The 71,786-nt window shown below is 45.9% G+C and overlaps 2 protein-coding genes and 1 pseudogene across 3 annotated transcripts; 1 reads left to right on the top strand and 2 right to left on the bottom strand.

Moving 5' to 3' along the window:
* The first annotated feature begins 16,595 nt into the window (after positions 1-16,595).
* ids (iduronate 2-sulfatase) lies at positions 16,596-40,892 on the top strand. Its single transcript, XM_078211776.1, has 9 exons — positions 16,596-16,835; positions 21,759-21,895; positions 25,005-25,182; positions 26,821-26,909; positions 29,094-29,294; positions 33,120-33,290; positions 34,180-34,306; positions 35,575-35,748; positions 39,137-40,892. The coding sequence occupies exons 1-9, from the start codon at positions 16,724-16,726 to the stop codon at positions 39,598-39,600; spliced, it is 1,653 nt and encodes a 550-aa protein (XP_078067902.1). The 5' UTR covers positions 16,596-16,723; the 3' UTR covers positions 39,601-40,892.
* LOC144493226 (U2 spliceosomal RNA) lies at positions 32,750-32,952 on the bottom strand (annotated as a pseudogene).
* Positions 40,893-50,699: 9,807 nt separating the features above from the next.
* lygl1 (lysozyme g-like 1) lies at positions 50,700-70,520 on the bottom strand. Of its 2 annotated transcripts, none has more exons than XM_078211778.1 (6): positions 70,301-70,520; positions 68,864-68,921; positions 67,498-67,584; positions 63,468-63,664; positions 60,956-61,094; positions 50,700-50,971 (listed from the first exon to the last, which is right to left on the bottom strand). In XM_078211778.1, coding segments are annotated over exons 2-6 (558 nt in total). In that variant the 5' UTR covers positions 68,865-68,921; positions 70,301-70,520; the 3' UTR covers positions 50,700-50,837. The 2 variants fall into 2 exon arrangements, with proteins under 2 accessions (XP_078067904.1, XP_078067903.1); XM_078211777.1 differs by lacking the exon at positions 70,301-70,520 and adding an exon at positions 69,059-69,114.
* Positions 70,521-71,786: the final 1,266 nt, after the last annotated feature.

Genomic DNA, 71,786 nt, shown 5'->3' with positions numbered 1-71,786 from the left:
GTTGGCCATAATTCTTTTCAGATCGATCTGGTTTAATGTTGTTCAGTTATTTTTTCCACCCATGGAGTGATGTCTCAGAGCCTTCACCAATGGGAGGGGAACAAGACAGTACACAACTTAAATGTATGAAAAGAAGCACTCATCTGCGGAGAGTGGAGTACCAAGGCAACAAAGATTTAAAGTGATTGGTAAAAGAAGCTAATAAAGGACATTTTCTTTTACACAGCAGGTTGTTAAGGTCTGGAATCACTGCTTGGAAGGCTGATGGAAGCAGATTCGATAATTGTTTGCAACATGAAACTGGGTTTTTCTGTGAAGGAGAAGAAAGCAGTGCAGACTAATAGAGAAAGAACAAGGGAGTTTGACTAATTAAATAGCTGCAGCAAAGAGCCAGCACAGCCATAATGGACCAAATGGCCTCTTTCTTCACAGTATCTTTGATTTGATTTGATTTATTATTGTCACATGTATTAACATACAGTGAAAAGTATTGTTTCTTGCACGCTATACAGACAAAACATACTGTTCATAGTGAAGGAAAGGAGAAAGTGCAGAATGTAGTGTTGCAGTTATAGCTAGGGTGCAGAGAGATCAACTTAATGTGAGATAGGTCTATTCAAAAGTCTGATGGCAGCAGGGAAGAAGCTAATCTTGAGTTGGTTGGTTCGTGTCCTCAGACTTTTGTATCTTTTTCCCGATGGAAGAAGATGGAAGAGAGCATGTCCGGGGTGCGTGGGGTTCTTAATTATGCTGGCTGCTTTTCCGAGGCAGTGGGAAGTGTAGACAGTGTCAATGGGTGGGCGGCTGGTTTGAGTGATGGACTGGGCTTCGTTCACGACCCTTTGTAGTTTCTTGTGGTCTTGGGCAGAGCAGGAGCCAAACCAAGCTGTGATACAACAAGAAAGAATGCTTTCTATGGTGCATCTGTAGAAGTTGGTGAGAGTTGTAACAGATATGCCAAATTTGTATGATTCCTTCTGTTGGAAAAGGCTCCCCAACTTTGGTAAGTAAACTGGTTTTTACGCCGCCTGCTCCCTTATTTTCTAACATTGCTCAGTTTCTAGGAGAGTTTGAGCCCAGAAATTGTGTTAATCAATTTGTATAACTGTGGATTCAGTGGCTGAAAAAAAACTTTTCTTCCTGCCTCCGACTCTCCGAAGGCTCCTGGTGTCAAGGTCAAGTTAAAAAAAAATTAAGGAATGTTCCAGAGTGCTTTTTATTTATTTTAAAATTAATGTGCACCCTTAGCAAAGGTTAAAAGCATGTTTCCTATGGCCAGATTTACCGCACTTCAATCAGTGGTAGACTGATTTCCTGAAAATCGATCCTTGACTCGAGTTCCAGGAATTGTTTCTCCTGACTATTTTTACTGGGAAACAATCTTTGTCACCAGTTTTATCTTAAGGTGGCCTTGGTTGATGACCTTGCTGGGAATGACGACCTCATCACCAGTTTTATCATAGAATCATAGAATCCCCACAGTGCAGAAGGAGGCCATTTGGTTAATCAAGTCTGCACCCACCGCAATCCCACCCAGGCCCCACTCCCATAACCCCACACATTTACCCTGCTAATCCCCCTGACACTAGGGTCAATTTAGCATGGCCAATCAACATAACCTGCACATCTTTGGAGTGTGGGAGGAAACCGGAGCACCGAGAGGAAACCCACGCAGACATGGGGAGAATATGCAGATTCCACACAGACAGTGACCCGGGTCCCTGGCACTGTGAGGCAGCTAACCAGTGCTAACCACTGTGCCACCATGCCTTGTCACCAGTTTTATCTTTTATTGTTGTATAATTAAGTGGCCAGCTCACTTATCCAGCCAAAATAAAAGAATGAAAAGGTTGCCGCACAGTGGATTACTCAACCTGTTCCTAGTGCTTTATCAGATAGGTGTTGCTTGCTTACAGTTCAGGGTGGAGGAGAGGGAAAATCTCCCCAAAGCCTCTGATGATATCGCCATATGATCATGTGGCACTCTATACAGAGATGGGTTGGTTTACAATACATAACACAGTGTAACTTACACTGAAATTCACATATCCTCTGAAACATAATGTTAAAAACATGCAAACATGTCACCAGGTAACAGGGTGGATGGGATATTAAAAGAAGAGTAATGTACTAAACTTATATAAAAATTTCAGACCTATACACCATTCCTGTATTACAGGCACTGAAGTAAATAGAAATTGCATCATGTAAGTACTTGACTGAGGAATTGAAGCATTGTCGGGAATAGTGCTATATTGATATATTTCTATCCTACATCTTACTGGATTGAATTTAGTCAAACTTCAGAGTTATCCTGTTTGCTCTGGGCGAAGTAGTGGTAACCAGTTGTGAAACTGGGTCGATTACATAAGGGATTTTCCAAAGTTAGTACAAATATTAACTCTCCTTTTTTTTGCAGAGAGGTTGAGACTGTTCTCCTCGGAGAGAAGAGTAAGAAGAGATTTGATCGAGGCAGTCAAATCATGAGGGGGCTGGAGAGAGTAGATAGGGAGGAAGGAACTGTTCCCACTCCTGAAAGGATCAAGAGTGAGAGGGCACAGATTTAAAGTGATTTGTAAAAGAAGCAAATGTGATGTGAGAAAAAATATTTTCACACAGCGAGTGGTTGGGGCCTGGAATGCACTACCTGGAAATGTGGTGGAGGCAGGTTCAGTGGAGGCATTCAAGAGGGCATTTGATGATTACTTGAATAAAAACATTGTACAGGGAAATGGGGGAAAAGCAGGGGCCTGGCACTAAACCATAATGCTCAGTTGGAGAGCTGGTGCAGACACAATGGGCCAAGTGGCCTCCTTCTGCTCCATATCAATCCTGTGATTCTGTGATCATATAACAATTAGAAGTTAAATTATAGCACAATGTTCAATTGAAACAAGTGAGTGTAAACTGTGGTGTGAAGTTGACATTGGAAGTGAGTCACTTAATTGAATGAGAAATGACAACGTTTCAATATCAATAATAAAGGACATTAGTGAACCAGATGGATTTTTACGACAATCAACAATGTTTTCATGGTCATCATTAGACTTTTAATTCCAGATTTTCATTAAATTCAAATTTCCCCACCTGCCATGGTGGGTTTCAAATCTGGGCCCCCAGATCATTACACTGGGTCTCTGGATTACTAGTCTGGCGACAATACCATTACGCTACTGCCTCCCCAAAGGGGAATTCAGTAGTAAATATGCTGACAATGAAATCCAAATCAAACTGAACAGTGAACTTCCTTAGCTTTGGGCCATTGGAGACTTTTTTGCTTGTAAACCTTTGACTATTCTTATATCCATGTGGTTTGAGGCGGTCTCCTTCTGAGCTTTCTGCACTGAGCTGACATGGGCTTTATTGGGCAATTTACTGAAGTTTAAGGTCCCTGTCACAAATATAATCAGGAGCCGACATAAATGCTCTCAAAGGGGTGATGAAGGTCTGTTTAATAGTCGTGATTTGAAGATTTTTAAATGCCCCATTTCTCACACATGTAAAAGAACAAACTGAAACTGTCAGGAGCACAGATAGGCACTACTGTGCCCGTCAATGTGACTCCAGGACAGTGCATTGCCTCCCTGGTGCCAGGGTCCAGGTTGTCACTGAACGGCTGCAGGACCTCCTGAAAGGAGAGGGTGATAAGGCAGAGGTTGTGGTACACATTGGCATCAATGACATAGGTAGAAAGAGGGTTGAGGTCTTGCATCAAGAATTCAGGAAGTTAGGCAGCAGATTAAACAGCAGGACTTCTCGGGTTGTAATCTCTGGATTACTCCCAATGCCACGTGCTAGCGAGCACAGAAATAGGAGAATAGCACAGATGAATGTGTGGCTTAAGAGCTAGGTGCAAGAAGGAGGGTTATAGATTCCTGGATCACTGGGACCGTTTCTAGGAAAGGTGGGATGTGTACAAGCGGTTCAGTCCACATCTGAACTAGAGCGGGACTAACATCCCTGCAGATGGGTTTGCTAGTGCTGTCGGGAGGAGTTTAAACTAATTCGGAAGGGGGAGGGCGACACAGAATGTTAGCAGAATAGGAACACAGTATCATACAGTAAAATAATCAAGTCAGAGGGAATGCAGCTTTATTGAAGAACAAAGAACAAAGAACAATACAGCACAGGAACAGGCCCTTCGGCCCTCCAAGCCCGCGCCGCTCCCTGGTCCAAACTAGGCCATTCTTTTGAAACTTTATTAAGTTTCAAGCGAGTAAGGCTGGGCTGGATAGCCTCTACTTTAATGCCAGGAGTATTACAGGTAAAACAGATGAGTTAAAGGCAAGGATTGACACATGGAATTGTGATATAGTAGCCTTCACAGGGACATGGTTGAAGGAGGGGCAGGATTGGCAGCTCAACACTCTGGGATATAGAATCTTCAGGCGAGACAGGGGAGGGGGTAAAAGAGGAGGAGGCAGTGCATTATTAGTTAAGGAGTCAATTACTGCAGTAAAGAGAGATGATATCTTGGAGGGAGCAACAAATGAAGCTTTGTGGGTAGAGCTTAGGAATAAAAAAGGGGCAACCACATTGCTAGGTGTTTAATATAGATGCCCAGATAGTCAGCAGGAAATTGAGGAGAAAATATGTGCACAATTGGCAGATGTGTGTAAAAACAATAATACTGGGGTAATTATGTTAGGTCACTTCACGGTGGCACAGTGGTTAGCACTGCTGCCTCACAGCATCAGGGACCCAGGTTCGATTCCGGCCTCAGCTTACTGTGTGTGGAGTTTGCACGTTCTCCCCGTGTCTGTGTGGGTTTCCTCTGGGCGCTCCGGTTTCCTCCCACAGTACAATGGTGCGCAGGTTAGGTTGATTGGCCGCGCTAAATTGCCCTTTAGTATCAGGGGACTCAGCAGGATAAATATGTCGATGCTGCTTTTGAGTTAAGAGAGAGAGAGCAGTGTCTGTCTTTTCCCCTCCCTAGAATCTGAAAACTGGAAGCCGCCAGAAATTAAGTTTACCTCTCTGAAGTTTGAATGTTTTGAGTATATGTCCTTCTCTGAAAACTGCTGGCTTGGATTTCTGTCCATAAGTGTTACAAAGCTGAAAATCTAACATCATGTAAGTGAAGTGGGAAAAAATATACAGATGAGTACACTTTAAAGATGACTGCCTGGCACGCAAACAGTCACCTGGGAAAGAGACATTAAACAGGCACTGACCTTTAGTACAGACAGACACCTGAGATTAAAACATAAAGGACAGACAGCTTTTTAAAGTTAAACATGCAGGAATTAGATCCTGCAGGAAGCCAGCCATGGCTTGAGGCACTCTTTAGGATAAGGACAATAGGGTTGGGTAAAGAGATTAGCTACAGGTGGGATCGGGAATACATAACTGCAGGAAAACCAATTACTGTAAATTACTGTATGAATAGACTGAAACTAAAACCATTGATAGCCACTGACATAGGAAATGTACCCATCCTATGAAACAATGTGATGTTAACATGCTTATGTCTGTATCTGTCTGTATTTGTCTATAACGATGTGTTAACGATCGATCACCTACTTGATTACAACGATGTGATAATGGCTAGATGTCCGGTCCATCTATTGTGTAAAGGGTATAAAGATAGACCACTCCTATTGTCTCATTGAGAGAAGGTTTGCTGCTTGTTAGTGCCTTGTCTCCACGAAGCTTCGTTAAAATAAAACTGTATTCTTGAAACCTTCAAGCCTGACTCAGTGGTACATTTCCCACAACAATTGGCGTAGTCGGCAGGATCCTATTACTGATGAGATCGATTGGCCACGATTAGAGCCGGGGTAGAGATCACTGAATCTGTGAGAATCAGACAAGGTCAAGAATACAGTTTGCAAGGGGTTAAATTTAATGGGTTAAACTTAAGGGGTATTTGTAGTAATAAGTATTGTTATGATATAGTGATAAGTACTAACTGCTGATAGTGATAAGTGACTGTTGCTTGTGCTGACCGACACGACGACAAGGTAGTGCCTGTCTCAAAACCCTGCCTTAGACCGTCTGTTCAGAGGAGAAACCCCCCACGCGAAGGCCAGGAGATTGAAGTGGGTAAAGAGATACCAAGGGCACTTAGGATTGTGAAGCACAAGTGGCAGAGGTTGGTTAACATCAAACTCTGTAGTGGCAAACAAACGCAGAGTTGCCATCTGATTGCATGAAAGTTTGAAAAGTTGGGAACTGTACTGTCAATGTTGTGAAAAGCAGAGCGGAAAAGGAGCTTGATTAACTCTGACCTAAACCGGACTCCGTTGGAGAAGCACATTGCCGAGGTGGTAACAATGGAAGTCGTGAGTATAACTTGAAACCCTGTAACGGTAGTGAATCATGGTGCTAGAGTAGTAATAGTGGCCGGGGGTAGTGAAGTCCCTATGGTAGAGAGCACACTTTACTAGGGAGTAATCGTGGCCGGGGTTAGTGAAGTCTGCGAAATGGCAGATAATGAAGTTAAAAGAGGACCTGCAGGTTCTCTCATTGAAGTTTACATGATAGACAAGAAAGAGTTAATGAGAATGCAAAAGGATGGCTGGGATACTTCTCAGACCTTAGAGCAGCAGAGAAAGTGGATAGATAAGGAAAAGAGAAACAAGACAAAGAAGATAGGAGTAATGTTAATACATCAGTTAGCTGGACTAATTGAGCAAGTAGTCGCCTCATGAAGATAAAGAAAGGATTAGAGAATTAGAATCCCGAGTGAGGGAACTGGAGAAGCAAAACCGGGTTTTAGAAGAAAGGCAATGGAGAGGGGAAACTGTTCCCTTACCTCCTTATGAGTCCACACAGCAGGGACCAACCGCTCCTTCAGAGGAGTGGGAAGCGCTAGAACGCAACTTAGTGCCAGTAACACGAGAGGGAACAAATGTGCGACCAAAGGCAACTTATCAACCCTTCACCCCAGGTGAGAGACAGCAGATAATGGCTTCCCTGGGTAAATTACAACCTAGAAGCGCAAACACTAAATTCTGGGAAGAATTAGACACAATCTGGGTAGGACACCAATTACACCTGAGAGACATATACCAGCTGGTCAGGGCAGCCTGTCCAGCAGATAAGTGGAGGCAGGTAGGAGGTGGACCCGCTGCTCCTCCAGCGCAGGATTATAATGGGGGACGGTGGACACATGCAGTCGCCCTAACATCGGAGATTGATGCCCAGCAGGCACCCTTCACCCAGTTTAAAGCAGAGATTCAGAGGGTATTAGGGAATGCTTCCACTAACTGGAGCAGAATTACCACAACAATACAGTTAAAAGAGGAAGGAGCTTCTGAATACGGGGAACGGTTGTTCCATGTATATCAAGAGTGCTCAGGACAAGGGAACCCAGGTCGAGGGGATCAAGCGTTCATCCAGGCTTTTAAGGATGGAGTCTCTAGTGCTCACCAGGTCACCCTAAAAACGGGAGTGATTATGTCCCAAGATTATGATGAATTGGTAGAATGGGCTCGTGGCATACCTGGAGGTGGATAGGAGAAATCTTAGTTTTTGTATTTCAGTGTGTTTGTGTGCTCTGGAAGCTTGTCGAATGTAGGTGGTTGTTGTTGTATTAGATTGAGAGCAGGAGCTGAAGCCTGTTTGTTCCTGTGGAGTGTTTGTTGCAGGCTTTGTTGCACGTTATCTTAAGGCTCCGAAAGCTTGTGGCTTTTGCAACCAAATAAACCTGTTGGACTTTAACCTGGTGTTGTTAAACTTCTTACTGTGTTTGTTGCAGGCAGTGGGTGCAGTGCGTTGCACCTTGGTTTAGCCTCAGGGGGGCTGGGGAAGTGTCAAAACTGTTAAAGATTAAAGTGATAAGATTTCTTGAATTTACTTCTGTTTTGAGTTTAATTACAGTTTGGAAGAAAGAAGAATAAAAGTGACTGTCTTAATCTTATTCTCTGTATTCTCTTTAAATGTTTTACTTACATCCCAGTTTGAATGAAAAAGGATGTGCTGTGGAATGACTGTTGGAAGCTTCCATGTGTGTCTGTGTGTGTTTAAACAAAGTGGTTGCATGGATGTTTTGTTGTTGTTTGCTTTAATGTTTTAATGTTAAAAAAGGATTTAAACCTTGGAAGGAACCATGTGCTCCTTCCTTTGTCTTGAAGTAGAAATTATAAGAGTTAGTTGAGAAGTTAAGAGAAGAAAATAAGTAATTTTGTGGAAAGGTAGAAAAGCAGGAACAAAAGAATGAGGTAAATATTTTGTCTATGAGTCAGTTTAAAGTGTATAAAATCAGTGAAATACAGTATTAAGGTCCGCAGAATATCACGATTTACAAATGTCGGTTAGTTTAGTATTCTGTAACCGGTTAAAATTATGTACTGCCATCGGAATTTCATGTGCTATCTATTGTTCAAGGTTTGCCAAATATAAAAACACTGCAAAGCTTAAAATCTAGCCAGTTAAGAATCAAACCAAAACATTTCTAATCAAATAACTAGTATGTATTGTACCTACTTTGATTTTGATTTGGTGCCTGTTATTTTCCTAGAGCGGGGGTTTTGATCTGGAGCTCAGTTTAAAAATGGTAATGGCTTGAATTAAAAGGGTTTGGATATCATGGTTACGATGTGTAAAATGGTATGATACAACTGCCGCTTGATTATTTTTATTATACAGTATCGCACTGCCATATAGACCCGAGAATAAAATCCTGAAAAGCCTTAACCAACTTTGTATGATATATTTATATACTATATATTGTGTATCAAATTAGAGATAATGTAAGAGTACATTATGTAAAGATCGGAGCTGTATGGCATATGATTTTAATGGGGAAAGCGAGGTCTTTTGATAAGATTACATACAAATGAATGGATGTCCAGCTGCAGCCAAAAAAGGCCAGTACAAAGTGTTATTTAATTCACATGAAACTTTCTATGGAAGAGGGATATATAGTTAAATGTATAATGCACTAGCTAAAGCCATACAAACATCGGGAAAAATGTGGACAGAGGTATTGCCCACTATACTAATGAGATTAAGAGCTACCCCCACAAACCGGACAACCAGATTAACCCCTTATGAGCTAATGACAGGACGGGCGATGCAATTACCCGAAAGCATCATAACAGGTGGGACTGATGTAGGTCCACTAAAAGATAAAATCAGGAGATATGTTTTGGAACTGAGCACCCAACTAAAAGGGATGCGCAAATTGGTAAAGGACAGTCAGGAAATAAAAGACGCAGAGAGAGAGCTTGAAATGCTCCCTGACGTCCCAACAGCGGGAAGTCGCGTCCCAGTGAAAACATTACCTGGCAAACCAGGGTTTGCACCAAAATGGAATGGGTCATATGAAGTTATAATTAGTGGAGGCACCTGTGCCTGTATAGGCATAAGAGGGAAAGGTGTCTGGAAACACTGGACAGCTAAAATTACACAAGGGAACAAATAAGTAATTAAATTGATGAACTAACAAAACTGCTTTCCTCAACACAAGCAAAGACTGCAAGCAAGAACGGCTGGCACACGCGGGTTGATAGATAATATAACTCGTAAAGATTATATGAATTATAGTGTTTGATATTTGATCGTTACGAAAATGTATGTAATCGCGTATGTAACTGTACTACTTTGCGTTATCGCGACTGTAAATTTAACTGGATTGGAGGATAACTTGTTTTACAAAGCTCACATGCATTTACACGGGAATCGAACTGTATGTTACCCATTAGCACAATCGGTAGAAGCCCTATTTGTAGCCACCCCTGGGGGTGGACCCCTCATGACTTATATACTGTAGATACATCAGATACACCCTGTAAGGGACAAATTGGCAAATACAAAAGAGATATACAGGGGAGATGTGTGGGACTTGTAAACCCCACAGATCCTGTGTGCAGGGGGTTCCAACAGGTGGGAGGAAAAGCTTGTTCAGATACTGCAAACTATCCACTTTGTTTTACGGGGCAGGGATGGGGATGTGCCTATGCCTTGGTCCCTAAGAATGATTCCTGCGTACAGACGCAGTGTGTCCATCAACATTGTTGGGTTAATAAGGGACATTTACTTGCACTTGTGATGAACAGAAATGTCTGAATATAACCGCGGGAGGACAGCTTATTTGTGGACAATGCAATGGAACTCACGTCCGCTCAACCAAATGGACATACCCATTTGATACTTTCCAGGTGGTGGGATCAAACGGGGAGTCAAGTAAACTGAACAATTGGCAATATGAACAAACTCATAATCAAGACACTAAATGTTACCGGGCTAAGAAGGGATATGTGTTCCTCTTCAATGGTACTTACATGACAGAAAAACCAAACCTCCCAAACCGTTTTGCAGTAGGAACAATAGGACCACTGACTGTTCCATGCCCTCGGAAGGGGCATATTTGGAGGAGAATAGTAACTCGGGTTATCAGCAAAGAATTCTGCGTTGATTGGGAAGCCCCGGGCACAATGGGATCCTCACTGGGATATGGGTTCCTTGGAGCCTTATCTCTGGGGGGGGGGGGGGGGGCAGCAGGAGTGATTAGTGCAAAGAATAGGAATCATATTGTTTGTGGACTAACAATCCTGGGAAACAGCACTTCAAAAGCACTGGAGGCTGTTAACCAAGAAATGGCTGAACTGAGATTATATGCACAACAGACACGATACGCAGTGGACTATCAGTTAGCACAACAAGGGGGAGTGTGTACAATTATAGGCAATAAATGCATAACCCATGTCACAGACGAGTCCTACAACATTACACAGGGGTCATCAATAGCATCAGAGAACAACTTGATAGCTTCAGTCAGGGACCAAGAAAGGAAGTAACTGGCCTGTATGGCTAGTAGGGGGGTCCTGGAATCTTATTTATTACATGGATTGGTCATACTCATTTCAATTGTAATTGTCTGTTGTCTAATTGTTGGATGCCTAAAAGTCTGTTGCAAGGCGATGGTGACTAGAATTGTGCCAGGAGCCAGTGTATCCATCGAAGAAGAACCCCTGATGAAGATCCCTGAAGACAGAAGAAACGAAGAAGGAAAGAAGAACAAAGAATTATACATATAAGACTGTTGGTCTAGGGATTATTAAACTCATAATCCGACCAGAAGGGGGACTGAAGTGGGAAAAAATATATAGATGGATACACTTTAAAGATGACTGCCTGGCACATAAACAGTTACCTGGGAAAGAGACATTAAACAGGCACTGATTTTTAGTACAGACAGACACTTGAGATTAAAACATAAAGGACAGAGAGCTATTTAAAGTTAACATGCAGGAATCAGATCCTGCAGGAAGCTAGCCATGGCTTGAGGCACTCTTTAGGATAAGGACAATGGGGTTGGGTAAAGAGATTAGCTACAGGTGGGATCGGGAATACATAACTGCAGGAAAACCAATTACTGTAAATTACTGTATGAATAGACTGAAACTAAAACCATTGATAGCCACTGACGTAGGAAATGTATCCATCCTATGAAACAATGCGATGTTAACATGCTTATGTCTGTATCTGTCTGTATTTGTCTATAACGATGTGTTAACGATCGATCACCTACTTGATTACAACGATGTGATAATGGCTAGATATCCAGTCCATCTATTGTGTAAAGGGTATAAAGATGGACCGCTCCTATTGTCTCATTGAGAGAAGGTTTGCTGCTTGTTAGTGCCTTGTCTCCACGAAGCTTCATTAAAATAAAACTGTATTCTTGAAGCCTGACTCAGTGGTACATTTCCCACAACATAAGCATATTTGTTTTCGTGCTAACAAAGTATGAAGAAGGGTGTGTGTCTGTGGGATGTTGCTTTAACCTGGAACAACAGAGATAGCTAGCTTTTAGGAATTATACTCTATCATGTTTGCGTTTTGTAATTGATAAAAGTTATGCTAATTCCTTTTGTTATATTTTAACTGTGTCCTTAAATAAACTTTGTTTGATAAAAGCTTCTGAATGGGTCACTTGAATCATACCTGGAGTGAAACATCTTATGCTCGCCCTAATGCCAAATTCAAATGTAAAACTTAGGGCCTAGGCTAACTTCACAAAAGCCCTTGAAGTTTCTGGCCTGGGTCTTAACACAGCTGAAAGAGAGGATGCCAACTGAATGCGTTCGGGATGAGTTCATTGCAATCATCATTGATCATAGAATCAAAGAATTCCTACAGTTCAAAAGGAGGCCATTCGGCCCATTGAGTTTGCACTGACCTCAATCCCACCGAGGCCCTATCCCCATTACCCCATGTATTTACCCTTCTAATCCCCTGACACTGCATGACCAGTCCACCTAACCTGCACACCTTTGGACTGTGGGAGGAAACTGGAACACCCGGAGGAAACCCATGCAGACATGGGGAGAATGTGCAAACGCCACACAGTCACCTGAGGCTGGAATTGAACCCAGTGTGAGGCAGCAGTGCCAACCACTGTGCCACCATGCCACCTCTCTCTGCAGTGCTAAGCACTATGCTACTGTACCATCCTTCTCTGCGATCTCTGCATTTTTAAAAAAAGAAGTGGCATAGATAACCTACACTTGAATCTGCTTTCAGAGCAGGAGTGGGGGAGGGCAGTGTAAGTGAAATAGCACCCTTGTACTCCTCTGAAAATGAAGAGCTTTCTAACCACTTTCAGCAACGTGGCTGAGGTTCAGTTCCATTAAAGCAAAGAGTAGTAACATTTTCGTGGCAATATCCTTGGCAGAGCTCAATGAAGGATTTAACTGCTTTAGCTTTGGTTGGCAGTTCTCCCACTGTTAAATTTGAAGACAGGTCCCTTTACTTTTGAAGAATGATCTTCTAAAAATTAATGTACAACTAACTTGCATCCATCCAGGAGGAAACCGGTGCACCTGGAGGAAACCCACACAGACACGGGGAGAACATACGACCTCCACACAGTCAACCAAGGCTGGAATCGAACCTGGGTCCCTGGCGCTATGATGCTGCAGTGCTAACCACTGTGCCACCGGGTCACCCTCTCATCTTACCATTTCTTAAACTGGAACTCAACCAACAATCTGCTGTCCATATCCTGACTCCTTGGCTATTTACATCTCATCCATCATCCTTGTCTCTCTGACCTACAGCGACTCCCTGTTTGGCAACGCCTCAATTTTGAGAATTCTCACCCTTGTTTTTAAATTTCTCCATGACCTCTCCCCGCCCTCAGTACCCCTGTAACCTCCTGCCGCTTCAGAACTCCGAAATCTCTACCCTCCACCAATCCTGGCGTCTTGCACAGCCCTTATTTCCATTGTTCCATCATTGCAATAGGCTGCCTGATCCTTATGCTGCTTCTAAACCTCTGCACCTCTTTGAGCTCACTCACCCATTCCTTGTGGCACTCAGTGCCATATTGTATTTGATATCATCCTGTGAAGTGCCTGGGGACGTTTTACCAGCTTTAAGGTTCTATACAAACACGGGCTGACATTATTGCTTCTGATACTGAACTCCAGTTAACTCTGAATAGTCAGCCTGCCCTGTAATGGAAATGGTTTCTTTTCCAAACAGGCCACAACTAGTGGAACATTCCATATGTGGGAATTGATAGTGCTGCATTACTGTAATGTGACTGGCTTTGCAAAAAAGCACAGGACACAGAACCTTTCGTTCATGTTTTTGTTTATAGAGCTGCGATTTCGTTGGCAGCATGCTAATACAACTCTTTTGTATGTTCTGGTTTTACACATAAACCATTCCACTAAACATCCTACCCCATAACATCCTGAGCACTGACTATACTGGGACTGCACATTTGCTCTGCCATTTTCTCTGCACCAACATCGGTTTGTGGCATTATCCCTGCTTCTGTAACCTGTTACGGTTGGTTCGGCAAGTTAAACCAACAAGATTCAATCGACTTTCCTCCATATTTAATTTGCACTTAATGCAGCTACAATAGGGCGGGCACAATGGCACAGTGGTTAGCACTGCTGCCTCACAGCGTCAGGGACCCTGGTTCAATTCCAGCCTTGGGTGACGGTCTGTGTGGAGTCTGCGTGTTCTCCCTGTGTCTGTGTGGGTTCCCTTTGGGTGCTTCGGTTTCCTCCCACACTCCAAAGATTGGCCATGCTAAATTGACCCTTAGTGTCAGGGCGATTAGCAGGGTAAATACATAGGGTTCTGGGGATAGGACCTGGGTTGGATTGTTGTCGGTGCAGGCTCGATCAGCAAATGGCCTCCATCTGTACTGTAGGGATTCTAGAAAAAAATGTGTATAAAAAAACATAAAGAACCTTGATAGGACAGACACTGAGAGGTTGTTTTCCCAGGCTGCGGAATCTAAGACACGGGGGCACAGCCTCGGGGTAAGAGGCTGATCATTTAGGCATAGTCGGAGGAGGGATTCCAACACTCAAAATGAATCTTTGGAATTTTCTACCCTTAAGGGTAGTTAGTGCTGTAATGTTGAGTATGTTTAAGACTGAGATTGATAATTTTTTTGATCTCTCATGGAATCAATGGACACGAGGAGCAGGCAGGAAGGTGGAGTTGAAATAGAATATCAACCATGATTATACTGAATGGCGGAGCAAACTCGAGGGGCTGAATGGTCTACTCCTGCTCATTGCTACCTTGTTGTGTGCTTTTGTGGTCCTGATTTTTTTTTTCCTGTGATGCTATGGGTAGTGTCCCTGCCGCTCAGCTAGAAGTTCCAGGTTGGAGTCCCACTCCAAGACTCAATGGAGTCCATTGGTGAACTGCAATAATTGTTCATCCCTGACTGGAGTAAAAGTTAAAAGGGAAAAGGTGACCAACCCATGGCTTACAAGGGAAATTAGAGATAGGCTGAGATTCACAGAAAAGGAATATAAATTGGCCAAAATCAAACAACAGGCCCGAGGAATGGGAGCAAATTAGAATTCAGCAAAGGCGGAATTAGAAAATAGAATGAGAGTAGGCTTGTGGCGAACATAAAAACTCACTGTAAAAATTTCTATAGATATGTGAGGAGAAAAGGATTGATGAAGACAAATATAGGTTCCCTACAGTCAGAAACATTGGGGATTTATAATGGGGAACAAAGAAATGGCTGACCACATACATACATACTTTGATTCTGTCTTCACAAAGGAGGACACAAATAACACACCAGAAATGTTGGGGAACACAGGGTTTAGTGAGAGGGAGAAACTGAAGGAAATCAGTAATAGTAGAGAAATGGTGTTGGGGAAATTCTTGGGATTGAAGGCCAAGGTGGGTGGCATGGTGACACAGTGGTTAGCAGTGCGGCTTCACAGCGCCAGGGACCCGGGTTCGATTCCCGGCTTGGGTCACTGTCTGTATGGAGTTTGCACGTTCTCCCCGTGTCTGCGTGGGTTTCCTCTGGATGTTCAAGTTTCCTCCCACAGTCCAAAAATGTGCAGGGTAGGTTGATTGGTCATGCAAATTTTTTTTATTCATTCTTGGGACATGGGCATCACTGGCTGGCCAGCATTTATTGCCCATCCCTAGTTGCCCTTGAGGGCAGTTGAAAGCCAACCACATTGCTGTGGCTCTGGAGTGACATATAGGCCAGACCAGGTAAGGACAGAAGATTTCCTAAAGGACATTAGTGAACCAAATGGGTTTTTCCAACAATGGTTTCATGGTCATCAGTAGATTCTTAATTTCAAATATTTTTATTGAATTCAAATCCCACCATCTGCCGTGGCAGAATTCGAACCCAGGTCCCCAGAATATTAGCTGAGTTTCTGGATTAATAATCTTGCGATAATACTGCCAGGTCATCACGTCTCCTTAATTGTCCCAGGATCTACAGGTAAGGGTGATTAGTGGGGTAACTATGAGGGTTGTGCAAATAGGGTAGGGTGCTCTGTTGAAGAGTCAATGCAGGCTGGATGGGCCAAATGGCCTCCTTCTGCACTGTAGCGAAGTTTTAGTGTCACAAGTGGGCTTACACTAAGATTGCAATGAAGTTACCATGAAAATCCCCGAATCGCCAGACTCTGGTGCCTGTTCAAGAACTTAGCATGGTCAATGCACCTAACCAGCATGTCTTTCGGACTGTGGGAGGAAACTGGGGCTCCCAGATGAAACCCACAAACACAGGGAGAACATGCATCATCCGCACAACTGGTGACTCAAGGCCGGAATCAAACCCGGGTCCCTGGCGCAATGAGGCAACAGTGCTAATCACTGTGTCACCGTGCCGCCCCTAATCAAATTGACTCTAAACAATGGTAAAATTGCTGTTCAAGGGAGTACTACAGATGTTGGAATCTGAGACAAAAACAGAAAATGTTGGAAAATCTCAGCAGGTCTGACAGCATGTGTGGGGAGAGAATAGAACCAATGTTTCGAGTCTGGATGACCCTTCATCAGAGCTTGAAACGTTGGCTCTATTCTTTCTTCACAGATGTTGTCAGACCTGCTGAGATTTTCCAGCATTTCCCGTTTTTGTTTGAGAACAGCATTGTGTAATGGGGAACAGTCGCTGTTTCAGCCACACTTGTCATTTCAATTTAAAATGTTTCTGAAAGCGGATGAAATTGACCAAATATTTTGACTCGCTGACCAATCGCTGCAAGTGTTGCATTTTTGTTTTGCTTGGTTGGCAGCGATTGGTGTGACTTGTCATTTCAGCTCCCTGGATTTCCGGTGCTGTGAGACTGACTGGATTGAATGGCAGCAGATTGCACCATCAGGTGTTGAGAGAAGGCAATGGAAGGCGGGCTCTGAAGGCTGGCTGGGGACCTGCGGAAGCTCCGCTTTCGGCTGGGTATCTGCGAGGAATCCGGCTCGGGGATATGAACTGAATCCATCTCCGCCGCAAGTCCAAAGGAGGCTTCTCAGAATGAGCCGCAAGTCGGGGCTAGGAGCGGCGCTGGTGGCGGCGCTGTTAACCTGTTGTGCGGGCTCCAGGCAGCTGGATCCCAGTGCAGCCAAGGACTGTGTGCGGAAGGAAGGTACACCGACAGGACTAGCACAGGGATCTATCGTCCGGGTGATTTGACCTGGAATCAAAGGATGCATCCACAAATTGAGTTCCAGAGCACAGCGACAATACTGGGGTTGGGTCAGAAATAAAGCTACATGAAGTATAAGTTCAGCCCAAAGCTTTCTATAAAATACTTTTGAATTGCAGTCATTGTTGCAAAGGAGGAAGTGGGATCTGTCTTTTCAATGATGTTAGCTATTTAGCAGCAGAATCATGGAATTCCAACAGTGCCAAAAGAAGCCATTCGGCCCATTGAGTCTGCACTGACTCTGACAATATTTTAAAAATCTCAGCAGGTCTGGCAGCGTCTGTAAGGAGAGAAAAGAGCTGACGTTTCGAGTCCAGATGCCCCTTGGTCAAAGCTTTGACAAAGTTTGGCAAACTATTCCTTTAAACAGGGCTTTGACAAAGGGTTATCTGGACTCCAAGCGTCAGCTCTTTTCTCTCCTCACGGATGCTGCCAGACCTGCTGTGATTTTCCAGTGTTTTCTCTTCTGGTTTCAGATTCCAGCATCCGCAGTAATTTGCTTTTATCTGACAATATATTACCCTGGACCATCCTATCCCCGTAACCCCACACATTTACCATGGCTAATCCATCCAACCTACAAATCTTGGGACGCTAAGGGACAATTTACCATGGCCCATTCATCTAGCTCGCAGAGCTTTTGATTTGATTTATTATTGATACATGTATTAGTATACAGTGAAAAGTATTGTTTCTTGCGTGCTATACAGATAAAGCATACCGTTTCTTAGAGAAGGAAAGGAGAGAGTGCAGAATGTAGTGTTGCAGCCATAGCTAGGGAGTAGAGAAAGATCAACTTAGTCCGAGGTAGGTCCATTCAAAAGTCTGATGGCAGCAGGGAAGAAGCTGTTTTTGAGTTGGTTGGTACGTGACCTCAGACTTTTGTATTTTTTCACGACGGAAGAAGGTGGAAGAGAGAATGTCTGGGGTGCGAGGGGTCCTTACTTATGCTGGCTGCTTTTCCAAGGCAGAGGGAAGTGTAGACAGAGTCAGTGGATGGGAGGCTGGTTTGAGTGATGGACTGGGCTACATTCACGACCTTTTGGAGTTTCTTGTGGTCTTAGACAGAGCAGGAGCCATACCAAGCTGTGATACAACCAGAAAGAATGCTTTCTATGGTACATCTGTAAAATTTGGTGAGAGTCGTAGTGGACATGCTAAATTTCCTTAGTCTTCTGAGAAAAGAGAGGTGTCTTTGGTCTGTGGGAGGAAACTGGAGGAACCGGAGAAAACCCACACAGATCCAGGGAGAACGTGCAAACTCCACAAAGACAGTCTCCCAAGGCTGGAATTGAACCCGGGTCCCTGGCACTGTGAGGCAGCGGATCTAACCACTTACTCGTGGAAATAGTGTCACAGCGTCATTTGACACCCACTACCAAGGGCAGTTTGAGCGTCAGTTTAATTAATTATTCCCTCAGTACAGTGCTGGGAGTGTCGGCCTAGATTTGTGCACAAGGCCTTTTAGTGGAACTTGGATCAGCAACTTCTCTGCTTCAGAGGCCAGAATCTGGGGAAAACCCACCATTTTATCCCTTTAAACAGGGTATTTTGGCTAGAATTTTGTGAGTAATACATTGAAAAGTATAAGATTCTGAATGGGCTTGATAAGGTAGATGCTGATAGATAGTTTCCACTGCTCAGGGTCTCAGGATAAGAGGCTGATCATTTAGGAACGAGATGAGAGGAAATTAGTTCAATCAAGGGCCAGAATTCTCCGATGTCTTTTGCCTTACCGGCAAGAATGGAGAATTTGGCACTTGATCAAAACTCCGTTCATTGCAGCGGGACTGGAGAATCCCAGCCGCGGGTGAGGGATGCAAAATGGATACAATCAGTAAGAAGCAGATCATCCTTGAGAAAGAAAAAACATTGCAGGGCTATGGGGAGAAAGCAAAAGAGTGGGTCTAATTGGATATGCTTTCATAGGTCTGGCACAGGCAAGATAGGCTGAGTAGTGTCCCTTTGTGCTGTATGACTGCATGAAAACCATCACTGTTAACTCTGTAGTGTTATCTACTGTACACAGTTGCATTGGGATGGAAACTTTTGCAACCATGCCTTTATGTTAAAGGAACTAATGTCAAGTTTCATCACTTTGCATAATTTGTTGATTAATTGGAAATGTCACACACACTGAAACTGATGTAGGCAGTGATAAAAAGAAGTTTGAAATCTCAGAAATTGTTTGTCCTGGCACGATGCTTGTTTTAAATCTGGAGGTCTGGGGGAGGCAAAGGCCGAGTGATATTATCACTAGACTATTAATCCAGAAACTCAGCTAATGTTCTGGGGACCCAGGTTCGAATCGACAAATGGTGGAATTTGAATTCAATAAAAAATATCTGGAATTAAGAATCTACTGATGACCATAAAACCATTGTCGGAAAAACTCATCTGGTTCACTAATGTCCCTTTAGGGAAGGAAATCTACCACCCTTACCCGGGTCTGGCCTACATGTGACTCCAGAGCCACAGCTTCAGGCAACTAGGGATGGGCAATAAATGCTGGTCAGCCAGCGATGCCTATGTCCCACGAATATAAAAAAAACGTGTTCACTTCTCTTCACAATCGTAGACCTAGCCAATTCTGATATTGTTAGAAGAACTATCCCGGTTCAATATCAAGTCATGGAAGAAATTACAGATTGTGTGTCAGTCATTTCTAGGATATGTTGAAAAATTCTATGTGTGTATTGAACACCAAATTTTGTTGACACACACAAGGAGAAAGTGATCTTCTATAATAAGTGGGAGACAGCGAGGCAATGGTCCATTACAAGCTGCTCAGGAGGCCCCAGTGGCAAAGAAAATGAATCAGCAGCCTGGTTTATGTCAACACTGGAAAGCAATTTCACCCCGTCCAATTATTACACTTCAAAAATGTTCTCCAAAGCCGTTGCTGCTAATGTACTCGAGGGAGTTTTTGATTAGAATTGTAAGATGTGCATATTGAGGTCATGTAACGTTAAATTAAATAGTTGCTTGGTAGTGCAGAACTTAAGCATTGCTGCTGAAAGATTTTTTTTGGCAAAGCTGCTCTTCTTACACTGATCAGGAAATTAGCAAGAATACAATAAGGGAAATCAACAAGTTTACACTGGATGAGAAGAGCATGCAGGTTGGCTCGCAAGTGGTCTCTGATTGGTAGAGTCATTGCCATGGAGACTGCACTAGGTGATGGTGATTGACAGTTAACTGCCAAGCATTGTTTGAAATTTAAACCAAGCAGCTTGACTCTGACTGGTCATGGCATTGACCTCAGGAATGAAGCAGTGAATGGCTGTCACTCAAAAACAGAAAATGCTGGAAAATATCAGCAGGTCTGACAGCATCTGTGGAGAGAGAATAGAGCCAACACTTTAAGTCTGAATGACCCTTCGTCAGGACTTATTTAGCTGAAATAGGTGCAACATGTGTATGCTTTCATCCTGGTTGCAAAGAATAGAGAGGGCCCTTTGTATTAATATATGTAGCTTCCAGTACACGCAAGCACGCCACACTGTGAACCCAACTGACAATCTTAACTTGGCTAACAGTATAATTCTTGGCAAATTATTTAACAAATGTTGACCAATTGCGGAGTCACAGCTCATGTTGGACACTGCGCTTTGCGTTTGCAAGCACGGATTGGTTTGGCATGATCTGTACCTTGCCCGTTGTGAACAGTGTAAGGGACATGTTGTTGGATACAGTCCGCCAGTCTTTGGGAGGCACGGCCTGCATATGTAGCATCACATTGACACTGAAATTCACATCCTACATTACTCATTTGTGTGCGAGGTGGAACGTCCTTCTGGCTGGATGGCAGCATCATGTTACATAGAAACTAGAAGCAGGAGTAGGCCATTCGGCCCTTTGAGCCTGCTCCACCATTCATTTTGATCATGGCTGATCATCAAATTCAATATCCTGATTCCCCCCTTCCCCCCATACCCCTTGATACCTTTAGTCCCTGGCCCTATATGTAATTTCTTCTGAAATCAGACAATATTTTGGCCTCAACTACTTTCTGTGGTAGTGAATTCCACACATTCACCACCCTCTGGGTGAAGAAATTTCTCCTCACCTCAGTTCTAAAAGGTTTACCTCTTATCCTCAAACTATGACCCCAAGTTTTGGACTCCCCCACCATTGGGAACATTCTTTCTGAATCTACCCTGTCTAGCCCTGTTAGAATTTTATAAGTTTCAATACGATTCCCCTCTCACTCTTCTAAACTCCAATGAATATAATCCTAACCAACATGGTCCCTTCATATCCCTGCCTGCCATCCCAGGAATAAGCCTGGTCAACCTTCGCTGTACTCCCTCTATAGCAAGGACATCCTCCCTCAGATAGTGACACCAAAACTGCACACAATATTCCAGGTGTGGCCTCACCAATGCCCTATTAGTGGAGAATGCCACCATGTTGCTACTGCATGGGAGCAGTGTGAAACGGTTGATTTAAAGTAAAAGTAAAGTAAAGTTTATTTATTAGTCACAAGTGGGCTTACATTAACACTGCAATGAAGTCACTGTGAAATTCCCCGAGTCGCCACACTCCGGCGCCTGCTCGGGTCAATGCACCGAACCAGCACGTCTTTTGGAGTGTGGGAGGAAACCCACACGGACACGGGGAGAACGTGCAAACTCCACACCGACAGTGACCCAAGCCGGGATTCAAACCTGGGTCCCTGGCACTGTGAGGCAGCAGTGCTAACCACTGTGCCACCGTGTCGCCCCTGCCAAAGTGCCGCCCACTGACTTTCCTTCCACTGTAATCTTGCGAATATGAATGCAAATCAAACACCTGCGACAAAAAATGTCCTTTCTTCACAGCAACATTAGATTACTAATATTGAACTTTTTCTGCCATTAGGAAAGATGAATGTCCTCTTCATTGTTGCTGATGATCTGCGCACGAGTCTGGGATGTTATAGTGATCCGATTGTGAAATCACCCAACATTGACCAGCTTGCGTCCAAGAGTGTCGTTTTCAAAAATGCATTTGCCCAAGTAAGTTAAGCAGTTACTGTGTATGAAGATGAAACCACGGCATTGTACTTGTATAATCCAAAATAAAATTATCTGGCATAATGCATAAGAAATAGCCTTTGTCTTAGTCAGGTCAATTCAACTCGTACTTTAATACTTGTTACCTCTGTTTCCATTTAACTTATTCAGAGAATCTTGAAGCACAGAAGGGGTAATTCAGCCAATCACGGTATCTTCTTGAAATTTACTAGGATGCTACCGGGACTTGATGGTTTGAATTATAAGGAGAGGCTGATTACACTGGGACTTTTTTCTCTGGAATGTAGGAGACTTAGGGGTGATCTTATAGAGGTCTATAAAATAATGAGGGGCAATGATCAGCTAGATAGTCAACATCTTTTCCCAAAGGTAGGGGAGTCTTAAACTAGAGGGCATAGGTTTAAGGTGAGAGGGGAGAGATATAAAAGGGTCCAGAGGGGCAATTGTTTCACACAGAGGGTGGTGAATGTCTGGAACACTCTACCAGATGTAGTAGTAGAGGCGGGTACAATTTTGTCTTTTGAAAAGCATTTAGACAGTTACATGGGTAGGATGGGTGGTGAAGGATATAGGCCAAACACAGGCAATTGGGACTAGCTTAGTGGCTAAAAAAAAGGGCGGCACAGACAAGTTGGGCTGAAGGGTCTGTTTCCATGCTGTAAATCTCTGTGACTCCATGACTCAATCTAAATAGTAACCCCTCCTCCACTTTCCCCCATGGTCTGGCATTTTTTGAATATTTATCCAATTTTCTATTGAAAATGAATCTGCTTCTGCCGCCTTTTCAGCCAGTGAAATCCAGATTATCATAACCTGCTGTCCAAAGATCACCAAAATATTAACAAATTTCCCCGTTATCTGGAAATCTCAGCCGAGTGTACTTGTGCATTTAACAGAGCACTGTTGCAATATCTTATTTCAAAATATAGATACATGTCCTTTTCCCTCAGGTGTCCTTTGATCAAGGCTTCCAAGTTTTATGTGTGGATATTTGCTATATCTAATAGACATTCCCCGATATTTATCCACATCGCTTATTCTATGTTCAGCCCATCTAATTAAAGGTCCAATTCTATTCAAATGCAATGGGCGGGATTTTCCGGCCACGCTCGCCCCAAAACCGGAAAATCCCACCCGAGGTCAACGGACCCTTGCATGGTCCACCCCCCGCCCGCAACGATTCCTCTGGCGGGCGGGACGGCAAAATTCCCCTCAATGAATCGCTTTTCTATTCATTTATTTGTCCACATATCAGTCAAGAGAGGAAATCTTGTCTGATTTTCCCGTCCCTAATCTGTGGATGGTGAGGATAGTTCCACTTTGTCAACTGTGACTCAGTAGTCACTCTCTTGCCTCTGTGTTGAAAGGTTATGGGTCTCAAACTAGACACTTTTAGTTTGCAGCCCTTTATAGCTTCTTCTGTGATTAACAATCCATACTGACACTCCAACTCAGCACTGAGGGAGGTACTGTCTTTCAAATGAAACTTAAAAGAGAGGCTTTGTCTCCTCTCAGGTGGGTTAAATGCATCCCAAATGTTGACACCTAAAGGGCTGATTTCATAGAAACCCTCTAGTGCAGAAGGAGGCCATTTGGCCCATCGAATCGGCACCAACTCTTACCCGGGCTTACCCCATAATCCTATGCATTTACCACGCTAATCCCCCTAGCCTATATATCTTGGGACACTAAGGGGCATGATTAATCCACCTAGCCTCCACACCTTTGGACTGTGGGAGGAAACCAGAGCACCCAGAGGAGATCCATGCAGACACGGGGAGACTGCAAACTCCACACAGACAGTGAATGAGGCCGGAATCGAACCTGGGTTGCTGGCGTTGTGAGGCAGCAGTGCTAAGCACTATGCCAGCATGCCACCCACACATCCCATGATGCTATTTCTACGAAGAGCCAAGCATGTCCCCAGGTCTGAACTATATTTATCCCAGAATCAACATCACAATAACAGATTATCTGGGCATCATCACATTGCTGTTTGTGGGAGTTTGTTCTGTGCAAATTGTCTGTTGTGATTCTTACATTACAACAGTGACTACACTTCCAAAGTGCTTTATTGGCAGTCGACCGCTGATACCCTAAGGCCGTGAAAGTTTCTGTAAACATGCAAGTCTTTATTTCTACTCCAAATGTGATCTGCACGGGTGAAAGGTCAAGCCTGATTTCTCCTTGCAATCACAAAAGAAAATGTTTGGGATGTGCCTTTATACTGGTCATTGAGAGTTTTGAGCTTCTGAGAGTCCCACATGTATACTGAGTTAACAATGACCACATTGTGCTCAAGATACTTGCACTCTTAAACCCCAGCCCAAATTTCTGTGGTGAGTTTAATGGACAATTGATTGGAAAACTGCAAGTTCTTCAAAATAGCAGGAAAGGTCGGGAATTCTCCCTTGGTGGAGAATTCTAGAACCAGGGCACATAGATTCAAGATGAGTGGCAGTAGGTGCAGAGGCGAAATGAGGGAGAACTTTTTTACGCAGAGGGTGGTAGGTGTCTGGAATTCGCTGCCCGAGTTGGTGGTGGAGGCAGAGACCCTAAACTCATTTTAAAATACCTGGATCTGCACCTTAAGCGCTGTAAGCTATAGAGCTATGGGCTGGGTGCAGCAAGGTGGGATTAGAAAAGGCACCTTCGGGTGTCTTTGAGCTGGGATGGACAAGATGGGCTGAATGGCCTCCTTCTGTGCTGTAACATTTCCATGGTTCTCGGATGCAGTTTGTACAAAAGCAATGCAAAGTGACCAAAAAGTTCTGGAGGTTTGTGATGTATTTCTTAATCTCCTGAATTTGCCCATTAATAAATGAGTCTTGTTGACACACTGGGCGGGATTTTCCGGCTACCCTCGCCCTGAAACTGGAAAATCCCGCCCGAAGTCAACAAACTTTTCCATGGTCCGCCCCTCGCCCGGTCCGATTCCCGTGACGGGCAGGACGGTAAAATTCACCCCACTGCTATTTTTCCTGTGAGATCTGCTCTGGTGCATGTCCAGTGCAACTTGAGGAAGTTGCTGATGTGATTCTGATGTACGAATTTGGGATGGCAAATAACTCTTCTCTTTCAATGCTTGCAGCAAGCTTTATGTGGGCCCAGCAGAACATCATTTCTAACCAGTCGCCGACCTGATACCACCCGGCTTTACGATCACAATTCTTACTGGAGGGCACATGCTGGGAACTACACCACACTGCCTCAGTATTTGAAGATGCATGGCTACATAACGTTGTCAGTGGGAAAAGTCTTTCATCCAGGTAAGGTCTCCGCTTCTGCGTTCCACATTCCCACTTACCCCTGATTACTTTTCCTCTTATTATTATTCTCTTGCTTATCAAAGAATTTATCTACCTCTGCCTTAAAACTATTCAGCAACTGCTTCCACCACATTTCAGGAAGAGAGATCCAAAGACTCATGACCCACTGAGAGAAATAAATTCTCCTCGTCTTTGTCTTAAATGAGCAGCACCTTGTTTTTAGACAGTGACCCTTCATTGTAGGCTCTCTCACAAGAGGAAGCATCCTTGCCACATCCTGTCAAATGGTGGGGGCAAGCCAGGTGTGGTGGTCAGGGAGTGTGGGGAGCCGTTGTGGGGTACGGGTGTAGTGGGAGGTCAATGGGTGGGGGTAGTGGGTGGATAATCGAGGGTGACAGGTAGAGGGGGTGGTCGGGGTGGGGGGGCATGATGGGGTTTGGGAGGATAGTCGGGGATGGGGTAATCTGTTCAGGGGTTAGCCAGGAATTAGGGGTCTTTTTATTTGGAGAATTCAAGCACATCTTGTGATAGTAAGTTCCACATTCTAACGACTCACTTTTGCCTATTTCCCAAGTGGATTTATTAGTAACAATCTTGTGGTTATCCCTCGCTACTTTGGATTCTCCCAGAAGTGGGAAACATTTTCTTCACGGTTTACACTGTCCAATCTGTTTATAGTTTTTTATTTCCGCTCAGCGTCCCTCCCTTGGCTTCCTGTCTTCGCGAACATAGCGGTATGGTGGCACAGTCGTTAGCACTGCTGTCTCACAGCACCAGGGTTCGAAAGACATGCTGGCTAGAGGTGCATTAGCCATGCTTAATTTGCCCTCAGTGTACCTGAACAGGTGCCAGAGTGTGGCGACTAAGGGATTTTCACAGTAACTTCACAGAACGTTTTTTGGACTGTGGGAGGAAACCGGAGCACCCAGAGGAAACCCATGCAGACACGGGGAGAACGTGCAAACTCCTTATAGACAGTGACCCAAGCCGGGAATCGGACCCAGGTCCTTGCGCTGCGAGGCAGCAATGCTAACCACTGTGCTGCCCTGTTCGTCACTGTTCTTCCTATATCAGCAAAGTGACTGCACTTCAGAAGTAAATAATTGGCTTTAAAGTGCTTTGAGACATCCATGAGTTGAGAAAGGCACTTTTTAAATGCAAGACCTTCATCGTTTACTTGCAACCAGGACACAGAGCACACGGTGCAGATCATGGGCAACAATTCTTGTGTCTAGAGAGGTGTTGAGATTTGGGGCAATTTGATTCATTTCACAAGTGTTTCTATTGACACAAATTGATTGAATAGAAGGATATGTCTTTTGGACTGGATGGAGGGGAAGAAACTTTTATGGAGCATAAACATTTGCTCAGACCAAGGGGGCTGTTTCTCTGTAAAAGCAATCTTTGAAACTTCTGCTGTGTTAAGGTTCACATTGACTGTACGCAGCAGAATGAGGTCGCTAATTGAAATGATGATCTTTCTTTACTTACTGTACCAGCGATGTGGCATAAAAAAAGCTAACATCTGGCTTCCTTTTATCTCAAAATGTTTTTGTCTTTGATATGTTTCATTTTAATATAGTCTTTGAGGCCTGATCAACGACACTAAACTGAACTGAAATGTCCCTCATCTTTCAGGGATCGTGTCCAATCATACAGATGATTATCCTTACAGCTGGTCCGTTCCTCCGTTTCATCCTTCAACACAGAAATATAAAAATGCAAAGGTAAAGCTTGAATGTTATGTTTAGCGAAGGGGATGAATGTGATGTTGACAGTGCTGCTGCGGACACTTCGTCAACCAATGTGGATTTGCGTCAATCATAAGCCAAGGCTTCTTCTGTAGTACGTCCCAAGCCCATGACCTATGCTACTTAGGGGGACATGGGCAACATACCCATGGGAACACCATTTTCAAGCTGCACAGCATGCTGACCTTGACAATGTTCCTCCGTTCGGGACTAGATTAGAAACTCCAAGGTATGTTATGAAATTAGACTAGACCCCAACTATTTCTGATTTTAGCATTAGTGTGAGCATGAGGTGTTTTACTCCAGGTATGATTCTATTGACCCATTCGGAAGCTTTTATTAAAACAAACTTTATTTAATAATACAGTTTAACTATAACAAAAATAATTAGCATATCTTTACCAATTGGAACACTCAAACACGACAGGGCTATCTCTATTAGTTCCAATTTAAACAATACAACCATAGATGTACACTCCTCTCCAAAAACACACAGGCTTACATGAGTTGCCAGTCCTCAAGCATTTTAACACCTGTGGACAGAGATACAGAAAGACACTTGTCTTTTGACTCTCAGATAGCAGCCTCCAGAGAAAGACACATCTTCAAACAGCAGAACTCCAGAGAGAGAAAGAGCTGCTCCTTTCAAATTCAAACAGCAACTTCCTGTTTTTCTCATCATAAGCCTAGCTCCGCCCATTCACATGATTCTCTTTTCTTGTCAGTCAGCCTAATTAAACCCGACCCTGCAACCCCAGTGGACAGCCCTTAAAGTAACAAAAAATGCAATAGCTGAGATTAAAACAGACACCCCAGTAACTCGCAACAACTTTTCTCCTGCACTATCAGCATGTCAGCTGTGGTTGTAGACAAATTGACACTGTTTAAATGGAGTTGAATTATAGAACAGTCCCTTCACAAGAAACATGACACAAAGGCTTTTCTTAAAGGCACAGTATCATCATACTTCAGTCTTTCTATCCGAAGGTGATTGTCCGTAACTGAGGAAATCTGCTCTTGGATCTGTTGCAGTGGAGTGCCGACAGATCATCTCATCTTCACAGATCTGTGCCGGTATCTCAAATGTTAGAGGTCGATTTGGCAACACTGCTACAGTCGCGCCTTTGTTTCAGGGCGATGATTCATTAACATCTTTACCTGATTGTAATGCCTGATATTTTGACAGCCAGAATAATTTCAGCCAAAAATCATGCGATATATGATGGGAGAAGTTCAGCTTCCTGCTGTTCCATTCTCTCCACTATCTTGCTTGAATAGTTAGTGTGTGTTCGCATGTGGCTGCATCTGAGTATCACCAATCAAGTGTGAGTAATGAATGGAGCTGTGACCAGATTCTAAAGACCAGATACTGACCTATTCAGATCCTTTGGCAGAATTCAGTAATGATGACCATGGTATTTGATTTGATTGGATTTTTGATTTGATTTATTATTGTCACATGTATTAGTATACAGTGTAAAGTATTGTTTCCTGCTTGCTATCCAGACAGAGCATACCGTTCATAGAGAAGGAAAGGAGAGAGTGCAGAATTATGAAAGGCATAGATAGGGTGAACGGTGGGAAGCTTTTTCCCAGGTCGGTGGTGACGTTCACGAGGGGTCATAGGTTCAAGGTGAGGGTGGGGGGAGGTTTAACACGGATATCAGAAGGACGTTTTTTACACAGAGGGTGGTGGGGGCCTGGAATGCGCTGCCGGGCAAGGTGGTGGAGGCGGACACACTGGGAACGTTTAAGACTTATCTAGATAGCCACATGAACGGAGTGGGAATGGAGGGATACAAAAGAATGGTCTAGTTTGGACCAGGGAGTGGCGTGGGCTTGGAGGGCCAAAGGGCCTGTTCCTGTGCTGTATTGTTCTTTGTTCTTTGTAATGTAGTGTTACAGTCATAGCTAGGGTGTAGAGAAAGATCAACTTAGTGTGAGGTAAGTTCATTCAAAAGTCTGATGGCAGCAGCAGGGAAGAAGCTGTTCTTGAGTCGGTTGGAATGTGACCTAATGCATTTGATAAAAGAACATGTGTTTCTGCGGTAAAATTTTACCATTGAATTTCTGCGAGTGATGTGTAGCGTGACAGCCCATTCGAAAGATGGATGCCGAATGCAAAAAGAACGTCATTAACTGTGTGCTTTCTTCAGCTAGGTCTGCAAAGGACCCGATGGTAAAAAGCATGCAAACTTGGTTTGCCCAGTGGACGTTGAGGAAATGCCGGAACGCACACTGCCTGACATACAGAGTACCAAAGAAGCAATTCGGCTATTGAAGAACGTGAAAGGCCTGGAAAGCCCTTTCTTTTTGGCTGTTGGTTATCACAAGCCGCACATCCCACTGAAATATCCGAAGGTAACAGCTCCATAGACTAATGAAATCTCTGGGAGCTGACTGATATATCTTTCTGTGTGTGCACATTAGTTTAACACAATACAAATACTGCAGAAATTGCAGTAAAATGTATATAATGTCTGCTTGTGTCATAGGGCAACATGGTGGCACAATGGTTAGCACTGCTGCCTCACAGTGCCAGGGACCTGTGTTCAATTCCGACCTTGGGTCACTGTCTGTGCGGAGTTTGCACATTCTCCTCATGTCTGCATGGGTTTCCTCTGGGTGCTCCGGTTTCCTCCTACAGTCCAAAGATGTGCAGGTTAGGTGGGTTGGCCATGCAAAATTACCCCTCAGTATGTAAGTTAGGTGCATTAGCTATGGTGGATGTGCTGTGCTGCAGGGGGATGGGCCTGGGTTGGATGCTCTTTGGAGGGTCAGTGCAATCTCAATGGGCCGAATGGCCTCCTTCTGCACTGTATGGATTTTATGATTCTACAACACAATATAATTATGCTTCTAGTAAAAATAACTTGCCTTCCACGACCTCAGAATATCATAGAATCATAGAATCCTTGCAGTGCAGAAGGCCATTCGGCCCATTGAATCTGCACTGACCACAGTCCCACCCAGGCCCTATCCCCATTTACCCTAGCTTTTCCCTCTGACACTAAGGGCCCGATTTTACCATTGCGTCACACCTGTTTTCGGGTGCAAAAACGTGGTAAAGTTGGGCGTGAGGCCATTAACGCGATCCGTGCCCATGTCCACACAGATGCCCACTTTACCGAGGTCTGGAAATGGCCGCGATGCGATTTGCGCCCGAAACAAGCGCAACGGCGATTTAAATGCATTTGCATGCATTTAAGTTTAATTAATGAACTGCCCGCCCAACTTTATCAGCATTTCCCCCTTTACCACCGCGTTTGCCAATCCGGAATCGGGCCAAAATGGACATGCTGAATAAGAATCTGTTTTGGGCGCTCCAGCTGCTGAAGAAGTGAGTTCAGAGCTTCCAACGGCTCTCTGACTCAGATCGGTGGTGGGGGGGGGGAGGGAGGGGGGAGGCCCGATCGTTGTCTGGCGGGGGGGGGGCTGGAGGGAGGTGGGCTAGATCATTCTCTGGTGAGGGGGTGAGGAGGGAGGAGGAGGCAGGTCATGTGTACCTCTGGGCGGGAGGAGGGGAGTGAGGCCAGATCATTCTCTTGGGGGGGGGGGGGGGAGTGAGGCCAGATCATTCTCTGGGGGGAGGAGGGGGAGGCCAGATTATTCTCTGCTTTGGGGGAGGGGTAGGAGGGAGGCGGGTAAGATGTATCTCTGGTGGAGGGGGGGGAGGCCCGATGGCTCACTGGTGGTGGGGGGGGAGACAAGATGAATATCTGGTGGGGGGGATGGGGGTGGGGCAGGGGGGTCCACTGCCACTCTGCGGGCAATCGGTGGGGGGAAGGGGGCAGGGGGTCGCGATCGGTCTGTGTAGCAGGGGGTGTGAGGATGAGGAGGACAGTGATTTCTGTGGGGGCCATCACTCCCGCCTTTCACTCCTGGGCCGCTTTATCCGCTTTCTGCGGCCCGGGAGCAATCTGACACGGGCGCGCTTTTTCAAATTTTTTTCTAACTGCACATGCGCAGTTCAGAGCTCCGATCATTTCGGGTGCAATAAGCCCCGCCCACAGCACGATTCAGACCCGTGAGTTTTTTTCAGGCTAAGTGCTAATGGGGGCGCCTGAAAGCAGATTTCCAAGTCGGATCTGAATTGCGCCCAGATTCAGCACTTAGAATGAAAATGGTAAAATCAGGCCCTAAGGGGCAATTTAATGTGGCGAATCGACCTAACCCGCACATCTTTCGACAGTGGGAGGAAACCGGAGCACCCAGAGGAAACCCACGCAGACATAGAGAGAATGTGCAAACTCCACACAGACAGTGACCCAAGCCGGGAATCAGACCCGGGCTCCTGGTGCTGTGAGGCAGCAGTGCTAACCACTGTGCTGCCCATAGCAATGAGGCTGTAAAACACTTTTGAGTCAATGGAATATTGTTGAAGTGCAGCCTGTGTTGTAATCTAGAAAATGCAACAGCCAATTTGCACACAGCAAGTTCCCTCAAACAGCAATGTGATAATGATCGGATAATGTTTTGGCAATGTGATGAATATTGGTCAGGATACGAGGGAGCAGTCCAATACTATATTTCGAAATAGTGCTGTGGGGGTAAATGGGTCTCAGTCCCTGGAAAGCAGCTGCTCCCTCAATGCAGCTCCTGTGGCCCTGAAATGAAGGGTTAACCGAGATTTTGTGCAAGGGGAAATGGATGGAAATTTGAACTTTTGGAGAGCATGTTCCATATGAATTGTATGACATGGAGCGAATGCTGAAAGTTTGTATGTATTTCTATTCTTCGGATTTTATATTTGTATGTCAAACATTAAGGCCGGAATTTTGCCATCCCGCCCACCACTGGAATTTTAGCGGGGAGGTTGCGGAGAATGTGAAACCCTATTGATGGTTGGGTAGGAATTTCCGGCTTTGAGACCAGCGCGGCCGGAGAATTCTGCGCCGAATCTATGGATATCATCCTGATCCAGAATAAAAATGCTGCATTGATGGAGGTGCTGGACAATTAAGTATAGAGCTATCATTGTGCAGACCACTCTTTAAACCTGAGAAAAGAGTAAAATACTGGGATGCTGGAATCTGAAGCAAAGACAGAAAATGCTGGAAAACCTCAGCAGGTCTGACAGCACCTGTAGGGAGAGAATAGAGCCAATGTTTTGAGTCGAGTTGACCCTTCGTCAGGCACTCTTTAAACCTATTGCCTTGTACTCATGTAGGATTGAAAGTATGTAGTTCTGTGGACCAGTGTCTGATACTGCTGAGAATAAATGGCATAGAGCTTGGAAACCACAAGAACATAAGAAACGGGAGCAGGAGAATACCATACAGCCCCTAGAGCCTGGTCCACCATTTAATAGGATATTGAATTCGATGATCAGCCTTGATCAAAATGAATGGTGGAGCAGGCTCAAAGGGCCAAATGGCCGACTCCTGCTTCTAGTTTCCATAAAAGCATGGTTAGTCTGTTCTTGGCCTCAACTCCACTTTCTTACCTCTTCCCCCAAAACAACCTTGTTGATCAAAAATCTATCTAACTCAGCATTAAATATATCCAATGATCCAAAATCCACTACTCTCTGAGGTAGAGAATCCCAAAGATTAACAGCCTTAGGGAGAGAAAATTCCTTATCCTGAAACGGTGTCCCCTGGACTTTCCCCACGAGGGAGAAACAGCCTCTCAACATCTATACTATCAAAATCCCTCAGAATCTTGTCTTTCAATAAGATCACCATTTTAAAAAATACTTTTCCAATTCAATCAAATCAAATCCAATTCAGAGTCTCAACAAGTTGAGACATTTCCGATCCAGGCTGACAAGACAGGGCAGGCGACCAAACCACCCTGTCCTGGGCCCGATCTACATGAGCCAAGCTGATTGGAGGAGCAAAGCAACACCTCCTCCAAGACTTGAGCTCATTTGCATCTTAGCCAAAAGGCCGGGATGCCGCTTTTAAAAATTGCTTCATATGAAACATATGAAGCTTCAATGTAACCCAATGACTTCAACCAAGTGCAGCATCCAATCCTACTACACTTGATCTTAGCCAAAAGGCCGAGAAGCGATCACCATTGCTTAATGCTTTTAGCTCCAAGTCTCCTCAAACGCTACTTGAACCGATTTGATCCTGGGGGATGCAGGAGAGATCTTACATTTTTATAAGGCTTGAGGCTGCATTTTTGTCAAGATTTTTTTGCATACATCCAAACTTGTGTGATTTCTGTTCTGTTCAGGAATTCTTAAAATTGTATCCACGTGACAAGATCCCTTTGGCACCTGATCACAAAGTCCCACTGAAACTACCCCCAGTGGCATATAATCCATGGACTGACCTAAGAATCAGAGATGACGTGAAGGCTCTCAATATAAGTTTTCCATATGGCCCCATTCCTGATGACTTTCAGGTAGGTGTTTAATCTGATCTTAAAGGGGGTGAATGAAAGTACCAGATGCTAAACTAAGTTTTCTATACACATGGTGAAGAGATGGATTTGTAGCTTCTATACATCTTGACTGGGTAAGATTTTAAAGTTTTGAAGTTTATTTATTATTGTCACTGTAGGCTTACATTAATACTGCAATGAAGTTATTGTGAAAATCCCCTAGTTGCCACACTCCGGCCCCTGTGCGGGTTCACTGAGGGAGAATTTAGCGTGGCCAATGTACCTAAGCAGCATGTCTTTTGGGCTGTGAGGCGAAACCGGAGCACCCGGAGGAAACCCACGCAGACACGGGGAGAATGTGCAGGCTCTGCACAGACAGTGACCCAAGCTGGGAATCGAACCCGAGTCCTTGGTGCTGTGAGGTAGCAGTGCTAACCACTGTGCCGCCCAATGGTGATGTATTCAAAGTCTTGTTATGGATTTTGAACCATTTCATGAGATGATGTCCTCTTTAGAAGCCTTCAGTCTCTCCCAATGTCCAACTCTTGGTTGGTCTCTGGAAATGGAACATTTTTGTCTATATTTGAGACTTGGATGTTACACTATAGTTTCGGTGTTGCTGTCAACACAGAAATATGTTGCCCATCAATGTTCAGCATATCTTGCGTATGAATGTTGAATGAGCCTTTCACAGAATTCAGCAGCACAGAAGGAGGCTGTTTCCCCGCCCCCCCCCCCCCTCCCCCTCCCCTCTCACACAGTTATTTTGGAATGTCTCAGTGCTCCTCCGGTCAGTGGGTTGTTCCATCATGCAGGTGGAGGGTGAGGAGATGGGAATTTTAGCCCGAATGCCAACACAAGAGATTTTCAATGATGAGGCAGTGCAATTTGTGATCTTTGTATCTTGCAGGTGCTAATTCGCCAGAGTTACTTTGCTGCCGTCTCCTATATGGACACTCAAGTAGGCCGACTGCTGAATGCACTGGACGAGCAAGAACTGGCCAATAATACGATTGTTGTGTTTACTGCTGACCACGGTGAGCTATAAACTTGTGTCATAGAGTCATAGAGGTTTACAGCATGGAAACAGGCCCTTGGCCCAACTTGTCCATGCCGCCCTTTTTTTAAAAAACCCTTAAGCTAGTCCCAATTGCCCGCATTTGGCCCATATCCCTCTATACCCATCATACCCATGTAACTATCTAAATGCTTTTTAAAAGACAAAATTATACCCGCCTCTACTACTACCTCTGGCAGCTTGTTCCAGACACTCGCCACCCTCTGTGTGAAAAAATTGCCCCTCTGGACACTTTTGTATCTCTCCCCTCTCACCTTAAACCTATGCCCTCTAGTTTTAGACTCCCCTCCCTTTGGGAAAAGATATTGACTATCTAGCTGATCTGTGCCCCTCATTATTTTATAGACCTCTATAAGATCATCCCTCAGCCTCCTACGCTCCAGAGAAAAAGGTCCCAGTCTATCCAGCCTCTCCTTATAACTCAATCCATCTGTCTGGTTGGGTAAGGGAGAAACTTGGAATCCATACAGTGCAGAAGGAAGCCATTCGGCCCATTGAGTCTGCACTGACAGCAGTCCTATCCAGGCCCTATCCCCATAACCCCACGTATTTACCCTGCTAATCCCCCTGACACTAAGGGGCAGCTTGGCATGGCAAATCCACCTAACATGCACATCTTTGGAGCTTGTGAAGAAACTGGAGTACCAAGAGGAAACCCACGCAGACACAGGGAAAACGTGCAAGCTCCACACAGTCACCCAAGGCCGGAACTGAGTCATAGAGTCATAGATTCATAGAGGTTTACAGCAAGGAAACAGGCCCAAATTGTCCATGCCGCCCAGTTTTTATCATTAAGCTATTCCCAATTGCCCATATTACCCTTTAGAGAAGGAAATCTACTCTCCTTTTCCAGTGTGACCTTGACGTGACTCCAGTCACTCACTGCCCTTGCAAGAGGCCCGAGTAATCCATTCAGGTGTGTCAAACTGCTGCCAATGGTTCAATAACAAAGTTGCACCAACCTTCTCGAGGGTGACCTGAGTGGACAACAAACATTCAACATCCTGAGAATGAACTGAAAAAGAAGTTGCTTCATTCCAGTCCCCCACTGAGCGACGTTGTTCAGTAGACCATTACTCCAAGGAATTTCCAGAATAATTCAGTGGAATAACAAATTTGCTGTTAAATTCCAAACTTGAAATCTCAGTGGACCAGATTCCTCATTCAGTAATATTTTAGTATTGTGGTTTTGAATTGATGTAGACCTATCGTCTTGTTTGCTTTTAGGTTGGGCACTGGGCGAACACGGAGAATGGGCTAAGTATAGCAACTTTGATGTGGCCACTCGTGTCCCTTTGATGTTTTATGTACCAGGAATGACTGAAGCTTTTCCCCGTCTGGGTCAAAGGATGTTTCCTTTTATTAATCCCTTTACTGATAAAGTGGGGCATATGCCCACAGGTAGGTTTAAACTGAATGTCATGGTAAGTCCGTCTGAAAAATTTCTGTGAAGGTGGAATAGGGATGTCGTTATCCCAACTGGACTCTCATGCTCAAAATTCAAATGTACTTTGTCTTGAGTACGTGTAATGTATGCAAAGTCTAGTTGAGTGTACTAAAGAAAGAAAATGTAACACTGCAAAACCTAGGAACTAATAAACTCCACATTATAGCCGCACAATATCTCAACTAGTTCCCATTTTCCTTACTTTTAACAGATGAGCAAAATATTTTTAACTGATGCATTGAGACATGAGTGAAAATTAGTGACTGTGCGAATCAACATTTTCCCAGAGTTGAAATGTCTAATACCAGGGGGCATGCACTGAGAAGGTGAGATGGGGAAAGTTCAAAGGAGATGTCAGGGGTAAGTTTTTTATGATGTGGAGATGCCGGCGTTGGATTGGGGTGAACACAGTAAGAGTTTTAACAACACCAGGTTAAAGTCCAACAGGTTTATTTGGTAGCAAACACCATAAGCTTTTGGAGCGCTGCTCCTTCGTCAGATGGAGTGGAAATGTGCTCTCAAACAGTGCACAGAGACACAAAATCAAGTTACAGAATAGTATTCTGCACTGTTTGAGAGCACATTTCCACTCCATCTGACGAAGGAGCAGCGCTCCGAAAGCTTATGGTGTTTGCTACCAAATAAGCCTGTTGGACTTTAACCTGGTGTTGTTAAAACTCTTAGTAAGTTTTTTATACAGCGAAGGGTAGGTGTCTGGAACATGCTGCCAGGGGTGCTGGTGGAGGCAGATACGATAGAGACGTTTAAGGAGCTTTAAGATGAGCACATGAATATGCAAAGAGTAGAGGGATATGGACCAAGGGCAGGCAGAGGGATTAGTTTAATTTGGCATCGTGTTTGGCACAACATCATGGACCAAAGAGCCTGTTTCTTGTGCTGCACTGTTCTATGTTCCAGATACCCACAGCGCTGTTAGAGAAGGAGTCCCATGATTTTGGCCCAATGAAAGTGATGGAAACACTATTTAGATCTAAGTTAGGATGGTCTGTGACCTGGAGGGGAATTTGGCCTTCCAGGAAGTAGAGGTCATGGGTTTGGAAGATGCCGTCAAAGAAGACTTGGCAAGTTGCTGCCATACATCCTGTTGATGGTATGCATGGCTGCCACTGTGTGTCGGTGGTGGAGGGGGTGAATGTTGAAGCTGGTGGATGGGGTGTTAATCAAGTGAGCTGCTTTGCCCTGGATGGTGCTGAGCTTCTTGAATGCTTTTGGAGCCGCACTCATCCAGGCACGTTGAGAGCATTATCACACTCCTGACTTGTGCCTTGTAGATGGCGGACAGGCTTTGGGGAGGCAGGAGGTGAGTGAATTGCTGCAGAATTCCTGATCTCTAACCTCTTTGTGAGTGCAATAACAGAAAGAAGTGAAATTAATAAAAGCAAAACAGCGCGGATGCTGGAATTTGAAAAATGGAAAATGCTGGAAAATCTTGAAGTCTAGCAGCATCTGTTGAGAGAGAAAATGGAGTTAATGTTTTGAGTCTTCAGTGCTAAAGAGAGGGAGAAATGTGTTGCATGATACACTGGGTAAGAGGGGGTGGAGGAACTGGAACAGAGTATAAGGTCAGGGATTGGTGGAAGCTCGGAGAGACTGCAACAAAGATGTGTGGATAACAAGACAGGGAACCGCTAATGACAGGAGGTGCTAGTATTTGCATAAAGGTATCAGAATGTGTTCATGGGAGAATAAATGTCCATATTCAGTGAAAGCAAAACTTAAGAGCAAGCCCAGTGGTTGCGGGGTGGGGGGTAGGGGGGGTTGGGGGGTGGGGGTGGGGGGGTGAGGGGGGGTTGGGGGTGGGTGAGGGGGGATGAGGGGGTGGTGGGGGGGTGAGGGGGGGTGGTGGGGGTGGGGTGGCGGCGGGGTTGTATTGGGACAGAAAATGGTTGATATGTTTAAAAAAAGGTTAAGATGGAGGAGAAGGGTCACAGTCTAAAGTTGTTGAACTCAGTGTTGAGTCCTGAAGGCTGTAATGTGCCTAATCAGACGATGAGGTGCTGTTTCTCCAGTTTGTGTTGGGGTTCGCTAGAACTGGGGGGGGCACGGTGACACAGTGGTTAGCACTGCTGCCTCACAGCGCCAGGATCCCAGGTTCGATTCCCGGCTTGGGTCACTGTCTGCGCAGAGTCTGCATGTTCTCCCCGTGTCTGCATGGGTTTCCTCTGGGTGCTCCGGTTTCCTCCCACAGTCCGAAAGACGTGCTGGTTAGGTGCATTGACCCGAACAGGCGCCGGAGAGTGGTGACTAGGGGATTTTCACAGTAACTTCATTGCAGTGTTAGTGTAAGCCTTACTTGCGACTAATAAATTAAAAAAAAAATTGCAACAGGCCAAGGATGGACATATGGACAAGAGGGCAAGATTCTGCACTCAAATTGCAAGAGACTGGAAGGTTGGGGTCGTGCTTGCGGACTGAGCGAAAGTGTTCCACAAAGCGTTCACCCAGTCTGTATTTAGTCTCCCCGGTGTAGAGGAGACCGCATTGGGAGCAGCAAATACAGCAGACCAAAATGAAGGAGGTGTAAGTGAAATGTTGCTTCACCTGAAAGGAGTGTTTGGGGTCTTGGACGGTGAGGAGGGAGGAGGTAAAGGGACAGGTGTTGCCCCTCCTGCGATTGCAAGCAGAGGTGCCATGGGAAGGGGATGAGAAGTTCGAGGTGATGAAAGAGTGGACCAGGGTGTCACAGAGGGAGTGGTCCCTGAAAAATGCTGACATGGGGTGAGTGGACAGATATGGGTTAATTGAATGAATTTAATTAAGTTAAACCATCCTGACGCTTGCTATTTCAGTTGAATAAAGGAAGGTTACAGAGATAGAAAGATACAAGATCATGAAGGTTTTTATACACAAGTGTCTTAACTTTAATTTGGCTCCTTACCTCAGCATTTCCCATGTTGGGTAAGGTGACAGCGATGACCCTTGACATCAAGGCAGTGTTTGACTGAGTGTGGTAGAAAGGAGCCCGAGAAAAGCAAGCGTCAATGGGAAGCTCTCCACAGGTTGGAGCCATACCGAGCACAAAGGAAGATTTTTGTGGTGGTTGGATGTCTATCATCGCAGTCTTGGGGTTACGGTTATAGGGCCTGGATGGGATTATGGTCAGTGCAGGCTCGATGGGCCCAATGGCCTCTTTCTGCACTGTAGGGATTCTATGGGATGATCACTTTTTGTTTTTGACACTTCTTACGCAGTAAGCCAGTTCTACTCCTGCGTGTAAAATAGCAGCACTGCCTGGACAAACACCCAATTTTCCTACGTACTTATTAGTGTAATTTGTTTCTATACAAAGCAAATTGATCAAGTATTTAAATTTTGTTACAGGGTCGATGAGGAATGTCAATGTGGAATTGGTGGACCTCTTCCCGACACTCTGTCAGGTTCTTGGGTTACCTTGCCCTCCAGTATGTCCAGCATCTTCCTTTCATGTCGATCTTTGTACCGAGGGAAAGAGCATGGCCAATTATTTATCCTCCAGTGCCATGACATGGAACCATGAATCGATCGCCTTCAGTCAATATCCCCGGCCGGCAGACACACCCCAGCCCAACTCTGACCTCCCTCGGCTGAAGGACATTCGAGTCATGGGATACTCGATCCGTTCTGTTGATTACAGGTACACGGAATGGGTCAGTTATAATGCGTCTACGTTCAGTGCCAACCTCAGTGACATTCACGCTGGAGAGCTTTATTTTCAGAAAACTGACCCAGGAGAGGATAACAACTTGTACAACAGTGTTGAGTTTGCTGGAGTGAAACAAAAACTTTCAACCTTGCTTAAAACATGAGTCCTTTCTTTTGTGAGGTAGTTGTGCTAAATTTTTAAGCAGCATTATGACCTCTGCAGATGGGCAAAATGCCCGAAGGATGAATATCCAGATTTTATCTGCTATTTTTTATTTTAATTTTTTACAAATGTAATACTGCTTTTACATAGCTAATTGAGCAGAAGTAATTTTATGCTCTTGAGATTGGAAGGAGAGCAATTTCATTTGTATAGCACCTTGGATGTCCTAAAGTGTTTCATTCTTTTGAACCACATGCATTGTTATTTGTTCGGCAAAAGTGACAAGCCAATCAGCAGCAACGTTCCAGAAATGTGTAAACACGCAGGCGATAAAGAAGGCAAATGGTATGTTGGCCTTCATAGTGAGGGGATTTGAATATAGGGATAGGGATGTTTTACTGCAATTGTATAGGGCGTTGGCGAGGCCACACAATCCTTATCTGAGGAAGGATGTTCTTGCTCTCGAGGGAGTGCAGTGAAGGTTTACCAGGCTGATTCCTGGGATGGCAGAATCGACATATGAGGAGAATCTAAATCGGTTAGGATTATATTCATTGGAGTTTAGACAAGTGAGAGGGGATCTCATAAAAACTTATAAAATTCTAACAGGGTTAGACAGGGTAGATTCAGAAAGAATGTTCCCAATGCTGGGGGAGTCCAGAACTAAGGGTCATAACTTGAGGATAAGGGGTAAACATTTCAGGACTGAGGTGAGGAGAAATTTCTTTACCTAGAGGGTGGTGAATGTGTGGAATTCACTACCACAGAAAGTAGTTGAGGCAAACTTTGTGACTTCAAAAAGAAATTAGATATAGCTCTTGGGGCTAAAGGGATACGGGGGTGGGGGGGGAGGGGGGATTGAATTTGATGATCAGCCATGATCATAATGAATGGCAGAGCAGGCTCGAAAGGCTGAATGGCCTCCACTTAATTCTATTTTCCAGGTATGTTTCTATATAAGGTAAGGTAAAGTCGCCATTGTCCCAGATGACCATAAGCTGCTCCCCCTTTGAGAGGGAGAGCTGACTTGGTGGTGATTTAACCTGAGGATCACCACACCTCAGACAAGGGGTGAGTTTGAGGAGGCGGGGCCTTCATGAATGACCTCTATGTTTCTGTGAATGTAAACATCAAATTTGGATGTGTTCTTGGTTGCTGAATAAATTGTTTGAATAAACTGTTTGCCGAGGACATCAAGAAAACTCCTCTGCACTCATTTGAATAATGCCATGGCATTATTTCTAGGATTTTGACCCAACGCCTGTGAAGGAACGACGATATATAAATGCAAGTCTCCACGACAAATGTCCCCCACTCTCTGCCTCTGTCTCTCCTCTCGTGGAACTTTTCAAAACAATTGGTGCTTATGTAAACCCCTCTCTAACACTCTCTCTTCTTCCCCCCCCCCCCCCCCCCCCCCCCCCCCCCCCCACACACACACACACACACACACACACTCTCTCTCTCAGCCTCCGGTCATTCACCTACTTAGACACCAATGGGCCCTGCTCCTGCAGTCCATCCTATACTCTGGATGCCTCGCCCGACTTCCCAGCATCGCAGTTCCTGGGCTCCCCATTCCTGGGCTCATTATTCGTGAGCTCCACAGCCCTCAGCTCCCAGCTGTTGGGCTCTTTGGCTTTCAGCTCCCCACTCTGTGGTTTCCTGTTCCTGGGCTCCCCAGTCCTGGGACCACCAATCCTGGGACCACCAATCCTGGGATCCCCAATCCTGGAGTCTCCAATCCTGGAGTCTCCAATCCTGGAGTCTCCAATCCTGGAGTCTCCAATCCTGGAGTCTCCAATCCTGGAGTCTCCAATCCTGGAGTCTCCAATCCTGGAGTCTCCAATCCTGGAGTCTCCAATGCAGGGTTCCCCAATCCTGGGACCTCCAATCCTGGGACCCCCAATCCTGGGACCCCCAATCCTGAACTCCCTGGCCCTCCGCTCCCCAGACCCCGAACACACTGTGGCTGGTGTTCACTGCTCCTCCAATCACAGCTTGTTTCTCTCCCACATTTGCTGCTGATAGGCTCACTAGTCCCGGAGGAGAGAAACGGCCTTTGATTTGACGAGAAGCTCGATGCAAATTCTCCTATTGAAACGCACCTGTTTGATGGGGATTCTGAAAACTGACCCCGAAGCCCACAGAGAGGGGCCTTTGCACATTGCTCAAGTCTGTTTTGAAGCCTTTGTTATATTTTATTGAGTCGGGAACTGTGTTTTTTTTAACTGAAAGGGATAGTTAAAAGCATCAAAGCCAGTTTAGAAATGATTTTGTAACCCTATGAAATGATTAATGTGAATGTAATGATTGTTTCTACAAGGCAAAGAGGAGGCTCCTTCTTTCTTTTGATCTAAAACCTCATTTTGATTGACAGCACCATAAACTAGACTGCAACCTTTGAATAGCTTAAAGGTGTTCAGTGATTGAAAAATGTCTCTGCCACTTTGCTTTAAGATGATTATAAACTGGTTTACAGACAAATCAATAGTAGAGGCCCATAATGATGTTGGGGGGCGTGGAGGGGAAGGGGAAGCAGATAATGAATTCCATCCATTTTAAGGAGTCCCTCAAATTGATGCAGAATCAACAGTCCAGTTAATTGCCTGTTTCTCAATGACTTCTCTTTCACAGCCTCACACTACCTTTTGTACTGCATTGATTCTTAGTTATATATTAGAACTGATGTATATCTGCAATACTCTGAGCTCTCAAACAGCGACTGAGCTACGAAACTACGAGGGAAGATTAAAGTGTAGGCCATCCAAAGTTCATCCAGGGAATAAAAACTAAAAATGTTGGAAAAGTCCAGCAGGTCTGGCAGTATCTGTGAATAGAGAACCAGAGTTTCATATTCATTGGAGTTTAGAAGAGTGAGAGGGGGGTCTCATAGAAACTTATAAAATTCTAACAGGGTTAAACAGGGTAGATTGAGAAAGAATGTTCCCAATGGTGGGGGAGTCCAGAACTAGGGGTCATAGTTTGAGGATAAGGGGTAAACCTTTTCGGATTGAGTGAGGAGAAATTAGTTGAGAGAAGGTAGTTGAGGTCAAAACATTGCCTGATTTCAAGGCGAAATTAGATATATCTCTTGGGGCTAAAGGGGTCAAGGAATATGGGAGGAAGGTGGGATCAGGACATTGAATTCGATGATCAGCCATGATCATAATGAATAGCGGAGCAGACTTGAAGGGCCGAATGGCCTACACCTGCTTCTAGTTTCTATGTTCCTATTTCCTATTTCAAGTCCGTATGACTCTTCTTCTGAGTTATACAAACTCGAAACATTGGTCGGAATTTTACCGGCACACCCGCCCCATTGTTCCCACTCTTGGGTTAAATAAAACATAACAGTCTTTTCCCAAGTTTACTTTTGACATTTCTTTAGGTTGTAGTTCCCTTTGAAAGCCAACACCTAAAAATTAAAGTCCTCACTTATCCCCTAATGCAGATTTCTATGTATTTTCTGTTTACTTGTAGCACATCTTAACTTCGTCGTGTCTACTTTAAGTGTTTGCTTTTATACCAAGCCCCTTTGATCTCAAATGTTGCAGCCTAACTGTCTTCAATGTAATTAAATCAGTCACACACATCCAGACACAGCCCCTACAATCCTTCTTCATAGAATACCACAAAAATATTAAGAGAATAATATTTTGTTCACAACAGGTTTAGAAGTTGCTGTCCAAGAACCCTCGGTGAGTTGCTGCATGCATCTTGCATCTGGTACACATTTGTTGCCATGGTGAGCTGGTGCTGGATGGGATGTCAATCAAGCAGGCTGTTTTGCCCTGGATGGCGTTGAGCTTCTTGAGTGTTGTTGGAGCTGCACCCATTCAGGCAAGTGGGGAGTATTCCATCACACACCTAACTTGTGTTTTGTAGATGGTGGACAGGCTTTGGGGAGTCAGGTGGTGAGCTATTGCTGTTGAATTCCCAGCATCTGACCTCCTCGTGTTGCCACAGTATTTATGTGGTTGGCCTAGTTACATTTCTGGTCAATGATAATCCTCAGGATGTTGAAGGGAGATTTAACAATATTAAATGTCATTGAATGTCAAGGAGTGATGGTTGGATTCTTTCCTACTGGAGATGGTCATTGCCTAATACTTGTGTGGTGTTACTTTCCACTTGTCAGCCCAATCCTGAATATTTTCCAGATCTTTCTGGATTTGGACACAGACTGCTTCAGTAATGGAGGAGTTGCAAATGGTATTGAACATTACGCAATCACTAGTGAACATCCCCACTTCTGACCTTACATTGCAGCGAAGTTTATTGCTGAAGATGTTTGGGCCGAGAACACTACCCTCATGAACTCCTGCAACAATGTTCTGTGACTGAAATGATCAGCTTCCATTAATTATCGACATCTTCCTTTGTGGTATGTCTGACTCCAGCCAACAGAGAGTTTACCCTGGAATTCCCATTAATTTGTTAACACGTGATCAAATGTTCTCTTGGTGTTAAGGGCAATCTCTCTCACCTCACCTCTGGAGTTCAGCTCTCTTGTGGGTCAAGGCTGTCAAGAGATCAGGTGCAATGCGGCCCTGACAGAGACCAAGCTGAGCATTGGTGAGAAGTTGCCACTTGATAGAACTGTCAAGGACTTGACAGGATAGACGTTGAAAGGATGTGTTCCCTGGCTGGGGAGGCTGGAACACCAGAGAGCTGCTCATTCATTAAGTATGTTCAAGAGTGAAGTCAATTGATTTTTCAAACAGAAAGAATTGAGACGTGTATAGTAAAAATACTGGAATTAAGAATCTCCTGATGACCATGAAACCATTGCCGATTGTTGGAAAAACCCATCTGGTTCACTAATGTCCTTTAGGGAAGGAAATCTGCCGTCCTTACCTGGTCTGGAATACATGTGACTACAGAGCCACAGCAATGTGGTTGACACTCAACTGCCCTCCAAGGGCCACTCGGAAAGGGCAATAAATGCTGACGTTCATGTCCCATGAATATATATTAAAAAATAATAATAATGGAGGCAAGTGGAGTTTAAGTTGAAGAATCTTCTTGAATAGCTGAGCAGGATTGAGGAGGTCAATTATGGGCTACTATTTCTCATGGTCTTGGGTTCTTTATTATATCAAACAAAGATAAATAGTTCAATAATTGATTAGTGTTTCCCGAGGTTCCCACTGCTCCACATGGCCTACAGTTGGAAGCACATTACTCGACACATATTTGTTAATCCTGTTGTTTCGCTCCCAGAGAATTGACTTCCTGCTCACATTCCTTACCGCTCAGATCATTGGGATAGGGAAAGAGCTACAGGGATTTAAATCAGGGAATGGTCATCAATCCAAGTAGGAAATATCACCTGGAAGCTATGGGATGATTATGGAAAGCCAGAATACCTTTTCCTCAAGTCAAACAAAAGGCTTTTCATAATCTCTGAGGTATCAGAGGACAGAAACAATCCCAAACTCTCTTCCATGAGCATTTGCTACATTTGAAAGATAGAAATTGCATTTACAAGTTGCCTTTCAGATATTATGGCCAGAATCTTCCAGTCTCGTGTGCCCTGCTGCTGTTTCTAGCGAGAACGGAGAATTTGGCGCTCAGTCAAAGCTCCATTCACTGAGGCGGGACTGGAGAATCCCAACTGTGGACAAGGTCGGAGAATTCTGACTCACGCTTTTTGACTTCAATCCGAGTGAAGTTGTAGTTTTGCACTAACGAGCGAATGAAATATCAGAAGGAAAGGCTTTCAGATAAAATGGGCAGCACGGTGGCGCAGTGGTTAGCACTGCTGCCTCACAGCGCCAGGCTCCCGGGTTCAATTCCGGCCTCGGGTGACTGTCGGTGTGGAGTCTGCACGTTCTCCCCGTGTCTGTGTGGGTTTCCTCTGAGTGTTCTGGTTTTCTTCCACACTCCAAAGATGTGTGGGTTAGGTTGATTGGCCATGCTAAATTGCCCCTTCGTGTCAGAGGGACTAGCAGGATAAATACGTGAGCTTAAAGGGATAAGGGCTGGGTGGAATTGTAGTTGGCACAGACTTGATGGGCCAAATGGCCTCCTTCTGCACTGTAGGGATGCTATCATTCTAAGTGAGTATAGAAACACAGAGGGACCTAGGTGTGCAAGTCCACAAATCCTTGAAGGTGGCAACACAGGTGGAGAAGGTGGTGAAGAAGGCATATGGTATGCTTGCCTTTATAGGACGGGGTATAGAGTATAAAAGCTGGAGTCTGATGATGCAGCTGTATAGAACGCTGGTTAGGCCGCATTTGGAGTACTGCGTCCAGTTCTGGTCGCCGCACTACCAGAAGGACGTGGAGGCATTGGAGAGAGTACAGAGAAGGTTTACCAGGATGTTGCCTGGTATGGAGGGTCTTAGCTATGAGGAGAGATTGGGTAGACTGGGGTTGTTCTCCTTGGAAAGACGGAGAATGAGGGGAGATCTAATAGAGGTATACAAGATTATGAAGGGTATAGATAGGGTGAACAGTGGGAAGCTTTTTCCCAGGTCGGAGGTGACGATCACGAGGGGTCACGGGCTCAAGCTGAGAGGGGCGAAGTATAACTCAGACATCAGAGGGACGTTTTTTACACAGAGGGTGGTGGGGGCCTGGAATGCGCTGCCAAGTAGGGTGGTGGAGGCAGGCACGCTGACATCGTTTAAGACTTACCTGGATAGTCACATGAGCAGCCTGGGAATGGAGGGATACAAACGATTGGTCTAGTTGGACCAAGGAGCGGCACAGGCTTGGAGGGCCGAAGGGCCTGTTTCCTGTGCTGTACTGTTCTTTGTTCTTTAATAGTATGGCATGTTTGGTCCATTAAGCCTTTTGTTAGGTCTTTGAAAGAGCAATCCAGTTGGTCCCACCACCTCTGAAGAAGAGTCATGCAGCTCGAAGCGTTGACTCTGTTTCTCTCTCCTAAGAAGCTCTCTGCTAAGAAGCCCTTTTGCACACATCGGCATGTCATGCATTCTCATTAAAACTCTGGAATTAAGATCCCCTCCAAATTAAGCTCCCCGCCCGTGAGAGATTACAATGTTCACATTCACGACTGCACGTAAGTGTTGTGCCCTTGGTTAGGGAGGCCTCTTCCATGATTAACAGTGAGTCACCGCTACATTGTCCTCTTTGGGGAGTGCCCATGAATGCCAGTCTCTGCTTGAGGCTGGGTTGTGGCAACGCAAGTTGCGTGGCAGATGACCGAGAAAGGGAGGGCGGGGAGAATGGGGCAGTGGCCAGGCAAAGGTGGAAGGGATAATGCAGGTTTTGCAGGTGCCCTTTCAATATGGCATTAGGACCTTTGACCCCATGACGGTGTCGATGGCAGCTCCCTGCCTGCCCCCGTTACTGTGTTTACCCCAGTCCAACGCCGGCATCTCCACATCATGCCCCTGTTGCCAGATTTGGTGAGCTCCTTGCGGGTTCATATGTATTGAGCTGAACAACGCAAGGTTGCACATGGTCAGCCATCCTGCGTTCTCTCCCCCCCTTCCCCCCCACCCCCTCCCCCCGCCGTACCTGTAAAACCACTCTCCCTTCCGTGCTCACTGTCAAACCTAGACTAAAGAACAGGAGGTTCCAGCCACAGCCTTGATTTCATTCAACTTCTCTTCTGTGACTGATAGATGCCTTCACAACACATGACAGCGCAGAGTCGCTGAGCAGAAACTGATAGCCAAGTTCCTCACACATGAGGACGGCCTAAACCGGGATGTTGGATTTATGTCACATTATCAGTAACCCCCACAGCTTGCCTCCTGGGCTTGTAGAATCTCACTAGCTGTTCTGTCTGGAGACAATACACATCTCTTTAACCTGTGTTGAATGCTCCCTCCACCCACATTATCTGTACCTTTAAGACCTGGCTGGCTGGAGAGATTTGCATTCTAATTAGTATTCTGTAACTTGATTTCTGTGTCTGTGCTCTGTTGGAGAACAGATCTCCACCCCATCTGACGAAGGAGCTGTGCTCCGAAAGTTTATGGTATTTGCTACCATATAACCTGTTGGACTTTAACCTGGTGTTGTGAGACTTCTTACTGATAGATGCTTACAGACTCTGACCTCTGCTGGAGGATAAAGAGAAGTGAACTGAGTTTTGTAATGTAACTAATGAGCAGAAAATGAAGGCATAAATGAAATAAATTCTGCAATGCACAGTGTGTTAAAATACACTTGCCTTCCCCACCCCACCCCACCCCCCCAACCCAGCTCTGTTGTATCTCAGTTACTATGCACTCGAAATAACCATTTACGAACAAGGAAAGTAAAGTTTGTTTATTAGTCACAAGGCTTACATTAACACTGAATGTGAAATTCCCCTAGTCGCCACATTCCTGCGCCTGTTCGGGTCAATGCACCCTAACCAGCACGTCTGTGGGAGGAAACCAGAGCACCCGGAGGAAACCCACGCAGAGACGAGGAGAACGTGCAAGATCTGCACAGACAGTGACCCAAGCTGGGCATCGAACCCGGGTCCCTGGCGCTGTACGGCAGCAGTGCTAACCACTGAGCCACCACGCCACCCTCACCACCGTGCCACCATGGGTCCGTTGGGACCCCTGGTACATTGAAAAATACTTCAAATTTTCTGCCATAGACCTCCTGATTATTAACCTCATAAACTTAGTTTGTGATGTAGCCGAGTTTCATTTGGATAAAATCGCCAGAGAGGTGTGAGTAGTGGCAATTCAAATGGATAAAGGTGAGAAATATATCATATTTTAAATTTCAGGACTTCCATTTACTTCTCTGCATCCTCCAGCAGGGGTCAGTGTCTGTACAAATCTGTCAGTCACAGCAGAGAAAGTGACTGCCTGGACCTCAACACCAACTTAAACATATTGATCTGATTTGATTTATTATTGTCGCATGTGTTAGTATACAGTGAAAAGTACTGTTCCTTGCGCGCTATACAGACAAAGCATACCGTACATAGGGAAGGAAAGGAGAGAGTGCAGAATGTAGTGTTACAGTCATAGCTAGGGTGTAGAGAAAGATCAATCTAATGTGAGGTAGGTCCATTCAGAAGTCTGATGACAGCAGGGAAGAAGCTGTTCTTGAGTCGGTTGGTACGTGATCTCAGACTTCTGTATCTTTTTCCCAACGGAAGAAGGTGGAACAGAGTATGTCCAGGGTGCGTGGTGTCCTTAATTATGCTGGCTGCTTTTCTGAGGCAGCAGGATGTGTAGACAGAATCAATGGATGGGAAGCTGGTTTTTGTGATGGACTGAGCTACGTTCATGACCCTTTGTAGTTCCTTGTGGTCTTGGACAGAGCAGGAGCCATACCAAGCTGTGATACAACCAGAAAGAATGCTTTCTATGGTGCATCTGTAGAAGTTGATGAGAGTCAGAGCGAACATGCCAAATTTGTGGCAAGGTACTGCTGAAGCTTATAAAGCTTATAAAATGTTGCTTGTAACTGTAGCACAGCAAAAATTACAAGCCCTTTAAACATCAGCGTGTCACTTGTAATAATGCATAATAGCGTGGTACAGTGGCACAGCGGGTTATCACTGCTGCCTCACAGCGCCAGCGACCCGGGTTTGACTCCTGGTGTGGGTCATTGTCTGTGCGGAATGTGCATGTTCTCCCCGTGTCTGCATGGGTTTCTTCCGGGTGCTCTGGTTCCCTCCCACAGTCCGAAAGACATGCTGGTTAGGTGCATTGACCATGCTAAATTCTCCCTCGGTGTACTCGAACAGGTGCCAGAGTGTGGCGACTAGGGGATTTTCATAGTGACCTTATTGCAGTGTTAATGTCAGCCTACTTGAGACACTAATAAATAAACTTAATACTTGTATCACATCAGAAAGATGTGCTTGAATGTGCCAACAATGCGTGCATGCACTTGGAGAGGAACCAGCAAGTTCAGGGGAACCAATTGTTCAAATGAATGTGATTGTGCCATCCTGTAAGAAACGTGTGGTTAATTTTGTCCGCTGCTGTGTTGTAATTTTCTGTTAAAGGCACAATAAGCTTGTGACTGGTGGAAAATCTTTGGAGATCTTGAGTGTTTGTACAATTTTGTGTTGGTGGGGGTGCCATTTGGAGCAGCTACCCTTTCTGAAGCTTGACTCCCCGATGAACAATTGTACTTTGGCCATGCAGAGTAACAAGCCTAAAATCTTCCATGAGCAAGTGCAATTGTTTGTTGTTGGTTATTTCTTTGCATTGCTTCCTGAATTTATGGTTGGTAAGGTGGGTAAGGCTTTTTTGTTGGTCCCTGTTGGTTTCTTAGTATATTGAAAGCTTCTCAATGTGTAAAACATGTCAACTGGAATCAGTGCACCTTTGCAAATTCTTCGAATTTGATGAACCTTCCCAATTTAGCAGAATTACACCCTTTGATCTTAGTTTTGTCCAGCTTTTTGGATGTGGATTTATCCAGACAAACAAGGTTTGCACGGTGGCACAATGGTTAGCACTGTCGACTCAGCGCCAGGGACCCAGGTTCAATTCCCGGCTTGGGTCACTGTCTGTGTGGAGTCTACATGTTCTCCCCTTGTCTGTGTGGGTTTCCTCCGGGTGCTCCGGTTTCTTCCCACAGTCCAAAAGATGTGTTGGTTAGGTGCATTGGCCATGCTAAATTCTCCCTCAGTGTACCCGAACAGGCGCTGGAGTTTGGCGACCAAGGAATTTTCACAGTAACTTAATTGCAGTGTTAATGTAAGCCTACTTGAGACACTAATAAATGAACTTTAAAACATTTCAAAAATGTGCGGGTTAGGTTGATTGGCCATGCTAAATTGCCTCTTAGTGTCAGGGGGATTAGCAGGGTAAATACATGGGGTTACAGGGATAGGTCCTGGGTGGGATTGTTTTTGATGCACGCTCGATGGATCAAACAGCCTCCTTTTACACTGTAGGGATTATATAATCATTCAAATTGAATCTTGAGCTAATATGACAGATCACAGAAAGCACAAGGATAAGTGGTTTGAAAATAATTTCTTGCGTGAAAATTCCTGGATCTTCTGAGTTGATTCAACCCAATTTGGTGCTAAAATTACTGGTGTAACCAATTAGAAGCTCCATTTCAGTGTGTTTGCTACTATTGATAGTTTCTTTCATGAAGAAACATTTTGAGGTATTTTATTGTTGAATAAATCTCTTTGTGATCCAGGTTCAGTTGTCTTTATTCACCAGCATTACATGGAGGTTTTACACGATGCTGACATTTTACAGACTGCAGTATTTGAAGAATTATTGTCAGAGACAATCCCGTCAGCATCAATGAGACGATAATCAAAGAACAATCAATACCAATGCATCTTAAGCCATTGTGCTCTTGCAACTGTGTCATTAGCATAATCATTTCCCGTGGTACCAATATCCATCCTTTCGTAGGTTTGGACATTACCCGGACCAGCGTTGTATGCTGAAATCCCACCTGTAATAAAGAGATCACAAATTGCATTTACTAAAATAACATTGGGCATTTATATAGCACCTTTCCCATAGTAAAATCTCCCAAGGTGCTTGGACTTTCACCAACTTTTACAGATGCACCATAGAAAGCATTCTTTCTGGTTGTATCCCAGCTTGGTATGGCTCCTGCTCTGCCCAAGACCGCAAGGAACTACAAAAGATTGTGAATGTAGTCCAATCCAACACGCAAGCCAGCCTCCCATCCATTGACTCTGTCTACACTTCCCACTGCCTCGGCAAAGCAGCCAGCATAATTAAGAACCCCACACACCCCGGACATTCTCTCTTCCACTGTCTTCCGTCGGGTAAAAGATATAAAAGTTTGGCCTCATGTACCAACCGACTCGAGAACAGCTTCTTCCCTGCTGCTGTCAGACTTTTGAATGGACCAACCTTGCATTAAGTTGATCTTTCTCTACACCCTAGCTATGACTGTAGCATTACACTCTGCACTCTCTCATTTCCTTCTCTATGAACGGTATGTTTAGTCTGTATAGCGGTCAAGAAACAATACTTTTCACTTTATGTTAATACATGTGACAATAATAAATCAAATCAAATCAAAATCAAATGGGACAAAACAAAATTTAACTCTATCCATATAAGGAGAAATTGGGACAAGTGACCAAAAGCTTGGTCGAAGAATAGTGGTGTAGGCTCGAGGGGCCAAGTGGCCTCATTTGTATGTTCAGATATATGTCCATAGAACCAGAAAAAAATTAAAGCGCAGAAGGAGGCCATTTGGCCCATCTTGTCCTTGCCAGCCTGAGGACACCCAGGTGCCCTTTCAAATCCCACCTTCCTACACCTAACCCATAGTCCTGTAGCTTACAGCACTTAAGGTGCAGATCCAGGTACTTTTTAAATGAGTTTAGGGTCTCTGCCTCCACCACCAACTTGGGCAGCGAATTCCAGACACCCACCACCCTCTGCGTAAAAAATGTCTTCCTCATGTCCCCTCTACACCTACTGCCAATTATCTTGAATCTTTGTCCCCTGGTTCTAGAATTCTCATCCAAGAGAAACAATTTTATCCTGTCCACTCTCTCACACTTCCCTCAGACATTTGTACACCTCAATCACGTCACCCCTCAGCCTCCTTTGTTCAAAGGAAAATAACCCAAACCTATCCAATCTCTCCTCATAGCTACACTTTTCTAGCCCTGGCAACATTCATGTAAACCTCCTCTGCACTTTCTCCAGAGAAATTACGTTCTTCCTGTACACCAGGTGGACTGTAGCAGTTCAAGATGGTGGCTCACCACCACCTTCTCAAGGACAATTAAAAATGCGCACGCTAATCTTGTCAGTGATGCCTATATTTCGTGAACGAATAAAAAAAATGTGGTTATCAAAATGTACACTGGATTGACAACTTAAAGAGACAGATCATCTTTGTGCTCCACAAGGAACTCTCAGACGGACATGGAAATGTAGAAAACACTTGCTAATGAAATTTAATACACCAGAACCCACAATGCAAGAATCTCAAAATTCATACATGTCTCCAATGTGCAAAGCCAGGGCATTCTGTAACGAAGTGTTTGTGTAAAGACATGGGGCGGGGTTCTCTGGCTGCGCTCGCCTGAAAACTGGAGAATTCCACCTGACTTCAATGGACCTTTACGTGGTCGTCCGTCCCCCCCGCCTCCCCCCACCCCTCCCCCCACCTCCCTCCCCCGCTCGCTAGAATTCCAGTGGCCGGCAGGATGGGTGAATTCTATGTCAAAGGAAAAAAGGACACAGAGCGTGCCTGCTGGAATAAAAATCAAGCTCTAAATAAAATTAAGAAACTTGAACAAACCAAGACAGCATTTAAGCAGAACAAAGGGAGAAATGTTCGTACTGTACAAAAGGGTTGAGAAAACTGTAGCGACTCATGGGGCCTGATTTTACCAAAATTTCCCACGGGCGCGAAATCGTGTTAAAGTTGGGCGTCGGGCCTAAAACGCGGTCCAGACCTGACCCAAGGCCAATCGTGCTTTACCAACGGCCGATGCGGGCGTCGATTTGGCGCGCACCCGAATCGGCCAGCGGGCCGATTTAAATGCATTTGCATGCATTTAAATCAGCATAATGAAGCGCACACCCAACTTTACCATCAATTCCCCCTTTACCAACGTTCGGCCCAATTCGCGTCCGCGGCTTTACCGCCCTGATTAATAAAAGTCCAACTTGTACTTTTATTCGGCAGGGGAATCGCCGAGGCCCACCCTTCGCGGACACCCCCCTCTAACCACCCCGGCAGACCCCCCCCCCCCCCCACCACCCCGGGATCGGACCCCTCTGGCCGGCAGACCCCCCCTCCCGGGATCAAACCCCTCTGGGAGGCAGGCCCCACTGGCAGAGCACACCCCTAACCTACCTCGACCGTGGTCTCCCTCCACCATCCTTCCCGCTCACCTTCAGTCCTTCGACAGCCTGCAGCACGTTCCTGGACACTGACTTTGAGCCACGGCTGAAGTGACTGGGCTTCACACAGGTCCGCTGGCGTCTGCCGGAGGGGGGGTGGGTGGGCCCAGTTGGAACTCTGGTGGGGGGCGGGGGGGGGGGGGGGAATGAGGAGAGGGGGCGGGCCCACATCATCCCCTTGAGGGGGGGGGAGGGGTTGTGACATATCATCCCCTTGGGGGGGGGGGGGGTGACGTATCATCCCTTTGGGGGGGGGAGGGGGTGTGACATATCATCCCCTTGGGGGGGGGGGTGTGACATATCAACCCCCGGGGGAGGGAGGGGGTGTGACGGATCATCCCCTGGGGGGGTGGGAGGGGAGGGGGTGTGACGTCTTATCCCCGGGGGGGGAGGAGAGGGGGGTGTGATGGATCATCCCCCGGGGGTGGGGAGGAGAGGGGGTGTGATGTATCATCCCCTGGAGGGGGGGGAGGAGAGGGGGTGTGACGGATCATTCACTGGTACACTACCAGCCACAGCCATCTCTCCCGCTCTCTCACACCTGCAGGGAAGAGTAATCTGTGGCTGGTAGTGAACCAGTGATGGTGCCAGGAGGGATCGGCCACAGACACGCAGCGGAACCCCCCCGACCAGAGGATGAGACGTCACACCCCCTCTCCCCCCCGCCCCCCCCCCCCCCAGGGAATGAGATGTCAAACCCCCTCTCCTCCTCCCCCAGGGAATGAGATGTCAAACCCCCTCTCCTCCTCCCCCACCCTCCCCCCCCCACAGAGAATGAGACGTCACACCCCCTCTCCTTCCCCCCCCAGGGAATGATGAGTCACACCCCCTCCCCCCCTCCTCCCCTCCTCCACCCCCCTCCCCCCCCCACTACCCCCCCCCCCCTCCCCCCCACCGCGCCCCCCCCCCCCCACCGACCAGAGGATGAACGGCAGAGAGGCTCTCTCCGCTCTTTGCTTTTTGTTTTGTGCCTGGGCGCGTTCTGTCAGATTCTGCCCAAACTGCGCATGCGCAGTTCGGCGCTCCGACAGATGCAAATGCGCTAGGACCCGCCCACTAGAGCCATGCCCAAAAAAAGCGTATGGGGGCGCTGGAGCGCGGCTGCCGGGCGCGGGTCTGATTTACGGCCGCACCCGGCACTTAGTCCCGATTTGGTAAAATCGGCCCCATAGTCTGAATCATTGCTGGTGCTCCACGTCAATACTGGGCTACTTCACTGCTGTATGGACAGCCAGTAAGGATGGAAGTTGACACATGGGCAGCAGTCTGACTGTTACCAGAGAATGTTGACAAGGGGAACTTAAACACATTCCCTGGAAGCTCACAGGTGAGGTGGTTCTGTTGAAGATCCTCATCGAAATAGTTGTGCAACTTAATGCACAAACAGCAGATTTGCCTCTACATGTAGTAAAAGGCAACTATCCAGCATTGATGGATCATACATGGCTGGAGAAGATTTACCTGAACTGGGCCGAAGACCTTATGATGACCAATGGGTGGCACGGTGGCACAGTGGTTAGCACTGCTACCTCACAGTGCCAGGGACCCGGGTTCAATTCTGAATTTGGGTGACTGTCCAGTGCGGAGTTGCACATTCTCCCCGCGTCTGCGTGGGTTTCCTCCGGGTGCTCTGGTTTCCTCCCACACTCCAAAGATGTGCAGGTTAGGTTGATTGGCCATGCTAAATTGCCCGTTAGGGTCGGGGTTTGAGCAGGGTAAATACGTGGGGTTTCGGGGACAGGGCCTGGGTGGGATTGCTGTTGGCGCAGGCTCAATGGGCCAAATGGTCTCCTTCTGCGCTGTAGGGATTCTCTCGAATCAGAGTTCACAAAATTTTTAAAAAGGCACACAGGTGAGAATTAGGGAGCACGAAAGATATTAGTGCTAAACTGAAAATAAAAGGAAGAAGCCAAGCAAACTGCTTGAAGGAGAAGGTCTGTACCATGTGCTATTAGACCGAAGTTGGAAGCTGACTTGGATTGACTTGGGTGGCACGGTGGCACAGTGGTTAGCACTGCTCCCTCACAATGCCAAAGATCTGGGTTCGATTCCGACCTCGGGTCACTGTCTGTATGGAGTTTGCTCATTCTCTCCGTGGGTTTCCTCTGGGTGCTCCAGTTTCCTCCCACACTCCAAAGATGTGCGGGTTAGGTTGATTGGCCATGCTAAATTGCCCCTTAGTGTCGGGGGGACTAGGAGGGTAAATATGTGCGGTTAAGGGGATGGGACTTGGGTGGGATTGTTGTCGGTGCAGGCTCGATGGGCCAAATGGCCTCCTTCTGCACTGTAGATTCTATGATTCTATGACTTGTGAAGATGGGAATCTTGGAACCTGTCAGAATGAGTGAATGGGCCATTCCAATAATTCCAGTCACCAAGAAAGATGGATCTGTGAGGATTTGCAGAGACCATTAATCCAGTGTTACGCGCCAAACAGTACCCGTTAGCCCAAATTGAAGACTGGGTTGCGGGATTGGTTGGAGGCCAACATATAATCAAAATCAGCATTCATCAGGCTTACTTTTGGATGAGTATGGACAAGAAGTCACAGAAACCGCTGACAACGGTGACACATAAAGCCTTATTCCAGTGCCAAGGATTGCCATTTGGTATTACCTCAGCGCCTGCATTGTTTCAAACAGCAATGGATTAGATGGTGAGTGTAGTGAGCGGAATCCAATGCTATCTGAATGACATCCCAGTCACTGGAAGAGATGAAGCAGACCTTCGAAGGCGGGATGCCTCGTTAAAGAGGTTGGAAGATTATGGACTGAGAATCCTTAAGAATAAGTATGAGTTTTTCCGATCCTCCGTTGAATACCTGGGACATGTGATTGGTGCCACCAGCTTTCACAAATCTCCTTCTGAGGTTAAGGCTATTACAGAGGCACATTGACCTCCGAATATTGAGCAGTTACGTTCCTTCCAATGATTGTTGAACTATTACGGAAGATTTGCTTCAAACTTGGCAACAATTCTGAATCCATTACATAACCTCTTGTGCCAGAACTGGAAGTGGAAGTGGTCAGATCAATGCAATAATCCTTCCGTGCAAGGCACAGAAACATTATTTGAATCTGAAGCTCTTAGGCATTTTGATCGTACTTTACCGTTACAGTTAGCTTGTGATGCATCTCCTAATGGTGTAGGAGCAGCGGTCTCCCACACCATGCCAACAAGTGAAGAAAAAAAGCATTGCTTTTGCATCTTGAGCAAGGATGAAAGTGACCATCATAGAATCCAGAAGGAAGCCATTCAGCCCATCGAGTCTGCACCAAACAGAATCCCACCCAGGCCCTATTCCCGCAACCCCCACACATTTCCCCTGCGAATCCCCTGACATTAGGGTCAATTTAGCATGGCCAATCAACCTAACCCGCACATCTTTGGACTGTGGGAGGAAACCGGAGCACCCGGAGGAAACCCACACAGACACGGGGAGAATGTATAAACTCCACACAGACAGTGATCCGAGGCCGGAATTGAACCGGGTCCCTGGCACTGTGAGGCAGCAGTGCTAACCACTGTGTCACCATGCCGCCCACAGATTGGAAGGGAAGCATTAGGGATCATCTTTGGAGTAAAGAAATTCCATCAGTTCCTGTACAAGAGAGAATTTACATTGTTGACTCACCATCATACGCTAACTACCATTTTTGGACCACACACAGAAACTCCATCACTAGTAGCAAGTAGAATGCAATTGCTTTTGTCATACTTATACCATTAAGTCGCCACAATAAAGTCTACATGGTAATGAGGATGAACTTTTAAATTGCCACTGCCAGGTAGTTCATCAGACCACTCGAGCAGGAATATCTTATCTGGACAGGTAGGCAACAAACCTGCCACTTCCAGGCAAGTGAGAAAACACACTCAGAGTGACCCCATGATGGATCTGGTTTCCGAGGAAAGACCCCGGAACTAACACCTAACCTGGAACCCTACTATTGCAGGAGAATGAAGCTGTTAGTACAGTCAGGATGTCTGGGGGCTCAGAGTGATTATTCCCCAGCATTAAGAGCGCGAGTGTTAGAGAAGCTACATAAGGGCCACCGTGGAGTCATATGCTTGAAGGAAGCAGTGAGGAGTTATTTCCGGTGGCCTGGATTGGATGAGGGAATTGAAGAGAAACCTGGAACATGCACTTCCCATGCAAAGGTAAGGGCCCTGCCACCCTTAGCACAGCTGCATCCATGGGAATGGCCTGAAGAGGCTTGGCAATGAGTGCATGCGTACTTTGCAGGACCTTTCGAAGGACACATGTTCTTAGTAACGGTCGATGCTCACACTAAGTGGCCAGAGGTCGCTGTGATGAAATCTACTTCATTGGAGAAGACAAAGAACAAAGAAAAAGAACAAAGAAAATCACAGCACAGGAACAGGCCCTTTGGCCCTCCAAGCCTGCACCGACCATGCTGCCCGACTGAACTAAAACCTCCTACCCTTCCGGGGACCATATCCCTTCATTCCCATCCTATTCCTGTATTTGTGAAGATGCCCCTTAAAAGTCACTATCGTATCTGCTTCCACAACCTCCCCCGGCAGCGAGTTCCAAGCATCCACCACCCTCTGTGTAAAAAAGAACAAATAACAAAGACTATCGAGAAGCCGGGAGAGAGTTGGATTCTCTGAACAACTGGTAAGCGAAAACACTACCTCAATTTGTCTCACAAGAATTCAAAAGTTTCTTACAAGAGAATGGTATTCAACATATCAGGTTCACACCATATCATTCTGCTACTAATTCTGCATGTGGTGAATCACCAGACAAGCCAGGCAAGGGGAAAAAGTTGGAACTAACAGCGAGGTCTCAGATGAGTTCTGCTATAGGGGACTCCGATGAGGAACTCAATGGGGGCAGTGCACACGACACTAATGGACTTGCACACTGGGATGCTGGGTGCAGTGACAGACCTGCCTGGCTTTATCAAGGAGCAAGGCAGAGGGCATTGTGCAGAGATTTCCCTCTCCACAATCTCTGCTCAATCTCTCCGTCATGTTGTAGATGAGAGTCATCGAGTCATAGAGGTTTACAGCATGGAAACAGGCCCTTCGGCCCAACTTGTCCATGCCATCCTTTTTTTAACCCTTAAGCGAGTCCCAATTGCCCACATTTGGCCCATATCCCTCTATACCATCTTACCCATGTAACTGTCTAAACGCTTTTTAAAAGGCAAAATTGTACCCACCTCTACTACTACCTCTGGTAACTCGTTCCAGACACTCACCACCCTCTGTGTGAAAAAATTGCCCCTCTGGACCCTTTTGTATCTCTCTCCTCTCACCTTAAACCTATGCCCTCTCGTTTTAGACTCCCCTACTTTTGGGAAAAGATATTGACTATCTAGCCGATCTATGCCCCTCATTATTTTATAGACCTCTATAAGATCACCCCTCAGCCTCCTACGCTCCAGAGGAAAAAGTCCCAGTCTATCCAGCCTCTCCTTATAACTCAAACCATCAAGTCCCGGTAGCATCCTTGTAAATTTTTTCTGCACTCTTTCTAGTTTAATAATATCCTTTCTATAATAGGGTGACCAGAACTGTACACTGCTTTTGAGTGGACAGGTCACCTCTGTGAAGATGTGAAAGCACTTGTGAACAAATCCAGGAACTCCCCATAACACCTCCAAAGACACAACCACAGTGCCTCTGCAAATTGCAATAATGACGTTTAGGCCCTGATTTTACTGGTTCAACTGCTCTGAAATTAGGGCGGGCGAGGCCCACAGAACGGCATTCTCCATTGGCCTTGGGCGTGATCTTATGAGCCTCGGGCGGAGGTGCCGGTAAAATACTGGCCTTAATTTAGGTCACTGTCCCTGGAATTTGGATCACCAGATTTTTTAATAATGCCAGTGGAGGTTTCCTGCTGCAGCTGACTGCATATTGCTTAGCAGGTGAAGAGTGGATATGTGCAGTCCAAGTTTGAAATTTGTGCATCAAATCAGCTGAACTGTTGCTTTGATGTTGCAATTTGGCCATTTAGGAAGCATCTGGTACACACCCAAAGGCATTGCAAGTACCCATTTCAATGTGAGGTACTGCTTAGGCTATGCAGAAAACCTTTTGTATCCCATTTGGAGGATTCAGGCTTCTCCAGCAGTGCTACACAGCCAGATTTTTCTGTCTAAAAATGCTATCTTGCCATATTTATCATTGGATGGGCAGCCATTCAGGCAACTTCATGATGCTGAATTGGTCAAACATTGGGCCATGTACTCACCAGGAGATGGCAGGCACTGGATATTTATTCGTCACGAGATTGCCGGAGATTGGACACAGATTTGCCAGAGAGGAAAGATGTTGGGCCTGATTTTACCAAAACTTAAAGTTGGGCGTCGGGCCTATACCGCGATCTGCACCCCTTTCTGAGCAGATCGCAGCTTTACCGACACCCGATTTGGGCGCGGGTCCGGCCCAAATCGGGCGGCTCGATGATTTAAATGCATTAGCATGCATTTAAATCGACTTAATGAACCGCGCGCCCAACTCTACCACCAAATCCCACTTTACCGTCTTCTGGTCCGATCCGGATCCGCGCTTTTAATGACTTGGTAAATAAAAGTCTGAAGTCATCGCTGCAGCTTCCGAAGAGCGGGCTCAGAGCCTGCAACGGCTCTCTGACCCAGGTCATCCTCTGGTTGGGGGGTGGGGTGGGGGGGGGGGGGGGGGGCGGGGGCGTGGGACGAGGGAGGGGGACTGGGACCCAGATCATCCTCTGGTCGGGGGAGGTGTCTGCTGCCAGTCTGCAGCCGATCGGTGGGGAGGGAGGGGGCAGGGGGTTCCGCTGCCACTCTGCGGGCGATCCCTCCTCCCCACCGGAGGAACGAATCCCTCCTGCCGGAGTGGACGTGCGGCCATGCCATCTCTCCCGCTCTCTTGCCCCTGCAGGGAAGAGTAATCTGTGGCTGGTAGTGTACCAGTGATGGTGTATCCCTTTACAGGCCCAGCTTGGTCCTTCTCCAGTGTCCCCTCTTGGACTGGTACTGATCTTGTAGCCGGTTTTCATGCAGATCCACTGTGGAATCGGCCGGTTCTGCTTCATCTTCTTAGCGAGGAATCGCTTGATCCTGAAGGTTTTGTGGGATGGCATGGCCGCTCTGGCAAGAGGGATTCATTCCTCCAGTGGGGAGGAGGGATCGCCCGCAGAGTGGCGGCGGACCCCCCTGCCCCCTCACTCCCCACCGATCGGCTGCAGACTGGCAGCGGACACCTCCCCCGACCAGAGGATGATCGTCAGAGAGCCGCTGTCTCCACTTTCTGCTTTTATTTTCTTTTGTGCCCGGACGCGCTCTGTCACATTTTTTTGAACTGCGCATGTGCAGTTCAGAGCTCCGATCAGCGCTAAGCCCTGCCCACAGCGCAGATCGGACTGGAGCCGGCAAAACGCGTATGGGCGTGCTGCAAAGAGGATTCCAGGCGCGGATCTATTTGACGCCCGGATTCAGCGCTTAGACTCAAAATGGTAAAATCGGGCCCATTATCTCCTGCAACACTTCCAAAGTTCAGACAGAAATAAATCACAAACCTTTGAGCTGCTGCTCTTTGGACCAAGCCGGAAACCTTTTTGCAATCTCTTGTATCATCCCAATCAGTATCTGCGTGGCCTGTGTAATGTGCTCCTCACTGTCCCAGGCTCCAACAATCCTATGATGCCTTTTGTCAACCTGAAATAAACACAACATTTTCTTGGCATGCAATGGGTTCCATTTCACAGAATCGTAGCATCCCTACAGTGCAGAATCAAGCCTGCACTGACAACAATCCCACCCAGGCCCCATTCCCCGTAAGTCCACTTATTTATCCTGCTCATCCCCCTGAAACTAAGGAGCAATTTAGCACGGCCAATCCACCTGATCAAACAAAACAAAATGAAATAAATTGCAGATGAACAGTAATGCTGTGTTCAAGTGGTGACATTATTTTTGAAAGCTCAATCATTTGATGGACTATTCCAGTATGTCTGTGTTGCTGCTGAGGGTGTGTGACTTCTGTGGCAGGATCCAACATTGCAACACTGAACCCAATATTGGTCATGTCCCGAGGTGATTCCCATGAATTTCCCCCGCTGGGAATGTTAAGAGCAATGTTGCCAGGGCCCATAGCCTTTGCAGTATCCGGTGCCTTCAGCCATTTCTTGACATCACATGGAGTGAATCGAATTCGCTGAAGGCTGGCATCTGTGATGCTGGGGGCCTCCAGAGAGGCCACGATGGATCATCCACTCAGCACTCCTGGCTGAAGATTCTTTCAAATGCTTCAGCCTTAACTTTAGCTCCCCCATCATTGAACATGGGGATATTTGTGGAGCCTCCTCCTTCAGTTACTCGCTTAATTGTCCATCACCATTCATGACAGGATATAGCAGGACTGTAGATCTTAGATCTGATCCATTGGTTGCGAAATGGCTTTGCTCTGTCGAGCACATTTTGCTTCTGCTGTTTGGCACCCAAGTACTCATTCACTGCAGCTTCACCAGGTTGACACCTCATTTTCAGGTATGCCTGGTGTTGCTCCTGGCATGCCCTGCTGTACGCTTCATTGAACCAGGATTGATCCGCAATGGTAGAGTGGGGGTATACTGGACCATGAGGTTGCAGATTGTGATCAAGTACAATTCTGTGTTACGATGGCCCACAGCACCTCATGGATGCTCAGATTAGAATTTCAAACAAATCTAGTATTTAGCACAAAAGTCTGAGGTCAAGTACCAACCGACTCAAGAAGTGCTTCTTCCCTGCTGCCATCGGACTTCTGAATGGACCTACCTTGCACTAAGTTGATCTTTCTCTATATCCTAGCTATGACTGTAACACTCCGTTCTGCACCCTCTCCTTTCCTTCTCTATGTATGCTATGCTTTGTCTGTTTAGTGCACAAGAAACAATACTTTTCACTGTATACTAATGCATGTGACAATAATAAATAAAATAAAATAGCGTGGTGATAGTGATACATAAGACATTGGAGAGTACCCTCAATATGAAGATAGGACTTTGTCTCCACAATTAATGTGCATGCGTCTCATCTGTGGTACTGTCATGGACAGATGCATCTATGATGGGAAGGTTGGTGAGGATGAGATAAAGTATGGTTTTCCCTCTCGTCCATTCCTTTACCACCTGCCGCAGACCCAGTCTAACAACGAGGTCCTTTAGGACTCAGCAAGCCCGATCAACAGTGGTGAAACTGAGCCACTCTTGACGATGGGCATTGCAGACCCCACTCAGAGTATATTCTGCACTCTTGTCATCGTCAGTGTATTTTTTTAAAGCTTATGTATTTGTGTCACAATTAGGCTCATGCACTGAATTTACTATGAAAATCCTCTAGTCCACACTCCGGCGCCCATTCGGGTACATGGAGGGAGAATTTAGCATGGCCAATACATGTAACCAGCATGTCTTTTGGACTGTGGGAGGAAACCGGATCATCCAGAAGAAACCCATGCAAACATGGGGAGAACATGCAGACTCCGCATAGACAGTGACCCAAGCCAGGAACTGAACCCGAGTCCCTGGCTCTGTGAGGCAGCAGTGCTAACCACTCTGCTACTGTGCTGCCCTACCTTCAATCCATTCAATGGTGAAGGGTTGAAGATGGTGGATAACAAGGAGAATGGAATCAGTGGTGAATGGAAGAAGGTGATGCTCACGGTTTTCCCATTCTTACTATAGGAAATTTTGGAACCATCCCTGGTGACCAGGAGAGCAGCAGAGTTGGTGCAGAGGGAGAGCTGGGTATGTTTAGCAGCCATGGGTTTACAGGGATAGGATCTTGGTGGGATTGTTGTTGACACAGGTTCGATGGACCGAATGGCTTCCTTCTGCACTATAGGGATTCTATGATTCTTCTCTTTGGGGAATGAAGAGGCTGCGTAGTTGTCTCTATCCACTGACTTGCTGTCTAATTTCCCCCCTCACTTGTTTGGTAGTGTTAGGGATTCACATCTTAAAATATAGCTGGTTGCTCATGGTCTTTCAAACGCATGCCAAAGGGAATGTTTCTCTCTAGTGTGTCACAAGGTGACTTGCTTCCTACCTGCATGAGGCCAAACCCATTTCCATGGTCGCCCCAGCCATTTTCCAAGACATTTCCACAGCGGGATTCACGGGACATGATAGCCCCAATTATGGCTGGATCTATCTGGTTAGCCCTGGCGACATTATTTATCAAAGTCTTGTACTTGTTCAGTCTCCCCAAGTCAGTCTCCATCAATCTGTGAGAGGCGGCCACACCTGTAAAAACAGAAACATAAATTGTTTTGCAGGATCACTTTTCACTTGATTTGCTCTCACCTGCCTTTACAGATCATAGAATCCCAACCATGCAGAAGGAGGCCATTCACCCCATCGAGTCTGCACTGATTCTCCAAAAGAGCACCCCACCCACGCACTCCCATTCGCCCTATCACCATAACCCTGCACATTTACCATGGCCAATCCACCTAACCTGCACACCTATGGACACTAAGAAGCAATTTGGCATAGCCAATCCACTTAACGTGCATATCTATGGACACTAAGGGGCAATTTAGCATGGCCAAGCCACCTAACCTGCATATCCATGGACACTAAGAGGCAATTTAGTAAGGCCAAGCCACCTAACCTGCTCATCTTTGGACTGTGGGAGGAAATTGGAGCACTTGGAGGAAATCCACACAGCCATGGGGAGAATGTGCAAATTCCATACAGACAGTCACCCAAGGTGGGAATCAAACCCAGGTCCCTGACGCTGTGAGGCAGCAGTGCTAACCATTGTGCCACCCTGCCATAGATTGTACATCTAGTAATTGAAACAACCCATTCCATCCAATATAATATTCCAAATGACTTGCAATTGCAATCTTTTATTCACAGTTCCTTCCCAGTTCTGTTGCATGTTCAGACAACTCTCACAAATCCACCACACATTCCTTTCTATGAATCTGGACAGTGATGTGTCAGCATCAAAATCTGGCTGTGTTCAGTCTTGTTCTGGTCTAACACTGACCCAACTCTTTCGGATTACTGGTTCCCACTGACAGTGTGGAAAAATGTCAACTTGTCCACTTTGTCAAAAAGATTTTAAAAAGCAGTGTAGCATTTAATTGGGCAGACCTTTCATGCACAGAGGGATCTGGGATTCCTGGTACAGGAATCACAATAAATGAGTACATAGGTACAGCAAGTGATTAGGGAGGCAAACAAAATGTTGAACTTTATTGCAGGGGGAGTAGAGATGTTTTATGAGAGATGGACAGGGTGTTGTTGAGACCACAGGGGCGATTTTCCCGGGAAAAAGCTAGGTACCCAATGGGTGGGAAAATGGGAGATTTTCCCGCCCATCTTTTGGGCGCACTTAATGGGATGAATCTGCAGCACTCTGTGCTTCACAGAGTCCACCAGGGGGATTCACGTCGGTAAAGGGTGGTGGGACCTAATTTCGCCCGGGAGGCCGGCATCTGTGCATTGAGTGGGCCACTGCACATGCGCCGATCTGTCAGTAGGGAGATCAATGCACATGTGCATTGGCCCCCTCATTGCCAGTCTCCCGATCACCGGCCTCCAAATGTCATTCCGAACCCTTTCCCCAGTCGCTGGGCTCCCAATGTCATCATCCCTGATAACCCTCCCCCACCGATTGCCAGCTTCTCCGTCCCCCACAAAGGCAGCCCCGATCCCACCAATCTCTAATGCAGAGTGCGCAAAGTTCCCCCCTCACCATTGATCAGCCCCATCCCCCCAATAGGCCCTGGCCTCCTGCCTAGTGCCTGGTGGGCAGTATCAGGGCGCCCAGTGAGCAGTGCCAGGATGAAAGGCTGGGACTGCCCAAGGGGCATCCTCTTGCCCTCGATCTCCTTGGGGAGCCTCAATGGCTTCTGTCCCCATCAATGAGGTGATCATGCCTGGTCCTCCTTGATGGGGACTAGCTTTAATCCCCGCTGGTGGGAACCTCTCCCGGCATGTGGGAAAACATTAGTGAGCTTGGACAATGCCGTCCTGGGCCCACTAATGACATGGAAATTCAGATTTCCATTGGGTAATTAATCTCGCACTGATTTCCAGTAAGGCTGATTTAAAAACATGCAATGGGAGAGTTGCGATCAGCTTTACACTGGTTGTCACGCCCGGTACAGGCCTCCTGCTGATATTTCCCAGCCCACTGCCGTACTCGAGCAGCACAGCAGACTGGGAAAATCGCTCCCCAGGTCTAGAGTACTGTGTACAATTTTGGTCTCCTTTTTTAAGAAAATGGTGATTGCATTAGAAGCAGTGCAGAGAAGGTTTGCTCAAATGCTTCCTGGCTTGGGAGTTTATCGCACAAGGAAAGTTTAGTCAGGCAATTAGGAATGGGCAATAAATGCTGGCCTGGCCAGCAATGCCCACATCCCATAAATGAATACATAAAAAATGGTTGCGCCTGTATCCATTGAAGTTTATAATAATGCGAGGCGATGTTATTAAACATGTAAGATCCTGAGGAGAGTTGACAAAGTGGATGTGGAGAGGATACTTCTACTTGTGGGAGATCTGCCTTTATGGAATTGTAGCATGACTTTAATAGAAGGAAGTGTGACACGTGATCCAGTTTGAGTTGCACTTTCGATTTTAAGCAGAGATAGCTCTGTTGCTAACTTGTCTTCAAGATTTCTACCTTTGTATAGCTGTTCGGATGTGCCTAGTCTTCATAAATGAACCAACAACATGTTTACCCAATCTCTTATGCATTATTGGTGCCTTTATATCATTAAAAAAAACATGACAGGCGAGACTGGGGGACAAAGTTTCTTTAAAATGCATCGATTTCAATACAGCATAGAGCGTATCTTACTGACTGTTTGTTAAAATTCAGACCTGCTCTTTCATATTATATATAAACTGCGATGTTGATCAGAACAGAGGTCCAAATGTGGTGGTCTGTTTTTTGGGTTGGGTGGTGCAGTTGTTATAATCAGTTTTGCGGTTCACTCTACCCTGTGGGGCAACTGGAATGGATTCCGAAATGTCATTTTCTTGTTTCCAAACAGGAGCTTTCCCATTTAGGTGGAGATTAGGAGATTTTTTTTTCTCTCAGAGGGTCATGAATCTGTGGAACTCTCTCCCTCAAAGAGCAATGGAGGCAGGGTTATTGAATAGTTTTAATGCTGAGTTAGATGAATTCATGATTGACAGGGAAGTCAAAAGGGAAGGAAAGTGGCCGCAGTCGGACCAGCCATGATCTTATCGGAATGCGGAGCAAGCCCGAGGGACTGAATGGCCAACTCCTGATCCTAATTCATATGACCGCACGTTCCTTGCTTGGTATCAAGTGCACAATTTCTCAACGAACACACAGCTCCTGTGTATCGAGGCCCAGCTTTGGGCAAATGGGGAATCATGGACCCTGGAGGGGATACCACTGGGATTTAAACAGCTAAGTCTATGCTGTATGACCACCTTAATCTTTAAGGTTTTATTAGCAGCTGAAAGGGGAACATTCCAGCTCCACCCCACAACCCTGGGCCTATCACTCCTGGTCTATAGTAATCTAACTTGCCTGGCCAATACCTGGGCGGCACGGTGGCACAGTGGTTAGCATTGCTGCCTCACAGCGCCAGAGACCCGGATTCGATTCCCGGCTTGGGTCACTGTCTGTGCGGAGTTCGTACGTTCTCCCCATGTCTGTGTGGATTTCCACCCGTTTCCTCCCACAGTAGCCAGTAGCCATGCTAAATTCTCCCTCAGTGTGCTTGAACAGTCGCCAGAGTGTGGCGACTAGGAGATTTCCACAGTAACTTCATTGCAGTGTTAATGTAAGCCTACTTGTGACATTAATAATGAACGAATAAATATAAATAATAGTGTTATGGATCTGGATAAAGGTCATGTTACAGAGGATACTTTTGTATTCTCTTTAAACTTCTGTACCTTGATGAAAAGAATCCCTGATAAGACCAGTGTAATTTTCCAATTCTGGACTGCCATCTTGGCTCTAAAATGCGGGATATGCGATGGAAGTTACAGCGAATGGAATACAATCACAAGATATTTCTCTACGTTGCAGCCACTCGCATATATCACGGCAGCTATTAATTACATCCATTCCTCACCTCTTTCACTGAGTTTGTCCTGTTTTGCTGTCATGGCAGAAGCCCCAGTTGTCTCAACATTGGTGATATCGCCATAGAAGGAAGACACTGGCATATTGGACAGAAACGGTGAAATTACACTTACAGAAATTGAATGCAGCAGTAATCATTTTACCCCACCTTTTATCACCGACTGGATGAAGTGTGTTGTACAGTTTTGGGATACACAAAGTAGCACTGAGCCAAGAGACACCAACTACTGCTGTCTGCTCCTCCCAGTTGCCTCTACACAAGGCAGGATAAGCTATGGTTTGTGGAGAACACATGGTACACATGGAACGTTTAAGGGCGGCACGGTAGCACAGTGGTTAGCACTGCTGCTTCACAGCTCCAGGGACCTGGGTTCGATTCCCAGCGCGGGTCACTGTCTGTGTGGGGTTTGCACATTCTCCTTGTGTCTGCGTGGGTTTCCTCCGGGTGCTCCGGTTTCCTCCCACAGTCTAAAGATGTGCGGGTTAGGTTGATTGGCCAAGCTAAAATTGCCCCATAGTGTCCTGAGATGAGTAGGTTAGAGGGATTAGCGGGTAAAATATGTAAGGATATGGGGATAGAGCCTGGGTGGGATTGTGGTCGGTGCAGACTCGATGGGCCGAATGGCCTTTTTCTGCACTGTAGGGTTCTATGGTTATGGTTCTATGGTTATGAAGAGAGGTTGGATAGGCTTGTGTTGTTTTCATTGTAGTAGAGAAGACTGAGGGGCGACCTGATTGAGGTGTGCAAGATTATGACGGGCATGGACAGAGCAGATAGGGAGCGGCTGTTCCCCTTAGTTGGGTGTCACGGTGTCACAGTGGTTAGCACTGCTGCCTCACAGCGCCAGGGACCCGAGTTCGATTCTAGCCTTGGGTCTGTGCAGAGTCTGCACATTCCCCCTGTGTCATCAGGGTGAGGAGGGAGGGGGCTGAGCATCGCAAACCAGAGGGGCACAATAAGGATCATGCAGGATGTTGTTGGGCAATTTAAGTCAGTCAGGATATGGTTTTCCTCACAGAGCAACCAGTCTCTGAGTCACCAGTACAGAAAAACTACACTTCCTGAATATATTCAGAGTGTTGTAGTATTCAAATTGCATTTGAAAGTTAACTTGCAGTTAATTGAAAATTGTATGTAATGCACAGCAGAGAAATAAGCCATTTGGTCCATCTGCAGTTAACCTTTGCACCACTGGCCCACAGAGTACTGTCATAAATGCCCCATACAAACTTCGTCCCGCACCTCTTTATTTAACCCAATCAGAATTTCCTCCTATTGTCCCGTTTGACTCCAATGCTATTAAAGTTGTTCTGCAGTGCTAACTTTCAATGGAATACCAGAAAGAAAGACTTACTTGTCAGACGGCACGTCTTTGCTGTTGCTCGTTGTCTCTGCAGATCGAATGTCCTCGACTGTAAAACAAAGTTCCTCAAAAAGAGGCAGAGCCAAAACAATTAGGTTGTGTAATCTAGAAGGAATTTTTTTAAGTAATTACTCAGAATGACTCCACCCTGTGCTGAAGTGGGTAGCCCAAATATTTGGTGTTTACCCCAGTCCAACACCGGCATCTCCACATCATGAAGTGTTGTATACAATGCAAGCAGCCTGTCTAGCAATAGATAAAGCGCCCATTGTTGGTAATCTGCCAAGGGCTGCGACATCGTTCTGTGCAATTAGATTCTGACACCAGAACTGCATTTGGCAAAACACTGAATTCTGGAAACCTGAAATAAAAACGGAGAATGTTCTTGTTCGACCGGAGCAAGCAGAGAGGGAGCGATTCGTGTGAGGAGAGCTGAGGGTAAGAGAGTTTGATTTTTTACCTTACTTTTTCTCAGAGTTTTTTTTCAGTGCAGCAGGAAACCGGAAGTAGGCTGCGGAGAGGCCTGGGAAGGCTTTTTGTTTTTTCCCTTTAAAAGGTACTTACCTTCGAGGTATCGACCTCATTGTTCGACTGGAGCAAACAGAGAAGGAGTGATTCGTGTGAGGAGAGCTGAGGGTAAGAGAGTTTGATTTTCGACCTTACTTTTTCTCGGAGTTTATTTTTTCAATGCAGCAGGAAACCAGAAGTAGGCCGCGGAGAGGCCTGGGAAGGTTTTTTGCCCAATAAATTTGAACGGGGAGGAAACCCGAGACTCTAGACACGGAGAGTCTCCCACCGTCCCCCCTCCTTTAACCTAAAAGAAAAGACTCGGAGTGAGAGCAGGTAAGCTTTTTTTTCTCTAACCTAAAGGGGGTGAGTGAATATCAGGTAAGCTCTTTCTTTCTTTTTCTTGTTTTATCCGCAAGTTATCTAGAGGGGATGGCAGGGAAGCCAGTGCAATGTTCCTCCTCCAGAGTGTTTGAGGTGAGGGACGCCGTCAGTGTCCCTGCTGATTTCACCTGTGGGAAGTGCACCCATCTCCAGCTCCTCAAAAACCGCGTTAGGGAATTGGAGCTGGAGCTGGATGAACTTCGGATCATTCGGGAGGCATAGGTGGCTATAGATAGAAGCTTCAGGGATGTAGTTACTCCGAAGAATGAAGATAGATGGATGACGGTGAGAGGGGCTGGGAGGAAGCAGTCAGTACAGGATCCCCTGTGGTCGTTCCCCTCAGCAACAAGTATACCGCTTTGGATACTGTTGAGAGGGGCAACCTACCAGTGGTAAGCCACGTTGACCGGATTTCCAGCACTGGGTCCGTCCCTGTGCCTCAGAAGGGAAGGGGGGAGAGCAGGAGATCAATAGTTATTGGGGACTCAATAGTTAGAGGGACAGATAGGAGGTTCTGTGGCAGCAAAAGAGACTCACGGATGGTATGTTGCCTCCTGGGTGCCAGGGTCCGTGACGTCTTGGACCGTGTTTTCAGGATCCTTAAGGGGGAGGGGGAACAGTCACAAGTCGTGGTACACATCGGTACCAACGACATAGGTAAGAGAAAGCACGGGGATTTAAAACAGGAATTTAGGGAGCTCGGGTGGAAGCTGAGAGCCAGGACATGTTGTCATCTCTGGTTTGTTGCCGGTGCCACGTGATAGCAAGTTGAGGAACAGGGAGAGAGTGCAGATAAACACGTGGCTGCAGGGATGGTGTAGGAGGGAGGGTTTCAGTTACATGGATAATTGGAGCACATTCTGGGGAAGGTGGGACCTGTGCAAAAAGAACGGTTTGCACCTGAACCAGAGGGGCACCAATATCCGGGAGGGAAATTTGCTACGGCTCTTCGGGGGGGGGGTTTAAACTAATTTGTCAGGGGGATGGGAAAACGAGCTGTAGTCCAGAAGCCAGTGTTGAGTGTAGTGAGGTACTGAGGAGGGTATCAAGGTCGCAGGAGTGTACTGGCAGACAGGAAGGTGGGTTGAAGTGTGTCTACTTCAATGCAAGGAGCATCCGGAATAAGGTAGGTGAACTTGGAGCGTGGATTGGTACTTGGGACTACGATGTTGTGGCCATTATGGAGACATGGTTAGAACAGGGACAGGAATGGTTGTTGGAAGTTCCGGGGTATAGATGTTTCAGTAAGAGTAGGGAAGGTGGTAAAAGAGGTGGAGGAGTAGCATTGTTAATCAAGGTTAGTTGAACGGCTGCAGAAAGGCAGTTCGAGGGGGATCTGCCTACTGAGGTAATATGGGCTGAAGTTAGAAATAGGAAAAGAGTGGTCACGTTGTTAGGAATTTTCTATAGGCCCCCAAATAGTAATAGAGATGTGGAAGAAGAAATTGCAAAGCAGATTATGGATAGGTGTGGAGGTCACAGGGTAGTTGTCATGGGTGACTTTAACTTTCCAAATATCGATTGGAACCTTTATAGGTCGAATACTTCGGATGGGGCAGTTTTTGTACAGTGTGTGCAGGAGGGTTTCCTGACACAATATGTGGATAGGCCAACAAGAGGTGGGGCCACATTGGACTTGGTACTGGGCAATGAGCCGGGCCAAGTGTTAGATTTGATTGTGGGAGAGCACTTTGGAGATAGTGACCACAATTCGGTGTCTTTCATTCAGTTCAACCCAGATAAGTGTGAGGGGTTCATTTTGGCAGGTCAAATAGGATGGCAGAATATAATATTAATAGTAGGACTCTTGGCAGTGCAGAGGATCAGAGGGATCTTGGGGTACGAGTTCATAGGACGCTCAAAGCAGCTGCGCAGGTTGAAGCTGTGGTTAAGAAGACGTATGGTGTACTGGCCTTCATCAATCGAGGAATTGAGTTTAGGAGTCGAGAGATAATGTTGCAGCTATATAGGACCCTGGTCAGACCCCACTTGGAGTACTGTACTCAGTTCTGGTCGCCTCATT

This window comes from Mustelus asterias, chromosome 4, assembly GCF_964213995.1.
Source record: "Mustelus asterias chromosome 4, sMusAst1.hap1.1, whole genome shotgun sequence".
Lineage (NCBI taxonomy): Eukaryota > Metazoa > Chordata > Chondrichthyes > Carcharhiniformes > Triakidae > Mustelus > Mustelus asterias.
Note: the sequence above shows the minus strand (reverse complement) of the source record. Positions and strands in the feature narration are given on the sequence as shown.

Coding starts and splice junctions, on each gene's coding strand:
- lygl1 (XM_078211777.1), bottom strand. CDS start 69,088: ATGATGTGGAGATGCCGGTGTTGGACTGGG. Junction 63,665..67,497: donor GGACAAACTCAGTGAAAGAG/GTGAGGAATGGA, acceptor CTGTTTTTACAG/GTGTGGCCGCCTCTCACAGA. Junction 61,095..63,467: donor ATGGGTTTGGCCTCATGCAG/GTAGGAAGCAAG, acceptor TGTTTATTTCAG/GTTGACAAAAGGCATCATAG.
- ids (XM_078211776.1), top strand. CDS start 16,724: ATGAGCCGCAAGTCGGGGCTAGGAGCGGCGCTGGTGGCGGCGCTGTTA. Junction 21,896..25,004: donor TCAAAAATGCATTTGCCCAA/GTAAGTTAAGCA, acceptor CAATGCTTGCAG/CAAGCTTTATGTGGGCCCAG. Junction 26,910..29,093: donor AGAAATATAAAAATGCAAAG/GTAAAGCTTGAA, acceptor TTCTTCAGCTAG/GTCTGCAAAGGACCCGATGG.